The sequence below is a fragment of the Mustela nivalis genome (assembly GCF_964662115.1).
Source record: "Mustela nivalis genome assembly, chromosome: 2".
Classification (NCBI taxonomy): domain Eukaryota; kingdom Metazoa; phylum Chordata; class Mammalia; order Carnivora; family Mustelidae; genus Mustela; species Mustela nivalis.
This window is the reverse complement of record NC_139021.1, coordinates 21,991,663-22,063,751: the sequence shown is the minus strand read 5'-3', so window position 1 is coordinate 22,063,751 and position 72,089 is coordinate 21,991,663. Positions and strand designations below refer to the sequence as shown.

At 39.8% G+C, this 72,089-nt stretch overlaps 1 protein-coding gene across 1 annotated transcript; it reads left to right on the top strand.

Annotated features, from left to right (window-relative positions):
• Positions 1-44,263: 44,263 nt before the first annotated feature.
• AARD (alanine and arginine rich domain containing protein) lies at positions 44,264-48,096 on the top strand (the record flags this gene model as incomplete). Its single annotated transcript, XM_082721622.1, has 2 exons — positions 44,264-44,623; positions 46,940-48,096. The coding sequence occupies 2 exons, from the start codon at positions 44,264-44,266 to the stop codon at positions 47,081-47,083; spliced, it is 504 nt and encodes a 167-aa protein (XP_082577748.1). The 3' UTR covers positions 47,084-48,096.
• Positions 48,097-72,089: the final 23,993 nt, after the last annotated feature.

Below are 72,089 nucleotides of genomic sequence, written 5' to 3'. Positions count from 1 at the left end.
TCAACAAACTGAAGATCATTTTCTTATAGTTTTGTGGTTTACATTTAGGTCTTTAATCCATGTTAAGTTAATTGTTGTGAAGAGTTTAAGTTCCACCTCCTCTTCCCCCTCCTCCTCCTTCCCTCTCTCTTTCCTTTCTCTCTCTCTCCCTTTTATTTATTTATTTATTTATTTATTTATTTATTTATTTATTTATTTATATGTGGCTATCTACTCATTTCAGACACTTTTGTTGAAAACCCAAGCACATTTTAGGTGTTAATTTATTTAATACTTTTTAAAAAAATTTTTTTATAAACATATATTTTTATCCCCAGGGGTACAGGTCTGTGAATCACCAGGTTTACACAATTCACAGCACTCACCAAAGCACATACCCTCCCCAATGTCCATAATCCCACCCCCTTCTCCCAAAACCCTCCCCCCAGCAACCCTCAGTTTGTTTTGTGAGATTAAGAGTCACTTATGGTTTGTCTCCCTCCCAATCCCATCTTGTTTCATTGATTCTTCTCGTACCCACTTAAGCCCCCATGTTGCATCACCACTTCCTCATATCAGGAAGATCATATGATAGTTGTCTTTCTCTGCTTGACTTATTTCGCTAAGCATGATACGCTCTAGTTCCATCCATGTTGTCGCAAATGGCAAGATTTCATTTCTTTTGATACCACATCTTCTTGATCCATTCATCTGTTGATGGACATCTAGGTTCTTTCCATAGTTTGCCTATTGTGGACATTGCTGCTATAAACATTCGGGTGCACGTGCCCCTTTGGATCACTATGTTTGTATCTTTAGGGTAAATACCCAATAGTGCAATTGCTGGGTCATAGGGCAGTTCTATTTTCAACATTTTGAGGAACCTCCGTGCTGTTTTCCAGAGTGGCTGCACCAGCTTGCATTCCCACCAACAGTGTAGGAGGGTTCCCCTTTCTCCGCATCCTCGCCAGCATCTGTCATTTCCTGACTTGTTGATTTTAGCCATTCTGACTGGTGTGAGGTCATATCTCATTGTGGTTTTGATTTGTATTTCCCTGATGCCGAGTGATATGGAGCACTTTTTCACGTGTCTGTTGGCCATCTGGATGTCTTCTTTGCAGAAATGTCTGTTCATGTCCTCTGCCCATTTCTTGATTGGATTATTTGTTCTTTGGGTGTTGAGTTTGCTAAGTTCTTTATAGATTCTGGACACTAGTCCTTTATCTGATATGTCGTTTGCAAATATCTTCTCCCATTCTGTCAGTTGTCTTTTGATTTTGTTAACTGTTTCCTTTGCTGTGCAAAAGCTTTTGATCTTGATGAAATCCCAATAGTTCATTTTTTCCTTTGCTTCCCTTGCCTTTTGCGTTGTTCCTAGGAAGATGTTGCTGCGGCAGAGGTCGAAGAGGTTGCTGCCTGTGTTCTCCTCAAGGATTTTGATGGATTCCTTTCGCACATTGAGGTCCTTCATCCATTTTGAGTCTATTTTTGTATGTGGTGTAAGGAAATGGTCCAATTTCATTTTTCTGCATGTGGCTGTCCAATTTTCCCAACACCATTTATTGAAGAGGCTGTCTTTTTTCCATTGGACATTCTTTCCTGCTTTGTCGAAGATGAGTTGACCATAGATTTGAGGGTCTATTTCTGGGCTCTCTATTCTGTTCCATTGATCTATGTGTCTGTTTTTGTGCCAGTACCATGCTGTCTTGATGATGACAGCTTTGTAATAGAGCTTGAAGTCCGGAATTGTGATGCCACCAACGTTGGCTTTCTTTTTCAATATCCCTTTGGCTATTCGAGGTCTTTTCTGGTTCCATATAAATTTTAACATTATTTGTTCCATTTCTTTGAAAAAGATGGATGGTACTTTGATAGGAATTGCATTAAATGTGTAGATTGCTTTAGGTAGCATAGACATTTTCACAATATTTATTCTTCCAATCCAGGAGCATGGAACATTTTTCCATTTCTTTGTGTCTTCCTCAATTTCTTTCATGAGTACTTTATAGTTTTCTGAGTATAGATTCTGTGTCTCTTTGGTTAGGTTTATTCCTAGGTATCTTATGGTTTTGGATGCAATTGTAAATGGGATTGACTCCTTAATTTCTCTTTCTTCTATCTTGCTGTTGGTGTAGAGAAATGCAACTGATTTTTGTGCATTGATTTTATATCCTGACACTTTACTGAATTCCTGTATAAGTTCTAGCAGTTTTGGAGTGGAGTCTTTTGGGTTTTCCACATATAGTATCATATCATCTGCGAAGAGTGATAATTTGACTTCTTCTTTGCCGATTTGGATGCCTTTAATTTCCTTTTGTTGTCTGATTGCTGAGGCTAAGACCTCTAGTACTATGTTGAATAGCAGTGGTGATAATGGACATCCCTGCCGTGTTCCTGACCTTAGCGGAAAAGCTTTCTGTTTTTCCCCATTGAGAATGATATTTGCGGTGGGTTTTTCATAGATGGCTTTGATGATATTGAGGTATGTGCCCTCTATCCCTACACTTTGAAGAGTTTTGATCAGGAAGGGATGCTGTACTTTGTCAAATGCTTTTTCAGCATCTATTGAGAGTATCATATGGTTCTTGTTCTTTCTTTTATTGATGTGTTGTATCACATTGACTGATTTGCGGATGTTGAACCAACCTTGCAGCCCTGGAATAAATCCCACTTGGTTGTGGTGAATAATCCTTTTAATGTACTGTTGAATCCTATTGGCTAGTATTTTGTTGAGTATTTTCGCATCTGTGTTCATCAGGGATATTGCTCTATAGCTCTCTTTTTTGGTGGGATCCTTGTCTGGTTTTGGGATCAAGGTGATGCTGACCTCATAAAATGAGTTTGGAAGTTTTCCTTCCATTTCTATTTTTTGGAACAGTTTCAGGAGAATAGGAATTAGTTCTTTAAATGTTTGGTAGAATTCCCCTGGGAAGCCGTCTGGCCCTGGGCTTTTGATTGTTTGGAGATTTTTAATGACTGTTTCAATCTCCTTACTGGTTATGGGTCTGTTCAGGCTTTCTATTTCTTCCTGGTTCAGTTGTGGTAGTTTATTATATGTTTCTAGGAATGCATCCAATTCTTCCAGATTGTCAAATTCATTGGCCCAGAGTTGCTCATAGTATGTTCTTATAATAGTTTGTATTTCCTTGGTGTTAGTTGTGATCTCTCCTCTTTCATTCATGATTTTATTTATTTGGGTCCTTTCTCTTTTCTTTTTGATAAGTCTGGCCAGGGGTTTATTAATTTTATTAATTGTTTCAAAGAACCAGCTCCTAGTTTCGTTGATTTGTTCTATTGTTTTTTTGGTTTCTATTTCATCGATTTCTGCTCTGATCTTTATAATTTCTCTTTACCTGCTGGGCTTAGGGTTTCTTTCTTGTTCTTTCTCCAGCTCCTTTAGGTGTAGGGTTAGGTTGTGTACCTGAGTCCTTTCTTGTTTCTTGACAAAGGCTTGTACCGCTATATATTTTCCTCTCAGGTTTGCCTTTGTTGTGTCCCACCGATTTTGAACCGTTGTATTTTCATTATCATTTGTTTCATGATTTTTTTCAATTCTTCTTTAATTTCCCGGTTGACCCATTCATTCTTTAGAAGGATGCTGTTTAGTCTCCATGTATTTGGGTTCTTTCCAAACTTCCTTTTGTGGTTGAGTTCTAGCTTTAGAGCATTGTGGTCTGAAAATATGCATGGAATAATCCCAATCTTTTGATACCAGTTGAGTCCTGATTTAGGACCGAGGATGTGATCTATTCTGGAGAATGTTCCATGTGCACTAGAGAAGAATGTGTATTCTGTTGCTTTGGGATGAAATGTTCTGAATATATCTGTGATGTCTATCTCGTCCAGTGTGTCGTTTAAGGCCTTTATTTCCTTGCTGATCTTTTGCTTGGATGATCTGTCCATTTCAGTGAGGGGAGTGTTAAAGTCCCCTACTATTATTGTATTATTGTTGATGTGTTTCTTTGATTTTGTTATTAATTGGTTTATATAGTTGGCTGCTCCCACGTTGGGGGCATAGATATTTAAAATTGTTAAATCTTCTTGTTGGACAGACCCTTTGAGTATGATATAGTGTCCTTCCTCATCTCTTATTATAGTCTTTGGCTTAAAATCTAATTGATCTGATATAAGGATTGCCACTCCTGCTTTCTTCTGATGTCCATTAGCATGGTAAATTCTTTTGCACCCCCTCACTTTAAATCTGGAGGTGTCTTCGGGCTTAAAATGAGTTTCTTGGAGGCAACATATAGATGGGTTTTGTTTTTTTATCCATTCTGATACCCTGTGTCTTTTGACAGGGGCATTTAGCCCATTAGCATTCAGGGTAAGTATTGAGAGATATGAATTTAGTGCCATTGTATTGCCGGTAAGGTGACTGTTACTGTATATGGTCTCTGTTCCTTTCTGATCTACCACTTGTAGGCTCTCTCTTTGCTTAGAGGAGCCCTTTCAATATTTCCTGTAGAGCTGGTTTGGTATTTGCAAATTCTTTCAGTTTTTGTTTGCCCAGGAAGCTTTTAATCTCTCCTTCTATTTTCAATGATAGCCTAGCTGGATATAGTATTCTTGGCTGCATGTTTTTCTCGTTTAGTGCTCTGAAAATATAATGCCAGCTCTTTCTGGCCTGCCAGGTCTCTGTGGATAGGTCAGCTGCCAATCTAATATTTTTACCATTGTATTTTACAGACTTCTTTTCCCGGGCTGCTTTCAGGATTTTCTCTTTGTCAGTGAGACTTGTAAGTTTTACTATTAGGTGATGGGGTGTGGGCCTATTCTTATTGATTTTGAGGGGCGTTCTCTGAACCTCCTGAATTTTGATGCTCGTTCCCTTTGCCATACTGGGGAAATTCTCCCCAATAATTCTCTCTAGTATACCTTCTGCTCCCCTCTCTCTTTCTTCTTCTTCTGGAATCCCAATTATTCTAATGTTGTTTCGTCTTATGGTGTCACTTATCTCTCGAATTCTCCCTTCGTGGTCCAGTAGCTGTTTGTCCCTCTTTTGCTCAGCTTCTTTATTCTCTGTCATTTGGTCTTCTATATCACTAATTCTTTCTTCTGCCTCATTTATCCTAGCAGTGAGAGCCTCCATTTTTTTTGCAACTCATTAATAGCTTTTTTGATTTCAACTTGGTTAGATTTTAGTTCTTTTATTTCTCCAGAAAGGGCTTTTATATCTCCGGAGAGGGTGTCTCTAATATCTTCCATGCCTTTTTCGAGCCCGGCTAGAACCTTGAGAATTGTCATTCTGAACTCTAGATCTGACATATTACCAATGTCCGTATTGGTTAGGTCCCTAGCCTTCGGTACTGCCTCTTGTTCTTTTTTTTGTGTTGAATTTTTCCGTCTTGTCATTTTGTCCACATAAGAGTATATGAACGGTCAAGTAAAATACTAAAAGGGTGGCAACAACCCCAGGAAAATATGCTTTAACCAAATTAGAAGAGATCCAAAATCGTGAGGGGGGAGAAAGGGGATAAAAAGAGGTTCAAAAAGGAAGAAAGAAAAAATAAAAGAAAGAAGAAAAAAAAAGAAAAGAATTTAAAAAAAGAAGAAAACACCTAAGAAAAATGTAAAAAAGAAAAAATATATATATTAGATAAACTAGTAAAAAATCATTACAAAAGAAAAAGGTAACAGTTAAAAAAAAAATTTTTACCCGATGGCGAGAAAAAAAAAAATGAAAAAGAAAAAAATTAAATTAACTGCAAGACTAAAAAAAAATCACAGGGAAAAAGCCATGAGTTCTGTGCTTTGCTTTCTCCTCCTCTGGAATTCTGCTGCTCTCCTTGGTATTGAAACCGCACTCCTTGGTAGGTGAACTTGGTCTCTGCTGGATTTCTTGTTGATCTTCTGGGAGAGGGGCCTGTTGTAGTGATTCTCAAGTGTCTTTGCCCCAGGCGGAATTACACTGCCCTTACCTGGGGCCCGGGGTGAGTAATCCGCTCGGGTTTGCTTTCAGGACCCTTTGTTCCCTGAGCGCTTTCCGTAGAGTTCCGGAGGACGGGAATACAAATGGCGGCCTCCTGGTCTCCGGCCTGGAGGAGCGGAGAGCCCAGGGCCCCACTCCTCAGTGCGCCCTCAGAGAACAGCGCCCAGTTACTCCCGTCTGCCTGACCTCCGGCCGCGCTCCGAGCTCACCGAGCCTGCGACCGGTTCAAGGTAACACCGAGCTGTGAGCTTACTGTCGGCTCTGTCTCTGCAGCCGGCTTTCCCGTTCCAATACCCGCAAGCTCTGCGACACTCAGACACCCCCATCCTTCTGTGACCCTGCGGGACCTGAGGCCACGCTGACCCCGCTTGGGCTTCACCCCGGTTTAGCCTCTGGATCGATGTCCCTCAGCGGAACAGACTTTTAAAAGTCCTGATTTTGTGCGCCGTTGCTCCGCCGCTTGCCGGGAGCCGGCCCCTCCCCCCGGGGTCTATCTTCCCGTCGCTTTGGATTCACTTCTCCGCCGGTCCTACCTTTCAGAAAGTGGTTGTTTTTCTGTTTCCAGAATTGCTGTTCTTCTCTTCGATCTGCCGATGGAATTTCAGGTGTTTGCAATCTTTAGATAAGCTATCTAGCTGATCTCCGGCTAGCTGAAGCAGTCTCAGCCTGCTACTTCTCCGCCATCTTGACTCCTCCCCCTATTTAATACTTTTGAAAGCCTTATGAATTAAGTCCCCTCATCATCCCTCTTTTACTGATAGCAGAGAGGTTTAGTAACTTATCCAAGGTTACTAGAATAGGGTGGAGGTTATATTTAATTCTTCAAAATCTAGGTTCGAAGACTGCAATTTTAACTTCTGGGCTAATGTTGTTAATTCTTGTCAGTAGTTGTAATCATGAGATAATCACTGCTATTCTTGAGTATTTTCTATTTTATTAGAGGAGCTTTGATCGGTGGTGAGTGAAAGACATGACACCATTTAGTTTCTCGAAAGAAATAAACTATTTTATGCATGTATTATGTCATCTCCACACATTTTATCTATATTTATATATTTATATTTATCTATATACATATATTTATTTTGCTATAGTTAATATTTTTATCCCATATAACAGATAAGAGAAACTGAGACTTAAGGAGGTTTAAGTATTTGCTATAAGTAGCAGGCACACTCTTTGAACTGAGGTCTGTCTGACTCCATAACCATGTGCTCAACTGTCAGGTAATACTTACTTGGCTTTTGGAAATTTAATTTTACCAGTAGTCTCTGCTCCATCCTGCAGGTCTTTCCTAATAAAAGGAAATAAAAATTTGAAGTCTAAGATAGGATCAAGAATCCAGTGTCTCCTTTAAATTGTGCAGTTCCAGCACATCTAATATGGTTTTACAACTCATCCCCGATGACATTTATTATTCTTGTTCCAAATACAGACCATAGAGACCAAGTAGTCCACTTTAGGAAATACAGGACAGCGGGAGTCTTTGGGTTTTCTAATGGGAAAGTAGAGGAGCCAGTGATAACTTCCCATGTTCCCATACATATTACTGGTGCTTGCATTCATGTGGTTGAATCCATAAATTTATAGAAAATTATACTCATTTTTTTCATCTCAGAAGTTGAAAGTTTCCAAGTAGGAGAGCGAATTGACTTTCATGTAATTTTCTTAGTTCATTTATGTTGAGAAGCCTTTTACTGTCTGAAGTTTTCTGAGTGTAGCTCAGAGGCAAATGAATCTTTCACTTTAAGTAGCATGAAACATCTTGGAGTTAGTTCTTATCTGTTAAATTAATAGTTCATGGAACTCTAGTTCTGTAGAGTTTGTCCTAAATTCAGGGTTGAAGGAAAGTCCTTTTCCCTGATGGAAAAAACCTTTGCTGCCATGCTGAGATTGGTTTTGCCGAAGACCACAGTTTGTTCATTGATTTAATTAGGTGATTCTCATTCTATTTTACTTTAAGATGTCTGTATGGGATTAAGTGAATTTTTTTTTTAACCCATGTGATACAGACAAAAATCAGTTCCCAGCCAATATCAGAAATTGTTGATTCAGTCATTAGACTGCCAGGCTGAAGTGACCTGAGATTGAGGTATTTTCAGGAGTGCTGTTCAGATGATAAAAATTAAACAACGTTCCATGCAAGTTCATCCTTTTATATTAATCATTTTGCCTTTTAGAATTCAAAACAAATGGTAAACATGAAATTCTGTATTAAATACTTTCTATAATAAATACTCTGGTAGACATTTTCTATGCAGACTTTCTTTTTTAAGATTTTATTTATTTATTTGACAGAGATCACTAATAGGCAGAGAGACAGGCAAAGTGGGCGGGGAAGCAGGCTCCCCGCTGAGCAGAGAATCCTATGTGGGGCTTGATCCCAGAACCCTGGGATCATGACCTGAGCCGAAGGCAGAGGCTTTAACCCACTGAGTCACCTAGGTGCCTCTGTCTGTAGTTAACTTCTTATTGGTGAATTTTTGGTTCATCTTAGTTCATGTAGGTCTTTAAAAAAAAAAATTCATTAAAACTATCATCTGGAAATTTTTCAGCTATCACTTTATCCAAGTCATTAACAATAAACAGTGAAGCAAATAAGAAATGTTAACTAGACAGCACCAAGGACAGAGTCAATATTTAGTTCAAGCAGTTGGATTGATTCTGTTACCATGTGTATATATACATGGATTCGACTTTAGCATTAACACAGCCTTTTCTGACTTACAAAAGTCTAATCCATTAAAGAAGATATGGTATATATACAATGGAACACTATGTAGCCATCCAAAGAAATGAAATCTTGCTATTTGTGATGACATGGATGGAACTAGAGGGTATTATGCTTAGCAAATTAAGTCAATCAGAGAAAGACAATTATCATATGATCTCCCTGATATGAGGAAGTGGAGATGCAACGTGGGGGGGGGGGTTGGGAGGTAGGAAAAGAATAAATGAAACAAGATGGGATCGGGAGGGAGACAAACCATAAGTGACTCTTAGTCTCACAAAAGAAACTGAGGGTGACTGGGGGGAGGGGGGTAGGAAGAGGGTGGTGGGGTTATGGACATTGGGGAGGGTATGTGCTATGGTGAGTGCTGTGAAGTGTGTAAACCTGGCAATTCACAGACCTGTACCCCTGGGGCTAATAATACATTATATGTTTATAAAAAAATAAAAAAAATTAATTAAAAAAAAGTCTAATCCATCATATACCAGAATGTCAATGGGTTGTTATAACAAAAGATTTATATGCTGTGACTAATGTTATCATCGTGTCCACCAGCTGAAATTACCCTTCGTATTATCAAATAACTGGGACTTTAACTCAGTTAGTCAGAAAGTTGCTTTTTTGAGAATGACCTTGCAGAGCAAAATCCAGTTGAATTCATCTAAGTATTACTTCCATCATTTTATATTGTCCTATACAAATAGCAAGAAATTTTGATTTACTAACTGGCTGTGTTTCAAACGTCGACTTGGGATTTTCTTGGTTAGAATTTGGAACATTTTCCCCTAAGTAATGATATTACCATGGTGGTTAAATTGCAAGTTATTCCCAAAGGGCTTTTTTGAGCTGTAACCTAGGTAAAACAATGTACTTTTAGCAAAAATTGGTAGAAGTGGTAGCTGTATTACAACTAATACTTAAACAAAACAAACGCATTGAATGAAAAGTGGTCCACAAAATATTCACAAAAATTCTCCAACCTTCAATTTTTATGTTAACCTGGCCCCAGTCTATTTTCAACAATTTTCCTCTATTTTCATGGCACACTGGAGAGATTTATAAAGAGGCATTTAGGGTACTTGGGTGGCTCAGTTGGTGAAGCATCTGCCTTTGGCTTAGGTCATGATCTCAGGTCCTAGGATAGAACCCTGCGTTGGGCTCTCCACTCAGCAGGGGTCCTGTTTCTGCCTCTTCCTCTGCCTGCTTCTCCTTCCGCTTGTGTTCTCTCTCTCAGTCAAATAAATAAATAAATAAATAAATCTTTTAAAAAAGGTAAGTTAAAAAAAATAAAGTGGTGTTTATTACACTGCACTGTAATTATAAGCTTACTTTGCTGTCTTCTTTATTATAAGAATCTCTTGTAAACCATGATGCTAATGTTAAAAAAGTTTTTGGAGGAACTAATTATGAGCATGACACAAGGAAAATGGCATCACAAGTTTAGTTCAAAGATTCACTCTGGGTAAAAACACCTATAGGTAAAGGAAATGATTATCTAATATTTGTTTAAATGTAAGAAATAATATTTGGGGGCACCTGGTGCCTCAGTTGTTAAGGGTCTGCCTTCGGCTCAGGTCATGATCCTCAGGTCCTGAGATCAAGCCCCACATCAGGCTCCCTGCTCGCAGGAAGCCTGCGTCACCCTCTCCCACTCCCCCTGCCTGTGTTCCTGCTCTTTCTGTGTGTCTCTCTCTCTGTCAAATAAATAAATAAATAAAATCTTAAAAAAAGAGAAAATAATATTTTGTAATTGTCATTGAGTGAGTCAGCTGGAAGGGTGGATGACTGCTTTCTCAGAACAAGTCTTAAACCTATTAAACCTCATGAGGAAATGCTTATCCATTTTTTTCTCAGGAGGGCTAATTTCTTCCCAGAAGGAAGTCTGGAATAACATTATAAAATAGGGTTCTGTCTCATACTAGGTTTTGGACAGTTTTTTTTTTTTTAACAAAGATAATGAGGTCTTGTATATATAAACAACACTGATGAAAAAAATATATGTCGTTTAGTTCAGTCTTATTAATGAACCCAAATTTAGCTCCTCACTCTTGGAGATCACAGGTGTATAATTAATGAGGATATTACAGAGAGAAAATACATGTGTGTAAGCTCCATCCTCCCTACAGATCAGGAAAACCTTGCCCTCAAGCCCTGTGATCATTTAGGATAAGGCAGGTGTTACAGAGCATGTTGAAACAAAACAGCAAGAATGCAAGTGTTAACGAAATTACATTTCAAGCCAGTAAGGGCTAGTTCAAACATAGGAGGACCCAAAAGACTTGCAAGATATTGAAATTGTGGGGAAATCAATTTTGCCTCAGCAAAATGATGCCACAGCAATGTATCCTGAATGACAGAAGGTGATTCATGAAAAATGTTATTTAATATGACTGGGTTTTAATACGATGGATCTGACTTGTTTTGGAAGCTGCTTTTCGAAATATTTGTCTATTCTTCTAAAAATATATTTAATGCCATGTCAGTCATTTTTAATTCCCTATTTTATATGAGACCTTCATTTGTGCCAACCTGGAGTTTGACAAAAGTAAGATTCCCCAGGAAGAGAGAGCCCAGAGGTTGATAAAAGATTACTATATAGATTGGCCTAGGGCAGGGATTATCTTGAATTTGTTTCTTCTCAGTGGGTGGTTGGAAATTTTTTGAGTGAACTTACTGGATAAGAGAGAGAATGTTTTTTGCAGTTCTGCTTAATCTATTAGGGGTTAACCATTATATGATACTGTGCCAAGTCACACTAATTTAATGAATGAATGAATGAATGAATGAATGAATGGAAGTATCTCTTGATAATCACCTGGGAACTGAGGGTTCTGAGGTCACAAAGGTGGTTTCATTATTGCCACCATATTTGTCTTGTCTTTAGTAACCACTCATTCGCTTTACTCTTTTTAACACATCGTTTTAACTAAAATATTTCCCTTAAAAAAATATTTTATTTATTTATTTGACCAGAGATCACAAGTAAGCAGAGAGGCAGGAGAGGGGGAAGCAGGCTCCCCGCCAAACAGAGAGCCCAATGCGGGGCTCAATCCCAGGACCCTGAGATCATGATCTGAGCCGAAGACAGAGGCTTAACCCACTGAACCACCCAGGCGCCCCTAAAATATTTTACTTTTTCAAGAGGCTTTTTTTACACCTCCTTTCTATTTTTTCAAAAGATTTTATTTATTTATTTGAGAGAGGGAGAACGAGTTGGGGAGGAGCAGAGGGATAGGAACAAGCAAACTCTCGATGAGCGTTCTCGATTTCACGGCTCAGCCACTCAGGTGCCCCTCCATTTCCTATTAACAACAGCTATTAGAAAGCTTAGATGGAATACATAGGTGTTAAAGTAAGGTGAAGTCATTAGAGTTGTGTTTTATCATTTTTATATTTTTCTACAACTAATATACATAGCTTTTATATAAAAATGTGTAAAAATACCTCAAACCTAAAGTTTACTTGATTTCTTCTCAATTCCTGAGTTTCCTCACACCCAGAGCTAAATACTCACATAACAACCAGACCCTTTGCTCATACCCCCGTACCCCTCAGTAGATGTACTAGAAGAACTGTAGAGTTGTACAAAGAATTCAAACAGCAAGGGTAAGATTGTATTAAATTTTATGTTTCCACAACACTCGTTAAACAGCCTACATTTTTTAAAAACACGTAGTCCGTGTGTTAGGATGCAGGAAGACCAAGATAAATAAGATGCCACTCCTATCTCCATGAAGCTTGTACGCAGGCAAGTACATGTATTGTCTACAATTCGTGTAGTGAGTGATAGATGAGTAGGAGTCCAGGGGGCTCTGGAGTCAAGAGGATGGCATGACTCACTGCGCATCCTAGAAGGATCAGAGCACACTTTCGAAAGTAGGCAACTGACTCCTTTTAACCTGAGTGTTGAAGGGTTGAGACTTGTGAGGTAGACTAGGGAGTTTAGTCCATGTACAAACATGTAGCCAGTGTCAGAGATGGCCAGGGTAGAGATGTGGTTAACTTAGAGTTGGTGGCCCTCACAATTTCTGGCTTCACTTGAGTTGTTGCCACCAAATGGAAGTGACCCAGAGAGATCCACAGTTGTCAAAATGACTGAAACTTGTAGTGTAATAGAAGAGCTTATACCTTTGTTCTCAAGGTATTAGAATTCCCTTGACATCAAAAAAAGATGGTGAAGTGAGGCAGACAGAGTTTTTATGGGTAGGTTCTCCAGATTGCCTGGCTGCACATTTCTAGCCCCACCATCATGTTTTTCTTCCAGCATCAGTAGAAGATGACTTCTGTTTCACTATCCTTCTCTGTAAAATGGGTACCTATTTCACAAGTTGCTTGTGAACACTGAAAAATGCAGTGCAAGAAAGATCACTGTGAGGGACACCTGGGTGGCTCATTCGGTTAAGCCTCTGCCTTTGGCTCAGGTCATAATCCCAGGGCCCTAGGATCAAGTCCCGCATTGGGCTCCCTGCTCAGTGGGGAGCTGCTTCTCCCTCAGCTGCTGCTCCCCCTGCTTGTGCACTCTCTCTCTCTCTCTCTGACAAATAAATAAATAAAATCTTTTAAAAGATGATCACTGAGGGTTTACTTCTGGGCTCTATTCTCTTCCATTGATCTATGTCTATTTCTGTGCCTGTACTCTACTACCATACTATTTGAATTACTACAGCTTTGTCACATATCTTGAAATCTGGGGTTGTGAAACCTCTAGCTTTGTTCTTCCTTTTCAAACTTACTTTGGCTATTTGGGGTCTTTTGTGGTTCCATACATATTTTAGGATTATTTGTTCTTATTTTATAAAAAATGCTGTTGGTATTTTGATAGGGACTGCATTGAATCTGTTGTCTGCTTAGGGTGGTATGGACATTGTATTAATATTGGTTCCTCCAGTCCATGAGCATGGAAATATCTTTCCATTTGTTTGTGTTGTTGTCAACTTATTTTATTAATGTTTTATTGTTCTCAGAGTACAGGTCTTTTACCTCCTTGATTAAGTCTATTCCTAGGTATTTCATTCTTTTTGGTGCAATTTTAAGTGGGTGGTTTCCCTAACTTCTTTTTCTGCTACTTCATTATTAGTGGATAGAAATGCAACAGATTTCCACACATTAATTTCGTATACTGTGATTTTACCAAATTCAGTTTTCACTTCTAAAAGTTTTTCTTTGTGAAGTCTTTAGGGTATCACATCACCTGAAAATGGTGAAAGTTTTACTTTCTCTTCACCAACTTGGATGCCTTTTATTTCTTTTTTCTTGTATGACTGATGTGGCTAGGACTTCCAGTATTATGTTGAATAAAAATGGTGAGAGTGGACATCCTTGTCTTTTTCCCAATTTTAGGGGGAAAGCTCCCAGTTTTTTGCCATTGAGTATGATATAAGCTGTGGGTTTTTCCATATATGACCTTTGTTGAGATATGATAAAAGAGGCAAAAATATACAATGGGGAAAAGACCATCTTTTCAACAAATGGTGTTGGGAAAACCAGACGGCTACATGTAAAAGAATACAACTGGATCACTTTCTTACACTATCCACAAAAATTAACTCAAAAGGACTAGAGATATTAAACCATAAAACTTCTAGAAGAAAACATAGGCAGTAACACTTTTAACACAAGGCATAGAAACATTCTTCTAGAAATGTCTTCTCAGGCAAGGAAAACAAAAGCAAAAATAAACAAATGAGACAATGTCAGAATAAGAAGGTTCTGCAGTGAAGGAAACTGTCAACAAAACATGAAGGCAACCTATTGAATGGGAGGAGATACTGCAAATGATATAATCAACAAGAGATTAATATCCAAAATATCTAAAGAACTTATACAACTCAACACTAAAAACATGAAATAAAAAATGGGCAGAGGACTGGAATAGGCATTTTGCCATAGGAAACATACAAATAAATGGATGACCAACAGACACATGAAAAGATGTTCCACATCACTAATCATCAGGCAAATGCAAATCAAAACCATAATGGGATATCGCCTCACACCTGTCAGAGTGGCTAAAATCAAAAACAAAGAAATAGCAAGTGTTGATGAGGATGTGGAAAAAAAAGGAACCCTTGTGCATTTTTGGTAGGGATGCACACTGGTGCAACAACTATGGAAAACAGTATGGAGGTGCCTCAAAAAATTAAATAAGAATTACCGTATAATCCAGGAATTCCACTACTGGGTATTTACCCAAAGAAAATAAAAACACTAATTTGAAAAGATATATGCACACCTACATTTATTGCAGCATTATTTATAATAGCCAATATATGGAAGAAACCCAAGTGTCCATCGATAGAGGAATGGATAGAGAAGATGCGGTGTACACACATACTGGAATACTACTCGGCCATACAAAAGAATGAGATCTCACCATTTGCAACACCATGGATGGAACTAGAGAACATGATGCTAAATGAAGTAAGCCAGTCAGAGGAAGGTAAATCCCATATGATTTCACTCACACATGGAATTTAAGAAACAAAGCAAAAGAACAAACAGAAAAAACAGACTCTTAGATATAAAGAACAAATTGGTGGTTGCCAGAGGGGTGAAACAGATAAAGGGGGTCATGAGTCCACCTACCATAACGAGCGCTTAGTAATGTATAGTGTTGCTGACTCCTTATATTGTAGGCTGCATATTAAATATATTTGAATAAAAAGGAAAGAAAGAAAGATCACAATGGCTGCATTTCCAGGCTCATCCTCCAAAAAGTCTTTGGTTGTAATCCTGTCTATTAGAGGGTATGATGTTTAACAAGTGGAAGCAAGTAGTGTTATATGTTAGACGCTTAAGACCTCACTCAAAGGATTGCCAAGTTGGAAGGAGAAAAAAATCTAATAATTTAGACATTTTTCTTCTTGGAAGATGACACCGAAAATAAGAACATTCTGATTGGTTTGATAATTCTGTTTCTTATGGTAATATAAGAGGTGGCTCTTTTGGTTTAGCAAATCAGAAAGCAAAAAATGGCTCATATTTCATGTAAACAGTTTGAGGATCAAACAAACTTCCTTCAGCACTATTTCTTCCTCTAAATATAATACAGAAAGCTTACTAATTAAGTGTGAGCTTTTCTTCCAATGCCAGCATTATAAATTGGTAGGTCTTATACCTTAAACATTTTCATCAGAATGGGAACATTTCTACTTAAATAGAAAAACTATAAGCCAAAGATATCACTTCAGGAGTTGTTTAAAATTTTAAACACTTCTCAATAGATATTTATGATTCTTAGACTGTGGCATCAAATTTCGTCTTGCTTAAGGTTATGAAATTCAGTAGAAATATTTTATTATATTAATTAAGAGACATTGTAGGAACATGTTTAATGGTAATAGGAATTAGTATTATTAATGACGGGGTGAATATATAAAAAATGCTATTCCTGAGTAAAACTTATCTTGATTCACTTTCTAAAAATAATTCAACATACTTCATTTCTCTGATATGTTTATTACGATTCTCTATGAATATCGTTTAGCCTAGGTAGGATATTTCTTAATTAAGTATAAATTTTATTTCATCAAGGCAGGAACTAACAAAGTTATGTGTAAGTATTAACATACTGAGAGTAAATGATGAAAATTAGTCTTACCAAGATGCCAATCATAAAAATAAATTACACAGGTTGAAGAAAAAACGTGAACATCAAATAAAAAAGAGGAAAAGCTTTCTCAACCTAAGGCAAGGTGGATGGGTAGAGCTGACTTCCAGAAAAAGATTTTAGTTCATGACTATAACCAGACCTGACTTCAAACTAACACATTTCAATTTAGTTTCTTTCTTACCCTGAACTGCGGCGGTAGGTCTCCATTTCTTGATGAAGACTGTCGAGAATGACAATGGAGGAAGGAGTCAAACCATCATGAAGATCTCCTAGAATAAAATGCCGACCCTGTGAGGGTCAATCAGACAAATTAAAAAGTCAAATTAATACATATCACCAGCATCCTCATAACACTGACTCATAATCAGGCCAAAGCATTTACTATAAGTTTTTCAATTTTCAGTGTGTTTCCTGGATAAGTCAGTAAATATGGGATTTTTCCAACGCAAACAAATGTCTCTCCAAGAAGTTATGGCTATAATGGTAAGTTGTCATAAGAAATATTCAACATAGGTTAAAAAAAAAAAAAAAGAAAACACATACACACTAGGTTGTCTCTATTTAGTTTTTTTCTATTCATTTTTTAAACTGAAGGACCATTAACATAAGTGTTACATTAGTTTCAGGTGTATAACATAATGATTCAACAGTTCTATACATTACTCAGTGCTCATGATAAGTCCCACGACAAAGCTGTAGCAATTAAAATAGTATGATAGTAGGATACTGGCACGAAATAGATACATAGATCAATGGAAGAGGATAGGGAGCCCAGAAATAAATGTATGCTTATATGGTCAATTTTCCATTCAATTTTAAATTATAATGTCTAATTTTTTGCAGAATTTCCCCTTAATTGACACATATTCATTATAAAAAATTTTGATTTTTTTTGAATAAGTTAAATGTATTTTATTTATCTTACTTTATTTTCTATGATGTTATTAGTCACCATATGTTAGTCATCATTAGTTTTTGATATAGTATTCATGATTCATTATTTGCATATAACAAAAATTTTAAAGTTAAGAGAAATCAAAAGCAGGAAAAGATCCTGTGAAATGTTTATTACTTAAAGAAAAACACTCAATATTATTGTACACTTTACTAAACCGTCTTAACAATCATATTCATATATACATTCAAAATGTATGTTGCATTCTGTATTCAATATGTACATACATATTATATTCTGTATTTTATTCATTTATCATTCATATTTATTCATTTGTTCATTTATCAAGGTATCGTAAGCATGTTTCCACGTTTTGTTTTTATTTCACACACGGAGAGAGAGAGATCACAAGTAGGCAGAGAGGCAGGCAGAGAGAGGGGGAAGCAGGGTTCCTGCTGAGCAGAGAGCCTGATGTGGGGCTCCATCTCAGGATCCTGAAATCATGACTCGAGCCGAAGGCAGAGGCTTAATCCAAGGAGCCACCCAGGCGCCCCAACATGTTTCATGTTATAACATACTCCTCATAAAGATAACCATAACAATTTTACAATATTCTGACAACTATACTGTCCCAGAAGATGAGTATATTACTAACTTTATACATATAGACCAACAGCTTTCCAAGCATTGTACCAATTTACACAAATAACATCATATTGTGTGGGAGTCCTTATTTCACTATTCTTTTTTTTTTTTTTTTTAACATTAATCTGTTTCTGGATGGTTTCTTCCATTCCTTAGATTTCTTTATCAATTCCTATGTCAGTATCACAGTTTAAATAGCAAAGCTTTAGAGTCTGTTTTGATTTGGGACAGGCGAATGTCCCTGAAGGTTCCTCCTTTTTCACCAGTTCTTTAAATAAAAAGTATATTAGGCTTTCCCCCATGATAACATTGCAATTGTTTCTAAACCCTGTAAAAACAATCTTGTACTTTTACTGTGTTTTATTGCTTTAAACTCTTCAATTCCTCAATGACTTACCTTTTGTTTAGAGCAATGGTGCTTCACTAAGGGTAATTTTATCCCCCAGGAAAACGGGACGATATTTGGAGGCATTTTGGCTGTTGCCTTTGGGAGGACAGTGCTGCTACTGGCATCTAGTGGCTAAAGGCCAGGGATGCCGCCGCACACTCGCCAATGCACTACAGGGGACAACCTCCCCTGCAACAAGTTTCCCCCAGTTTTTCCAAAGTGTCCATAGTGTGGAAGTTGAGCAACCCTGGCTATGAAATAAGTTGAAAACCTCTTTGCTTGGCACATCAGTCCCTCATTCAAACGACTTCGTAGTCTTCAAAAGGAGTACGTTTATCTTTGGTGGTCAGTTTCCAGAGCCTCAAACTGATCGGCTGGATAACACGCCCAAGTTCAAAATAATAGTTCTACATTAGAAGGAGAAGAAGGCAGAGGAGGAAGCGAAGGAGAGAGAGAAGCAGGGGGAAAGGAGGAAGAGGAGGAGGAAGAGGGGGAGGAGGAGGAGCTCGAAGAGGAGGAGAGAGGCATATTTTTCATCTGGAAATCATACTATGCCTGAATCCCTGTGGCTGTCCGGCTGGCTTCAGTCTTTAAAAAAAAAAGAAAAAAAGAAATACAGCATACAGTTAATGATTTGATAAGCCTAGTCTTATCTTTATGTTCATTTTAATTTTTTCTAGATATTTTCACAGATTTATGATTACATTTGAACTTGAAAACTGGTTCAGTTAAACTCAATCTACTTGCGTCTTTTAATTGGATTATGTTGACTTTATGGATCAATTTCCAAAAGTGGCATTATTTGTCTTCGTCTACATGCTTTTATATACTTTAGTAAAGTTTCAGAGCTTGTCCTATTCCTACATCTCTGGCATCCAAGAACAGTGTGTCTTGTAACTTATTCCTTCTCAGTCCATAGGAAACATCATTCATTACATCAGAGAAAATTATGTTTAATACCTCCTATGCTAATTAACATACCCTCTTGTGTAGATATCAATAAGCATATTTCAAGAGCACATTAACAATTTTTAATCGCCTGTTTCAAATATCACCCATTACACAAACAAAAAATTATTTTTAATATTGCTTATGTGAATTAACACTCCCTCTGGTATAGCTATCAATAAGAGTACTTCAAGTACCAAATAATCTATTAAAATGTTGATCCCTTTTAAGTATAGTTGAAGTGGTAATTAACTGCCTCCATAATGTGGATTATGGATAATTTGCATTATACTCCCAAGTGCAAGGTTGCAACCACCACCCTCCCCTGACCAACAAATGCTATCCTGATACAATTTAAAGTAAATTTTCATGCATACCACAAAACAGCCTCAGCAAGTAATAATTACTAGGATATCCATCCTAATGTATATATAATAATACATATATTTAAGTGTCTAATAAGAATGGCTTGGTCTAAAAAAAAAAAAATCATGCTATGTTCTCAGGTTTCTCCATTGCAGCACATGTAAAATTTCTGGCTGGAGATTGGTGGGAAACCGTACTGTGCATTGTAGAATGTCCAGCAGCACCGAGAGGCCGGTACTACCTCACTTTCCCCAGCTGTGCCAATCAAAAATGGCTCTAGACATTGCAAAATGTCCACTGAGGGCAAAATCACACCACGTTAACCGCAGGTCTGCAGAATAAAATACTATACTATACTATGAAGCTGTTAGAAATATATTGTAAAAAATTTTCATGACCTAGGAAAAGGTTTGAAAAAAATTTTGTTTTAAGATTTTATTTGTGTATTTGACAGAGAGAGCATGAACATAATCCGGGAGTAGCAGAGGGAGAGAGAGAAGCAGGCTCCCCACTGAGCAGGGAGCCCTATCTGGGGTTCTACACGGGGCTCCATCCCAGGACCCTGGAATCATGAACTGAGCCGAAGACAGTTGCTTAACGGACTGAGCCACCCAGGAGCCCCTTAAAATGTTTTTAATTAAAAAATCATATGAGACAAAAGGTAAGTACGATCCTGATTTGTAAAATTAAAAAAAGTGGAGATAGACATTGAAATATAATGAAGGTTATCTTTTATGTGTGTGCTCAGTCTGACCAAATGTTAAGATTTCACATGTTTTATCTACTTCATTCTGAGAATAACCTTATGAGGTTGGTACTATTGTTAACCTCACTTAACAAATAAGGAAACTAAAGCTCATGGATATTAAGAAACTTGGGAATACCATAATATTAATGGCAGTCATGTCCAAGTAGTGAAATTGAGTGGTATTTATCTCTTTATACTTTTCAAGCTTTCCTCAATAAACATTACCTTTTATCTGAAAACTTTAAAAAGACCTATAAAATCATAACTCTTTCTCTTAAAGACCACAATTTACTGAGTGCTTTTTGATTGTTTCCATCTAATATTATATTCTTAGCCTTTTATTATGCCTTAACTTTTAAAAAAAATTTTTCTTTATGGAGATATAATTGACATATAACATTATGTTCGTTTTATATATACATGATTCAATATTTGTAAATATTACATGATCACCATAAGTCTAGTTAACATTTATTACCATACATAGTTACAATTTTTTTCTTGTGATGAGAACTTTTAAGATCTACTCTCTTGACAACTTTCAAATATGCAGAACAGTTTCATTAACTATAGGCACGATGCTGTGCCTTGACTTTTTTCTGAGTAACATTTCTTCCTAATTATTTGATTACTAAAAGCTGTAATGAAGGAAGATCCTTCATTACAGCTTTTCTTCTCCATTTTTCCTACTCAGATGCATATTCAGTGTTTCAACTTAACACCTTGAATCACTAAAATAAAACCTTGATGAACTTTCTTGAGAGACAATGTACCCAGAAACCTTGAAACATTTTTTTAAAACTTAGAATTAACTAGAAAACTCTCAAAAATCCCTGCTGAAGATCTTTTTTTTTTTTTTTTAAAGATGTACTTGTTTTTATTTGAGAGAGAGAGTGAGAAAGTCTGTGAGCAAGGGGAAAGGTAGGGGGAAAGGGAGAGGAAGAGAAGCAGGCTCCTCCCTGAGCAAAGCCCACCACAGGCCTTGATTTCAGGACCCTGAGAGCATGACCTGAGCCATAACCAAGAGTTGGATGCTTAGCTGACTGAGCCACACAGGTGCCCCTGTTGAAGATCTTTTGAAAACACATCGCTCATTTCTCCCCTCCTTGGTGAAGTATGCTAACAGGCTGGGCGTCACAGATCTATTATACTGTCATCAGTGGAAATGCGTCCAACTTCATCAGCTGCCTCTTTCTGGAAGCAGATGGGATATCAGGAATGAATAGGTGTCAGTGTTGAGCATAAACATCACCGGAAGCTCACGTTATTTTTATGCATTTGTTTGATAAAAAATTACCAAATGATATTTGACTTTAAGCTTCCAAGTCAAGTTTCAATTATGGAATGTTCAATTCTACTTTCTAGTCCCCATTCCTACAACATATGCACCAAGAAGATATTTCTCAAAATAATCACCAATAAACATACAGAGTTTTCACATGCATATTGGATCTTTGCCCAATATTCTCTTCATTCAATACATCTTTCTTTCTTTCTTTAAGATTTTATTTATTTATTTGACAGATAGAGATAACAGGTAGGCAGAGAAGCAGGCAGAGAGAGAGAGAGAGAGAGGAGGAAGCAGGCTCCCTGCTGAGCAGAGAGCCCGATGCAGGGCTCCATCCCAGGACCCTGGGATCATGATCCAAGGCGAAGACAGAGGCTTTAACCCACGAGCCACCTAGGCACCCCTCTTTCTTTCTTTCATACTGATTGATTTCTTTCTTTCCTTCCTTCCTTCTTAAGGTTTTATTTAATTGACAGAGAGAGAGGGTGTGTGAGCACAAGCAGGGGGAGTGGCAGGCAAAAGGAGAGGGAGAAGCACGCTCCCGGCAGAGCAAGAAACCCAATGTGGAGCTCTATCCTAGGAGCCGGAGATCATGACCTCAGCCCAAGGCAGATGTTCAACTGACTGAGCCACCCAGGTGCCCCTCAATACCTATAAGAAAGTCTATAAGAAAACAAAAGTTAGGTACTAATTTTAACCAAAGGTACTTTAAAAATAAACATCCAGAGAAGGAAGAGCTAGATTCGTTATTAGCCGTTTCGTTATAATACGTTTGAGTAACCTTAGAACCAATGAGGTCTTCTCAGGTTGGTGTTTGCTTCTAAAGCAAACCTTCATCGGCAGCCAGGGAAGGGCTCTGCAGTCTGGAAGGCTCAGACCATTTTTGTCCACTGCCTGTTCTCTGCTTTGCTATGCCTCATGTCCGCGTCTGGCTAGATGTGAGAAATTTGAAGCCATCTTAGTGTATATGATGATGGGAAGGAGAACACAGCTGGGGGAGGAGGGAGAACAGGCTCTTCAGGGTCAAGCACATTGAAATGTAGCTGCTATAGAAACAATTACACAAAATAACAAAAATCAAATCAAAATGCTCAAGTGTGTGTGCTATTTACTTGTCTGAAATTATCTGCTAAATGATGTTAGGTTAAAAATGAGCAAAGTGAACAACTATTCAATTTATACTCAACCAGCATACTTTACTGATCCATTGTACCAGTAAAATGTTTTAATAATTCAGAACCATAAATTATTATTAATGTTATTTGTATTTGCTCTTACAGCATTCATTTATCTAATGATTGTCTTGGACGCTCATATCTTACCCTTCACAAAACACCCAGAGAATGCTATTGCTGTAAATTAGGTAGTCAATTAATTACAGGTATTACTATTTCAAAGTTTTTTTTGGGGAAAAAGAGTGTTAAAAGTATAAAGAGATAGAATCCTTAAAATTCATTTTTACTATTTGTACAATGACTTGGGGGAAAACATTTCAAACATTCAGTTCTATTGTCACATTAGGCTAGAAAGTAAGTCTTGTTCAACATCATGCAATTAACAGGCAGCTAACTAAGCAGGGGCTCAACTCCATGTGTCTCCAAAATCAACTCTCCTAGTTATTATTGCCAGGGGTACCCTGGTCTTGGTGGAAGAAGAATAAAGGGGTTAGAGTGGTGTTGTCACATCAGAAGGAGGCAAGAATTCTGTCAAGCAGACTCATACCAGTGAAGGGAAAAAGATATCAGGGAGCTCTCTTAGACTTGAAACACAGCCTTAGGACTTTAAAGGTATTACGTCTAGCATTCTAGAAAGAATGGATACCCCTCTAACGTTAGGAAACTAGTTAACCAAATTAATAACACTAACGGTGAAATATCAGATGTCAGCACAATGAGGCGGGAAGTGAAGAACACAGCCAAGACTGTAATCATGGTCCAGAGAGGGTGTAACAAGGAATTGTAGTAGCAGAAAGCTTTGACAGGAGGGCTCAGGCTGGACGCAGAAGCAGTGGGTTGGAAGGAGCTCTGCAGCCAGGATTCCTGGTTCCAATCCCAGCTTTGAGCCCTGCCATATGTATATAACCTAGCCATCCTCAGCCTCGATTTTCCTCTCACTAAAACATAATAGGCTGGTTATAAGGCTGCTGAGAGATTAAGTGATGTGCAATGCACGTCAAGAGCTTAGTACAACGCCTGGCACATAGTGAAAGTTCAATATATGACCGAATGCGGGAGAAAGGAGGGTTTGATGCAGGATGATGTGGACGGCGGTGGTACCATTAAGAAAACCTGAAGACTCATAAAGAGGACTTGGGTGATTCTGATGGAAGATGTTAATTAGCTGATAATGATGCTTGGCATATAAAATGGTGAAAGTATTAGTTTTTTTTTTTTTTCTTTTTTAGATAGAGAATATGAAAGAGCACGAGAGTGGGATGAGGGGCAGAGGGAGATGCAGACTCTCCGCTGAGCAGGCAGCCCAATGAGGGTCTTGATTCCAGAACTCCATGATCATGACCTAAGCGAAGGCAGTTGCTTAACTCACTGAACCACCCAGGCGCCCTGAAAGTAAGTTTTTAGGATTGTACATTAAGTGTCTTAACATTGCCCTAGTAACCTGGGGGAGGTTGCAGTATCTTTTATTTTTCCGGACAGCAGGGGGCTCCCAGGTCCTGGGAAGCAGTAAGCAAGTCTATTTTCTGTACTTGGCTCAGTTAACTTTCTTACTGCTGGCAAAAGTAAGCTGGCCTCATCTGATGGCATGGTTAAAAAGAAGTTGTATAACTCTAGAATCATAAATGCACAAATTTCTCTATTAGGTATCTGACACCCACTGAACCTTATAGAGTTGGAGTGTATCTCAGCCAGGAGTTTAACGTCTGTCCGTTCTTCCTTCCTTCCTTCCTTCTTTCCTTCCTTCTATCCATCCATCCATCCATCCACCAATCCACCCATCTTCCCTACAGCATTTATGGAATAGCGGGCTAAACCCCATGAATAAGGCAAGATGCCGTATCAGAAACTCACAGGTTAAAAGGGAAAACAAAGGAACAGAGTCTAGCATAGAACGGAATTAAGAGCTGGAGTTACACATACAGCAGTGGGAACACACAAGGGGGAGGTTGTATTCCTGCCTATAGGGAATTTGAGGACAGCTCATCATAAGAGCTGGGCAAGGCCAGTGAGAAGGGCATTCCACACAGAGGAACAGCACATGTACAAAGGTATGGAGGAATGAAAATGTGTGAGAGGGGCAATGTGTGAAGCCTCTGCCTTCAGCTCAGGTCGTGATCTCAGGGTCCTGGGATGGAGGCCCTCATTGGGCTCTCTGCTCAGCAGGGAACCTGCTCCCCCCCCCCCCACCCTCTGCTTGCCTCTCTGCTTACTTGTGATCTCTGTCTGTCAAATAAATAAATAAAATCTTTAAAAAAAAATGGGTGAGAAATGTTCCAGGAGCAGCAAATGTAGTTTGTAGAAAAGGAACAAACAGGATAGAGAGAAGTCAAGCTTCAAGTGAATAAAGAGCTCATGTCTGAATATTTCAAGTTCCCTATGATCTTCACATCACTATTTAGTAGAAAACTAGGGTTACAGAGCTTTGGTTCACGAAATCACTGATTCTGTAATTCTAGACATGGTATTTCTCAGCGTGTTTTTCAGTTACTAATTCTTTTCTTCCTCATTCAAAGAGTCATGTCTGAGAAGTCACTTTTTTCTCACCGTCTAACTTTGATGTCACATTTTTTTATTTAAGATTTTTTTCTGTAATTAAACAAAGGTTTTTTGTTTTGTTTTGTTTTGTTTTAAAGATTTTATTTATTTGAGAGAGAGCAAGAGAGAATGGCAGAAATAGTGACAGAAAGCAAGATGGGGAGGAGAGGGAGAAGCAGGCTCCCCGCTAAGCACAGAACCTGACATGGGGCTCGATCCCAGGACCCTGGGATCATGACCTGAGCTGAAGGCAGATGCTTAACTGACTCAGCCACCCAGGTGCCCCCCAAAAAGGAAATTTTTAAAAAGTGAGTATCTATATATTCTTACTCTAACCTAAAATAGCAAACAGGTAGTATCCGCTCCAGGCACACAAGTTTTATGTTCTTTGTTCACATCTAGCACTTACCTGTCTTAAGCAATGTGAGTGTACCTGTAGCCAAAGAAATTAATAAGTCATCTAAGAAGCCAGGTCTTTGTGAAAGCTTTAGTCTAATCATAAGATGAGTTTAAAGCAAAAGAGATGCTGTTGTTTTTATGAGTGGAGTCGTTTTAGGCATGTATGTTAATTTTGAGGATTGATGGTTTTCAAGACTGGGAAATTCATTTGTTCTACACTGAGTGTGGATTTGAAAAGATGGAAAGAAATAAAACATTAGTAAGGACAACCTAATTAATAATGGTAATAATAACAAAGCAACAGTGACAAGAAAAAAATGTCCCCACTAGCATCTAGAGCACTGTGCAGATAATAAGTGCTCCAAAAATACTTGAATAAATGAATGTTAAATGAATATTCATTCTCAGCCCCTTACCTGCACAAACATTAAAGTCAGTGTGACTGGGGCCACATGACTTCAGATGCGAGGCTGTTTCAGTGTTGCATAAAAACCAGGCCTCTGCTTTGGTAGCCCTGGTGGTTTTTGATTTTTCTTTTTTTTTCAAAACAACAAATTGCAAGTTGAAGTACTATTTGTTTCTTCTTACCTTCATGACCATTTAAAATATCAGGCTCTTTTTCTCTGTTACATGCATCACCATTTCTTAGGCCTTTTTTTATTCTGTGTTTGCCAGAAGTAGTCAGTGTGGTTAAGACTCTGTTTAAGTCTTCCTTCAACAGAAGGATTCCATAAGAAGTAATATGGATGTGTAAATCAAGTGTAAGAAGAAATGCCCTTCATTTCCCCATTCAAGAGGGGGGAAAGAGTGACTATTAGAGTTCTTTTAGAAATTCTGATTCTCTTTCTGATCAACTCAATATGGTCAGATGGAAGTGGTCTTCTGGGGGAAAAAAATGGTCTTTTTCTGCCTGATGGAGAAATGGAGAACGCTTATGTGTTCCCAATAAAACCCACTTAGTTCTGTTGATATATGAGGATTGCTAGGTAAGTTGTAGCTAAATGTTACCTTGTTTTTTCCTACTAGAAATTTAATGTTAACATGAAGTTTAACATTTAATATTAATGCTATTTAATTTTAATTTCATGTATAAGGATTTTTTTTTGGTTAAACTCTTATGTGTTTAGGGTTGTAGAATTTGCTTATTACTTATCAGGATAGATTCTATAAAGAATATAATAAAGAAAATGAAGAAATTATGTTTCCCTCTCTAGTCAGAGGTTTATGAAGAGGATCTCAGGTCTTGGGGTTCACCAACTCCTTCTGATAAATGGAGAAGGAGCATTATGAAAATGTTCTTGTGCAGACAGACTTAAACAGTATATGTGGTATTCTTTAAAAAAATAAACTCATATAAATACCATGATAGCACAGAGATCTATCTTTTAAAAATTTAAGTCTATGGAATTCTGAGCATACTGTATCTGAATACTATAATTCATTAAATATTTCTCTCCATTGTGTTATTTAGGAACTACTCCTGCTGTTAGTATCAGAGACACACACACACACACACACACACAAAAACCTGTTACAGAAACACTAGAAATTTTATCTCTCTCATAGCAAGAGCTAAGCAGTCCTGGGCAGAGGTGATGACCCATGTCTTTAGGAATAGAATGCTTTCAGTGTTCTGATACTGAGTGTGGCTCCCATCCCCAAAGGAACATCATGGTCCCAAAATATCTGTTGGAGCTCTAGCAATCAGACCTTTATTATAGGCAGGAAGAAGAAGTGGATGGCAAGTAACAGAAGTTATATGTCAGGAAGTCAGTCCATTTAAAAAAAAAAACAAAACTCTTATACAAGTTTCTATAACAATTTCTGCTGGTATATCATTGTTCAAATATTATCACACAGCCATCCCTTTCTACAAGGACTTAAGAGAAATGTAGTATTTAGGGGGTCACGTGGACACCTCCACCAATCAGGGTTCTTTCACTAAGGAAGAAGGGGAGAATGAAGGTTGAGGGTATTTAATTAAGCAATTTCTACCACATTCATTATGAGTTTATAATTTTTGCTATGGCAAATGGAGCTGCAAAGAATATCCATAAGCATATTTCTTTTTATGGTATTTGCTGCATTTTTCTCTTGCAACTCCTGTTTTTGACTTTGAGTCTATTACTTATCTTCCATTATGTTATAGCCTTTCATTAGTTAGAATGTCACCCATTTTTCTGTTTTTTTTTTTTTGTTGTTGTTGTTCAAAAACACAAGTATTCTAATCTCTTTTAAGTTTTACCCCCTTTCTTCCCCCTATTTAAGTTTTCCCCTTTTTGGTAAAAGCAGAATAATGGGTTAAGGTATTGATGTTTGTACATGAAAGAATGACAAACTGAAAGTGTCCCACCTGCCCTTTATTAGTTAATTGACAAGACAGTCCAATGGCTGAAAGCACAGACTGGGTATAAGTTTCTACTCTCTGATTTTCCTTGTGCCTTATTCTATATCTGTAAAACATTGTTAACCTTGGTACTTAAGTCACAGGGCTGGTGTGAAGATTGAAAGTAAAGTGCTTGGAATAGTAGCTAGCATGAAGTAAGTGCTATGTGTCTTGAAGGTTGTCAACTACTGTCTCAGTGAAGTTAAAAAAAAAAAAGTTTATATGTAGAATGATGGAATGCAGGCACAAAGAGAAGGTGACTGGTGTTCAGAGCCCGGAAGAGTTTTTGTAAGGGATTTGAGATGGCCAAAATTGAGTGAGTTGAGCAATATTGAAAAGACAGCTGAGGTCGGGAATCATGTACTTGTGATGAACATGGGCATATATGGTAGTACTTGACTGCTTGGGAACAGAAGTGAAGACAGTGGACAAATAGATAAAATTAGGGTTGAGGTTGACTAGATAGGTTGGCAGAAGGCCAGAAGTATAGAACAATAGAATAGATGGTGCTGATATGAATTAGAGGAAGTTCTGGCTGGGAAAGGAGAAATATGAAGGTGGGACTTCCTATGATTTCAAACATTGATTTCTCTTGAATTGAGAGGTAGGGTATATGATGGATAGAAAGAAGGATATGGACTGAGTAAATTCCGTAAATTCAATAAATTCAGAATTCAGGCTTTTAAAGTTATAATTCTGAGTGATAATAAATTCCTAGCAGGTTATGTGAGTAGATTGTTGAAGTAAAACAAATGCCAGGGATGTGCATCAGGGAAATAGGGAAAATCAACGATTCCACTCAGTTTAATTAAATTGGCAACTGATGGCCACCTTGTATATGCCAATGAAAGTGTTCTGTGTTCTTGTAAATAAAATAAACACACTTCTTAACCTCAATTTACTTACCATTTTGCAGAGTGGAGGACTGACTGGTGAATGAAATATGAAGTGGGATTTACAATTACTCAAGGGCACTACAAACAGACAAGAAAATATCAGTGGGCCAAGAGCCAAAGTCTGCAATGAATGTGGAGAAATAGCCTAAAAGCCAGTGCGTGACAGTGACAAAGAAGATGGTATAATGATATCTTCAGAAAGAGGTTGATGAGCTCAGACTGTAGAACACTGGATGAAAACTGTGAGTTGTTAACATGTCTACCTTCATCACTAGACTCTGAAATCCTTTAGAGCAGGGACTAGAGCCATACTTGTTTATATACCCTTTGAACTCTTGGCACACTGTAGCACCTAAATCAGCATTTTAATTGTCACCAAAAAAGAGAAAAAAAAATTATTGATACTTAAATATACTATAGTTGACCCTTGAACAACATGAGTGTTAGGGGTACAAATGCCCTGCACAGTTGAAAATCTGCATATAACTTTGACCCCCTCCCCCAAAACTTAACTACTCTTAGTCTATTATTGACCAGATAACATAGTCAACTAACTGTTAACTAGTCAACTAACACATACATTGTATGTTTTATGTATAATAGAGTGTATCCTTACAATAAAGTAAGCTAGAGAAAAAATGTTATTGAGAAAATCATGGGACACCTGAATGGTATATATTATAGACATAAAATTCATAAACACATAGAAATTAGCACACTCTTGAATAGCCAACGTGTCATCTTTCTATTTGCAATGACATGGATGGAGCTAGAGTTTATTATGTTGGGTGAAACAAGTCAGAGAAAGACAAATACCATATGATTTTACTCATATGTGGAATTTAAGAAATAAATGAACAAAGGAAGAAAAAAGAGGGAGGCAAATCAAGACTCTTAACTGCAGAGAACAAACTGATGAATTTAAGAAACAACAACAACCAAAAAGAGAGAGAGAGAGAGAAAGACAAACCAAGAAACAGACTCTTGACTATAGAGAACAAACTGATGGTCACCAGAATGGAAGGGGATGGGGGGATAGGTTAAACAGGTGATGGGGACTAAGGAGTGCACTTGCTATGATGAGCACAGGGTGTTGTACGGAAATGTTGAATTACTATATTGTACACCTGAAACTATTATTACACTATGTTAGCTAATTGAAATTTAAGTAAAAAGTTAAAAAAACACACAACCCCCCCAAAATCCCAATAGCATTTTTTAGAAGAAAAAAATTCCTAACATTCATATGAAATCACAGAAAACCCAAAATAGTCAAAGCAATTTTGAGCAAGAACAACAAAACTGGAGGCATCATATTTCCTGATATTGAAACATATTATAAAGTTACAGTAATCAAAGCAGTATAGCACTGGCTATATATATATATATATATATATATATATATATATATATATATGGAATAGATAGAAAGTCTTGATAGAAATAAACATGTATATAATTATCAACTTGTCTTCAACAAGGGTGTGAAGAATACATAATGGAGAAAGGATAATTTCTTCAATAAATGGTTTTGGGAAAACTGGGTGATCACATGTGAAAGAACATAATTGGACCCTGATACCATACACAAGGATTAATTCAAAATAGATTAAAGACTTCAGTGTTAGACGTGAAACCACAAAACTTATAGAAGAAAACATAGGGAAAAGCTTCTTGACATTGGTCTTGGTAATGATTTCTTGGATATTACACCAGAAACACTAGCAAGAAAACCAAAAACAGACAAGTGAGATTACATCAAAGTGAAAAGCTTCTACACAGCAAAGAAAACAATCAACAGTGTGTAAAGATGGTATGTAAAAACCTATGGAATCAGAGAAAATATTTGCAAACTATACATCTCATAAAGGATTAATATTGAAAAAATATAAGGAACTTACAAATCAGTAGCAAAAACCCAAATAGCCTAATTAAGAATAAACAAAGAAACTGAAGAGACATTTCTTTTAAGACAACATTCAAATGACCAAATAAATGAAAAGGTGCTCAACATCACCAATCATCAGGAAAATACAAACTAAAACCACAATGAGATATCACCTCACACCTGTTAGAATGGCTATTATCTAAACAAAACTAAACAAAAATAACAAGTGTTGGCAAGAACATTGAGAAAGGGGAACCATTGAACTATTGGTGGCCATGTAAATTGTTAAAGCCATTATGGAAAAATTGGAGGTTCTTCAGAAATAGAACTACCATGGGATCCAGCAATCCCACTTCTGGGTATATATGCAAAGGCATTTAAAATAGGATCTCAAAGTGGTATATGCACTCCATGTTCACAGCAGCATTTTCCATAATAGCTAAAACATGGGAGCAAACTTTATGTTCATTAATAAAGAAAATGTAGTACACACACACACGCACACGGTCACTGTAATATTATTCAACCATGAGAGGAAAATTCTGCCATTTGTGACAAGACAGATGAACCTAGAGGACATCATGCTAAGTGAAGTAAACCAGAAACAGAAGGACATATTCTACCTAAATCTAAAATAGTCAAATTCATAAAAATTGAGATTAGAATGGTGGTTTTCTGGGGCTGGAGGAGGAGGTAATGAGGAGGTATTAAAGTATATAAAGTTTCAGTTATATAAGATGAGTAAGTCTTTAAGATCTATAGCATAGAGTTTATAGTTAACAATCTTGCATGATTCACTTAAAATTTTGGTAAGAGAGTAGATCTTATGTTAAGTGTTCTTATCATAAATGATAATGATGATGATAATGATAATAATAAAAGAGGAAAGGAGTAAATTTTGAGAGGTCATGTATATGTTTATGGCATAGATTGTGGTGAATGTCTCATGGGTGTATCCTGAAGTCCAAACTCATCGAGGTGTATACATTAAATATGTTCAGCTTTTTGCATGTCAATCACATCTCAATAAAGTTTTTTTTAATAAAAAAAAGTTTAAATATCTTAAGGAATCTCCACACTGTTTTCCAAAGTGGCTGCACCAACTTGCATTCCCACCAACAGTGTAAGAGGGTTCCCCTTTCTCCACATCCTCTTCAACATTTGTTTTCTGTCTTGTTAATTTTGGCCATTCTAATTGGTGTAAGGTGGTATCTCAATGTGGTTTTGATTTGAATTTCCCTGATGGATAATGATGATGAACATTTTAAAAATAGAGCTACTCTACAGCCCTGTAATTGCACTAGATATAGTGAAAAGAAGGGCCATTTGCACCCCAGTTTTCATAGCAGCAATGTGCACAATAGCCAAACTGTGGAAAGGAGCTGAGATGTCCTTCAACAGACGAATGGATAAAGAAGATATGGTCCATATAGACAATGGAATATTATGCCTCTATCAGAAAGGATGAATACCCACCTTTTATATCAACATGGATGGGACTGGAGGAAATTATGCTGAGTGAAATAAGTCAAGCAGAGAAAGTCCATTTTCATATGGCTTCACTTACTTGTGGAGCATAAGGAATAACATGGAGAAGATTAGGAGAAGGAAAGGAAAAGTGAGAAATTGGAGGGGGAGATGAACGATGAGAGAATATGGACTCTGATAAACTAAGAGTTTTGGAGGGGAGGCGGGTGGGGGTTGGGTGAGCCTGATAGTGGGTATTAAGGAGGGCACGGATTGCATGGAGCACTCTGTGTGGTGCATAAACAATGAATCTTGGATCACTGAAAAAATAAAATTAAATTAAAAAAATATATAAATAAAAGAGTTCATATGCTGTTTAAAAAAGTTAAAATAAAACTTATGAACTTAAAATAAATATTTATTATCTGAAAATGTCTGTGTTCAGTGATCTAGTAGTCTCTCTTAAGGATGCAATCAAGGTGTTGGGTGGGCTGCAATGTCATTTGAAGGCTTGACTGAGGGACAATTCACATTCAAGTTCTTTTACATGGTTGTGCCAAAATTTGGTTCCATATGGCTGTTCACTTGAGGGCTTTCGTTCCTCAGCGGCTGCTAGCAGGGGCCTTCCACTATTCTTTGCCACATGGGCCTCCTCACTGGTCAGTTCACAGCACAACAGCTGGCTTTCTCCAGAAGAAGCAAGAAAGGAGTCAGCAAGATGAAATTCAGTCTTTCTGTAACATTATCTTAGAAATGACATCCCATTCCAAGGGACCACTTTATTTTTTTTTTAAGGTTTTATTTATTTATTTGACAGAGAGAGAGAGAGATCACAAGTAGACAGAGAGGCAGGAAGGGAGAAAAGGGGAAGCAGGCTTCCCGCTGAGCAGAGAGCCTGATGCAGGGCTTGATCCCAGGACCCTGAGGCAGAGGCTTAACCCACTGAGCCACCCAGGTGCCCCACAAGGGACCAATTTAAAGGCTGCCTATTTCAGGTGCTAAAACTGTTTCTGGCAATTACCACCATTTCAATTTAAATTGTGTCATCAGTAACAAAAGGAATGCATTTGTTAACTTACTTCCTTGCTTGGGTGATCTCCAGCAGTGCATTCCACTAAGTACAGTTCAACAAATGTATGCTGATTGGATATTTTGATTTTTACTGAAAAGAAAGTTTAAGAAGGTAGTAATGTCTTCCAGCAGATACTGCTTCTTAAGTACTTATAACGGTTCTTAGAATTGACATTGCCAAAGAAAACAGTGAACTTGTGTATCTTATGCTAAAATATAAATATATTTATTAAAGTTGTTTGGACAAATTTGACATTTATTCTATGTCTCAAAAGTCTTGAATGTCACAGTGCATAAAAGGTCCTACAGAAAATTCCTGTAAGTTTTCTAGTTTCTACGCTTTTCTGGTGTCATGTTTAGTTGAATCTTAAGACTGTAATTGAAATGTCTTCAAGATTCAGAGCACAAAGACAAGATAAACAGTCAAAGCTATATTAAAAGAAACATACCCTTTTTACTCATGGTAGAAATGAAGTTGTGATATTCTTCTCAGACTACAAACTGACAGTCTATACAGTATCCTGTATATGAGCTTTTATATATTCTGTCAATAAAACCCAGTTACTCTTATGTATATTTCATAGATGACTTTCATAAGTCATTTAAAGACATCTAACAAAGGAGCAAAAGTATTTAGAGAGATACTAGATATTATTTGTACCTTTTAGCAAGTAGATTTTTCTCATTTGGGGCAAATAGGCTTCTGTACACCTCTTCAGCAATTATCTAGTAAAACTTCTATTTACCAGAACTCAGTCCCCTGGATGCTTACTTTTGTACACTTCGGAAAAGGAAATAAATCAAAAGGAGAATCTGATTATCAGGGCTTTCCAGAAAACAAACACACTAGCCTCGTTGAATCACTACATATATTTACTACTCAAACTATATACTCAGGACAGGCCAGCTTCCTCTCTCCATGATGGTATCTTTGTTTCAGGACCCACGGTGAAGGAACTGCCTGCCTTGGGACAGTGATGGAAAAGAAAAGGCAGACTGTGTGATGGCATCTGAAGAGGTCAGTGGGAAACCACATATGTCCTTTCTCTTCACAGTTTACTGGCTTAAGCAGGTTCTGGCCAAGCTGGAGAGGTGAGTAGAGTGGAGAAATACAAATCTTCTTACCACAAAAGAAAGAGAATCTTTTAACAATAACACAACTCACCAAATACGCTTAGAAGATGTGATGGGACTGAGATGATTAAATGGGTCCCAGATGACCACTGACAATTTAAAATCATCAGCCAACCCACTGGATGGGCCTTGTGAAGCTTGATTTTACTGCCGTAGCGCAGAGCTGATTCCGTTGCCCTTGCAATCTTAGCACCTGTTCTCCTGGATTTTTAGATTATGTAGTATTGTGATATTCACTGATGCAATGTACAGAAATATATCCCTATGTCAAGAACCTCAATCACCTTCCTTATGTGAGATGTTAGAATCAGATTTATGAAGGTCCTACTTGGTTCAGTGCACTCGGGTGCTTTAGCTAATCTACTCAGCAACCAAGTGAGGAAGACTACTCCCATTTTACTTGTGAACAAATCAACCCGGATAGCTGACACAAAGTCACATGGCCCCCAACATATGAAACTGGGATTTGAAACTAGAATTTTGACTACAGAGTTCTGGGAAATTGAGCTAGAGAGACAATGACTAGAGAGTTTGGACATTCCGCAACCAATAAGGAATTTTTCCCCATCATTTGTTAGCCAGAAGACAAAATGACCACATTCCTCCACAGGCTTTTTAATGACTCAAGACAGTACACTGTTCACTGAAAAATTACAAGTATTTGTTTTAAGGTTTATAAGGAGAATCTCCTCTCTCTGAACCCCATAGAAGTATTTCTTTCGTTTTGCACAGAGCACTCAGGGACCTTCTGTTGCAGTGGGAACAGTCAGTGTCCATTGCTCAAAAGAGTAATTGTCAGTGGATGGTTGAAGAGAAAGCAAAGAAGTGGAAGCAGATCTAAAGTTCCCAGGGCACAGCTAAAAAACACATAAAAGAACTAGGAGTCAGGTTTCCTAAGGAAAGATGAACAGGCAGGAAAAAAGGTAGAATGAGTTGCGATGAAGGTAAATATTAACTGATGAATGTATATAAGGGGATTTAGAGAGACTATGCCTTTGCATAAGGAATTTAAGGCTTTTATTTGACTGATGTTCTACATGAAACAGGTGTAGCATCTGTGTATTCAATCTCCTTCTGGTGTTGAAAAGACTATGAGAACATAGCCCTGTGAAAGAAAAGGGTGGAAACAGAATGGCACTTGGGCTAGGAAAGATCTGGTCTAGGTAACTGGAATAAACAAAATTTTAAGTTTTAACCCCCTTTAGCTGAGTTTTAAGAATTCTGCAACTGTATATTGCTTGATGTGCTATAAGGGAAAGACTGTAACCCTTGGAGCCACATAGATCTGGTGTCAAATCCTATCTCAGCTGTTTCCCTGCCTACTATATGACCTTAGCAAATCTCTTACCTTCTTTGAAACTCAGGTTCCCATCTGAAAACAAAACAAATCGAATGCAGAGTTTTTGTGATGATTAAATAAGTTGTACACCGATGTCTATCTATGCCATATCTGTGCCTATGCTATATCTATGTCCAAATATACATCTGACTCTGTACTTGTATCTATGTCAACATCTATCTAATGTTGAAGAGATGCTCTACAAATGTTAACTGCCTTCTTCCCCCACTGTATCAATTAACTAGTTTTATCAGTATTTGTTAAGTATTTGTTTTAGGCCAGCATTGTGCTAGTTTCTAGAGACGATGGAAAGGTGATGAAGATCCAGACATTGTCCGTAAGAAAAGAAAGGAAGAAAGGGACATAGAGACCACATGATTCCAGATCTGACATGGTTTCAGAAAGTTGGCGAGACTGCTGGTCTCAGGGACTGATAGATAGCTTGTTGTATTTGGGGCTGATGTCATGTCCTGTCAATGAACAATGTGATCTGCTTTGTATAAATGCATTGATAAAATATGCTACAAAGGACAGTTCTTTTTCTTTTTCTTTTTTCTTCTTCTTCTTCTTCTTCTTCTTTTTTTTTTTTTTCATTAGAGGATTCCGTACTCTTTTCAAGCAAGCCTGACTTACCACTTTGGAGTCACTGTGGAGAACTGCCTCAACCTATATGACATTCCATGTTTGTTTTAGGTGCTTGCCTGGTCAGCTCTTTCCTCCTTCTCTGTTATCCCTTCTTCCTTTCCCATTGCTCCTCTGCCTTCTTTCTCTTTCCTGCTCTTCTTTTCATTAACTTAACAAAATTCTATGTGGTACCTACTAAGTGCCAGACATCACTTTAGGCATTGGGGATATAGTAATTAACAAGAAAGTGTCTGTTCTCATGGAGATTATGTTCTATTAGGAGAAAATAAACAATAGGATAGGAAACAAATAAATATGCGACAATTGGTATGTTAAGAAATAAAAAGCAGGATAAAGATAAAGAGAATGACAGAAACGGAGCTGGGTGTACACTAGATGAGGGAGGCCTCTCTGATGAGGCAACATTTGAGCAGAGACCTGAACACAGGGAACTAGCCATCCACACATCTGGATAAAGAGAATTCTAGGCAAAAGGAACAAATCCGAAAGCCCTGAGATGAGAACAGCATAGAGACAAGGTGGCTGGGGTGAAGGAAGGGGAGGAAAGGAAAGAAGGAGTTGAGATCAGAGAAATGGAAGAAATGCCATATGCAGTGAATTAGGAAGAAACTTGTAGGCTATGGCAGAACATTGGACTTTATTCTAAGATGGGAACACATTGGAGATTTTGAATGAAGAAGTGACATGATCTGCTTCAAGGAGAGCAAGGTAGGGAAGGAAAATAGGGGGATTATGCAGGAGGGATATCTGGTAGGACCCTATGCCAATAGTCGAGATAAAAGGGAGTGCGAAGATTAGTCTAGAATGGTAGGAATTGGATGTTCTTTGAATCTGGATATATCAAGTTAGAGGCATACTGATGAATTGCATTTAGAGTGAAAGACGGAGAAGCAAAGAGTGGGTGATTCCAAATTCTGTAGTCTGGGTAGCGCCAGAATGGAATTTCCATTCCGTTGGGGTGGGTGGGACTGAAACAAGAATATAATAAGGGATGTGGGGAATCAAGATTTAAGAATGAGATATAGTAAGCTGAAAATCCGAGTTAGAAGAGAGATTGGACCAGAAGAAATTTTGAAATGTCAGTATACCATATAGATAGTAATAAAAGCCATAGAACAAGACAGGTATTCTAAGTATTAAAAATTCGAGGATGAGAGGAATCAGTAAGCAAGGCTGAGAAGGATGTTGGGAAAAACATTCCTTCAGAAACCACTGCCCTTCATGGCTTTCTATCCAGTGTCTTAAAGTCTGTTCTATCATATACTTTGTTTCTTGGTTGTTTCAGAATAGAAGATAAATCTAGTTCACATTGCTCTGTATTTACAAGACACGGAAGCTGTGTCTTTGTATCTAATGTGGATCTTTTTTAGGAAGAATATATTTGGTTCCTGGTTTTGTTTAATCTATTTGAAGATCTCTATTTTTTAGTTGGAAAACTTAGTACATTAATGTTTATTATTTTTTTTAAAGATTTTATTTATTTGACACAGAGAGAGAGAGAGATCACATGTAGGCAGAGCAGCAGGAAGAGGGAAATGGGGAAGCAGGCTCCCTGCTGAGCAGAGAGCCCAATGTGGGACTCAATCCCAAGACCCCGAGATCATGACCTGAGCCAAAGGCTTAACCCACTGAGCCACCCAAGCGACCCTATTTAATGTTATTTTGATATGATCTAATTTAGATCTATCATTCTACTAGTTATTTTATGTTTGTCCCCTTGGTGTTTTGATCCTCTGTACCCCCTTTCTTGTCTCATTTTGGATTAATGTTTTTAGAAGAACATTTTAGTTTCCTACTGGCTTTTTAAAAATATACTTCATTTTTAGAGCAGTTTTAGGCTCACTGAAAAATTAAGCTGTAAGTACAGGGAGTTTCCAGGACCCCTGTCTCTCCCCACCTACATAAACACCCCACGTTTAACATCTTACACCAGAGTGACACATTTGTTACAACTGATGAACCTATATTGATATCATTACCATCCAAAGTCCATGGTTTACATTAGGGTTCACCCTCAGTGTTATATATTCTTTGAGTTTTGACAAACGTATAATGACATGCATCTACCACTGAAGTATCACACAGAATAGTTTCACTGCCCTAAACATCCTGTGCTCTGCCTATTCATCCCTCCCCGCTAACTCCTTGCAACTGCTGATCTTTTCACTGTCTCCACAATTTTTCCTTTTCCAGGAAGCCATATAATTGGAATTATAACAGTATGCACCCATTTTAGACTGGCTTCTTTCAGGTAGCAGTATGCATTTAAGGTTCCTTTATGTCTTTTCATGGCTTCATAACTCATATCTTTTCAGCTGAATAATATTCCATTGCTTGGATGTGCCACAGTGTATCCACCCACCTACTGAAGGATGTCATGGTTGTTTCCAAATTTTGGCAATTACGAAGAATGCTGCTATAGACATTTGTATTCAGTTTTCTCTGTGGATGTGGTTTTATCTACTTTATATAAATACCAAGGAGCATGATTGCTGGATCATTGGCTAAGAGTGCACTTAGTTTTGTAAGAAACTACCAAACTATCTTTCAAGATGGCTGCACCATTTTGCATTCTTAGCATCAATATAGGAGAGTCCCATTGTTCCACATCCTTGCCAGCATTTGGTTTTGTCAGTGTTTTAGATTTTGGCCATTTTCATTGGTGTGTGGTGACATTTCATTATTGTTCTAGTTTGCAATTCCAAAATGACTTATGATGAATATCTTTTCATATGCTTGTTTTCTGTGTCTCTTTGGTGAGGTGTCCAGATCTTTCACCCACTTCTTAACAGGTTGTTTGTTTTATTGTTGTGTTTTAAGAGTAATTTGTATATTTTGGATAAGTGTTTTATCAGGTATATTTTTTTTCTAAGTATTTATTCCCAGCTTGTGGTTTGTCTTTCCACTTTCTTCACAGTATGTTTTATAAAGTGGAAGTTTTTTAACTTTAACATAAAGTTTGGGTTATTATTTCTTTTATGGATTGCATCTTTGGTTTTTTTTTTAAAAAAGTCATCACCATATCCAAAATCATCTAAAATTTCTTTTGTCTTATCTTCTAAAACTGTTATAACTTTGCACTTTACATTTAGGCTTACGATCTATTTGGGTTGATTTTTGTGAAAAAAGGGTGTAAATCTGTCTAGATTCATTCTTTTGGCCTATGGATGTTCAGTTCCCGCACTATTTATTGAAAACGCTGTTTTTTTCTCCATTATGTTGCCTTTGCTCTTCTGTCAAAGACCAGTTGCCTATATTTACGTGGGTATATTTTTGGGCTATTTCGTCATGCTGACCTATATAACCATTCTTTTGCCAATACCACACCCTCTTGATTACTGTAGCTTTATATTTAAGTTTTATAGACGGAGTGTCAGTCTTCAAATTATGCTCTTCTCCTTAATATTATGTTGGCTTTTCTGGGTATTTTGAATTTCTGTATAAACTTTAGAATCAGTTTGTTTATATCCACAAAATAACTTGCTCTTTGGGATTGCACTGACTCTACAGACATTGGGAAGAACGGTTATCTTGATAATACTGAGTATTCCTATCTACGAACATGGAATATCTCTCCATTTATTTAGCTAAGTTTTGATTTTTTTCAGCAGTTTTCTAGTTTTCCCCATATAGATCTTGCACCTATAGCTTTATACCTAAATATACTCTCTCTCTCTCTCTCTTTTTTTTTTTTTTTTGGTACTAAGGTAACTGGAAATGTATGCTTTACATTTCAAATTACAGTTCATGACTGGTATATAGGAAAGTGATTAACTTTTGTATATATTCACCTTGCATTCTGCAGCCTTGATGTAACTGCTTCTTAGTTCTAGGAGGTTTTTTTGATTTTTTTTTTTCAGATTTTTCTACATAAGCACTAATTCTATAGTTTTTTTAAGCTTTATTTCTTTGCACTATTTTTCAGTAACTGTGCTAGGCCTTAAAATATATGCCTTTAATGTTTTACAGTGCACTTAGGGTGAAGACCATATCGCTTTACATAAAACATATAACTCCATTTATCCCCAAGACTCCTCATAACCATGAGTTTGTTCTCTACAGTTAAGTCTGTTTCTTGGTTTGCCCCTCTCTCATTTTCCCTTTGCTCATTTGTTTTGTTTTCTTAACTTCCACATATGAGTGAAATCATATGGTATTTGACTTTCTGTGACTGATTTATTTCATTTAGTATAATACTCTCTAGCTCCATGTAATTGCAAATGGCAAGATTTCATTTTTTTTAAAGATTTTATTTATTAGACAGAGAGCGAGACAGAGGGCGAGCACAATCAGGGTGAGTGGGAGAGGGAGAAGCAGGCTCCCCACCAAGCAGGGAGCCCACTGAGAGACCCAAGCCTAGGACTATGAGATCATGACCAGAGCCAAAGGCAGGTGCTTAACTGACCAAGCCACCCAGGTGTCCAAGATTTCATTCCTTTTTATGGCTGTGTAATACTCCATTGTGTATATAGACCACATCTTCTTTATCCATTCATCAATCGACACTTTGACTGTTTCCTTAACTGCCCGGCTCAATTGGTGGAACATGTGACTCTTGATCTCAGGGTTAGGAGTTTGAGCCCCACATTGGTATAGAGATTACTTAAAAGTCATTTTTTTTAAAAAAGAGGAATGAGAATCATATATATATATATATGCATATCTATACATATCTGACATTTACAATTTCTTATAACCCTCATTCCTTTCTAAACATCTAAGTTTTCCTCTCTTGTTGTTTTACCTCAGCCTATGGTGTTTCCCTCAATATTTCTAGTTATGCTGGTAGGCTGATAACAAACTTTCTTAATTTCTGCTATATCAATGCATGTTTATTTTGCCTTTGAAAGATATTTTTACCGGATATACAAATATCTGTTAAATTTTTCCTTTCTGAATCTAAAAAATATTGTCCTAGTATCTCCTGGCTTTCAGTTTTTCTAATAGGAAATTAGCAGTTGTTTGAATCATTGTTTGCACATAAGTAACATATCATAGTATTCCCATGGAAGTAAAATATATCTGCAAAGTTTTTGAGATTCTATACTTCAAAAGGTGGACCCTAATTCCCCTCCATTTGAATGTAGTCCAGACTAAGACTTGATCTAATAAACAGAATATGGTAGAAGTGAAGCTGTGTGACTTCTAAGAGTAGGTCATAAAAATGTGGTTCAGAATACATATAAAGAGCCTTCATCTGGATTTCTCTTGATCTGCCGCTCTGTCTGTTCTAAGAGAGGGTGGGCATTATACCATGTGGACACTCAAGCCGTTCTGGTAAAGAGTTCCCAAGGAGAGGAACTGAGGCCTCCTGCCCACCTCCAACACCAGTGCCCACAATGTGAGTGATACACCTTCTAGGTAGATCCTCCAGCTCCAATCACATCCAGCTTCGGAGGACCGTAGTTTTGGTGACATTTGACTACCATGTTATGAAAGTTCTAGGTCATAACCTTAGCTGTTCTCAAACTCTTGCTCACAGAAAATGTGAGAGATAATAAACATTTATTGTTGTTTTAAGCCAAGAAATTTTGGGATACTTTGTTATAAACCAATGGATAAGTACATTTCCTAACTCAAATGTCTCTACATGTTATAGTCACTCTAAGTTACCAATGCTTCAATTTATTTCTATAAAAAAAATGTAAAATTCAAGATGCACCATAGCTGAAAAAAATCAATCTATGGAAGAAAATTACTAATTTTTGGTAACACCAGCCTATTTTAAAACACCATTTTGTCTTTCTGGTTTACCTTTGTAGCCTGAGCACACTTGGTATATAAGAAGACATTAAATAAATATTGCTGAATGAATGAATGAATAAATTTACTTCTTCAGGCTCTAAGCTTCCGGAGGGCAAAAACTGTGTCTTATTCACCCTTTTTATTGTCCTCACATGGTATAATGCTTGACACTGAATAGGTCCCATTCACTGTTGAATTAAATCAAACTTAACTGAATTTCTTGTTGAAATAAATAATCTAGAAGTGAAAAATCATGGCAGAAGACTCATTTTAAACATTTAAACTGCACATTGACTCGTGCTTATTTTGAAATCCCTATCACCAAAAAAACCCAAACAAACAAAAAAAAGCTCCCAGATTTATATACTCTATTGGTTCCTTGTAGATTTTGTGGATTTTTATAATTTTCACCAGTAGAACCAATCTTCAAGTGTTTCTAGAGAATCTTTATGAAACAATGTATATAATGATACACATTTGATTGTGCTCAGGTTGTAAACTATTATATAAAGTGTTGAATTAGGCAAGTTAGCTACAGAGGCCTGGTAATCTGAATTCCTTCTTATCTAGTCAAGTCTTATGTCATTTTAGTAGAGCTGAATTTTATGAGCATAGGGAGTTTGAACACTCACACAACATGTAAATTGAGCAACTACTTTCGATTCTTGAAGAGGTAGTGTATACCTAGGTGTGTTCCTGTGGTTTATTGCACAAACCAGACTTCCTAGGTGCAACTCTTTACTAGATCACTTAACCAGTGTTGTGATCTTTGCCATATGGCTTAACCTCTGCCTAAGTTGGCCTCATCTGTAAAATGCAGAAATGAATAGTACTTACCTCACAGAATGTTGTGAATATCAAATGAATATCACAAGAAAAGTGCCAGGATGCCTGGGTGGCTCAATGAGTTAAGTGACTGACTTCTTGACTTCAGCTCAGGTCATCTCAGGGTTGTAGAATGAGCCTCACAACAGGCTCTGTGCTCAGTGGGGAGTCTACTACTCCCCCCTCTTGCTCTCTCTTCTAATAAATCAATCTTTAAAAAAAGTAAAGAAAGAGAAATACCTGGCACATAGTAGGCACTGATAAAAATTAGTCCTTATTGCCTTCAATGCCTATCATGGACCTAGAATGTTGCAGGGGACTCATAGTTCTTTACTAAACAAAGGAGTAACTAAGATAGGAGTATTGTGGATACATCTATGCCACCTTTTGGAGGGGTAGGGGACTGTATTCATGAAAACACAAAAGTTTTGTTTATTCCTTTTAGAAATTCTCCGTTAGATCAAGAAGCTGCAGCTGATTATACTTACAGAAAGAGGATATATAAGAAATAGTGGCAGATGATTACACCGAATTGGGAATCATAAGACAATACACTTTTACAAGACAAAAAAGAGAATTTTTAACCCCTTCGTAAACGCGAAAGTGGCAGAAAGGAGGTCAAATATAAAAAGCAGCACAGAGTTTCTGACTATCAGAATGCTTTCTGCACTGCTGGGCACGGGGAAAGACGATTCTCTCTAGCTTAGAGAGACAAGCTTCTCCTACTTGACTGTGAGCAACACCTGTAGAGAGGTAAGGAGCCTAATTAGACTTTAAATCCCCAACGCCTGGCACAGTGCCTAACCCAGAAGAAAGCCAGAAAAAAAGATCTTAAAGGAAGGGAGTATTAAATAATCAAGACAACCGGGGCAGCCTTTGCGACAAAATATTCTACCTTTGGTCTCCAACTTTCCAAGTGTACCTCAACTTCCACCTACCTGGATAGACACAAGTCTTCCTTTTAGGGAGACACTCCAAGGAGCAAAAAAAGTGATCCGGGGCAAATCTCTCCTTGGAGTCAAGGGGGCCCCTCCTTCGGTTGTTGCTAAGGACGGGAAGAAGGCCCCACAGGAGGCTGGGCGGAGTGGAGCGCCTTGCGAGAGGCTGGCCCCCGCGGCATCCCACTTGGCAGGGGTCCCACCGGTCCTGTCGGCTCCCCCCGTCCCCGCCCTCCCTCCCCCGCTCTAACTCTCGCTCTTGGAAGGCAACGGTCAGCGTACGTGCCTGGAATGGGAGCCGGCGTCTCCGAGATGGGCCCCGAGGACTCCCACCGCCGCGGACGGGCAACGGCCCCCGGACCCCCGGGTGTCCCAGGCAGTGACGGGCCGTGGCCCCCCGCCCCCCGTCCCGCGCGCGGCTCCCCCGGGGGCAGCAAGAGCGTGAACCGCCAGGAGGAGGCCCACGCCGCCCGCCCGCGGCTGGAAGACCTCAGGCGGCGGCAGGCGCGCGCCTGGCCGCGGACCGTGCCGCGCGGGAGCTCCGGGCGCCCTCGAGCGGAGGCGGGGCCGGAGGCGGAGGCCGAGGCGCCGCGGGACCCTCCGGGCACCGCGCACGTCGGGACCGCCCTGGCCGGGCTGCGCGCCGAGCTGGTGAGCGCGCGCGCCGGCGGCGGACCCCGGGCACAGCGTCGCCTCCTCCCGCCCTGGGGCTCCAGTGCCGCGTGGGCCATTCGAGGGCTTTCGAAGCCTCGGGGAGCTTTTCCCGGGAAGGAAGAGATGCGAGTGAGCAGAGCCCCGGCCGTCGGTCTCCGGGGCCGCTCGCCGGCTCGTGTCCCCATACGGTGCTGACGCGCCTACATCCCCAGCGCCATCTGGGAGGGGCGGGGTGGGGAGGGGAGGGGGCTCGCGGGACCCGGGGTGCTGACACCTGCCCGGGGCGGAGTCTGCTCGTGACACGCCCAAGACCCCCGTAACCAACCCCTCCGCAACGTGTTCTGTATTTTTCTACCATATAGAAAGTTGCCTGTGGGGGTGGGGAGCAGGTGGAGAATAAAATTCCCAACAGATAAAGGTTCAAATTCCCTTGTTAAGACGCACACGCTCTTCTAATTCCTACTGGCCCTATGACTTTAGGAATGGTAATGAGTAACTCCGGGATTCAGTTTACTCATCTGTAGAATACAGATAATAACCTCATAGGATTGCTGTAAGGATTGCATGAGATAATACTATATAAAGGACCTACAGCATAGATACTATTCAATGGCTTTTATTATGAGGATAATTAAAACTACCTAAAGACTGTACAAAAAAAAAAAAAAAATCAAATTTTTTTTTTCCAGAAAGGAGTCAGGGAATTTCACACATACACTGATGCTCTGTTCCTGGGCTATAGGCCCTGGTCAACATCTTGGTCAACATTTTCACCATGGTGTATGACTGGTCATGAGGAAGAGGCAGAAGAGTGTGGAGGCTTTCTTTACCTTAACACCATGACTGCTAGAAGAAGCAGTGTCTGATAAAAGGCTGTAACCAGACTTCGGTAGGAATCCGCCCACAACCATACATGTATGTCCGTGTATTGTGCGTTAGGGTCGTCCTCGTGTAAGGGACAATGATGAACAGGTTCAGTTAATTTAGAGACGTTGCTATTTATGTCATTTATGCTGTTATTTGTTGTGAGGATTGGTCTTAATAGGTTGCAATCATTTCTAGGGTCGGTGAGTGAATTTCAGGAGTTCCGTATACTTAAAATTGTATGTAAAATGTGAATAAAAAATTGTATGTAAGACGTGCATAAAGAACAATTGGGCAGCTGGCGGTAAGGGTGGTGTGGAGCCAGTACCAGGAAAGGAAGCTGGAAGAGCAGGGCAGGACATAGAGAACCTTTGCCACACTGGAGGACTGAAGCTCCCTGGAGGCCTGGGCCAGGGGCTCTCTGTGCTGGTGGTTGTGTTGCTACTCTTCATTTGCTCTATGTGCATTTGCTTTATTCTTTGCAAATTCTTACTCTCAGAAAGGTGGTTCCAGGTGCTGAAGAATGAAGACAAATGTGGCAGAGGAAAACGGAAAGAAAATTCTATCCAATGACTTTACTTTGTCAAGTGGGGGAAGGGAGGACCAGTATTTGCTTTTTCACTCACAGAACACCCTGGTTCATCCTGGCGTGGTTTCTGTTGATGAGGTGACGAAGGGTTTTAGGCAGAGAACAGGGTCCTCATGTATTAAATAAGACCTAATTACAGAAATTTGCAAATACTTAATTATTCTCAACTGCATAACAAAGATTATGTTGCATTAAGCTTTGTTGGGAAGCCTTTTAGGTAAACTGCCCTAGAGATTTATTTTTTAATACATGAAGACCTTCATAAAGCCCCACTGAAGGAGGGTATAAATCAGCCTTGCTGTATAACAGATTTCACTCTAGAGTGAAATTGTTAGATTATATAAGTACATATAACTGTACATGTGCCTCTAAGGTGTCATTAAGTGTTTTTGCTCGACAGGTAGACCATTTAAAATCCTAAAAACTTGAAATGACAAGTAATCAAGTAAATGGGCCCAGATCTTGAAAGCTCAGGTGGCCCTGGGCAGTTAGTTCTCCTGTAGCTCAGAAAGCTCATAAAGATAAATGATTTCATTGCAGATCACATGCCATTGCTTGAAAACAGCCTTCCATGCACAGAAATTTCTCATGTGGACAGCTTTGTGCGTCAGCTATTTTTGTTTTCATTTCAAGGCCATTTCAAAAACGATTTGTATATCTGGATTTACCTTGTCTCATAGAAAGTCAGTTTTATGGCCAGGCCAAACAGTCAGAAATGGAGAATCAGATGACAAATACATCTTTTTTGATATCTTATTTTCCTTTCCCACAAAGTCCTTATTTTTCCTGTGCAGAGAGCTGTTTCATCTGATCTGTTATCTCAGGCTAATAAAAATCCTTATTCTTTTTCTAACTTTTAGCTGGAAATGCGTTTCCAAAACCACCAGCTGGCCAAAATGTTACTGGATTTAAACAAGAAAATGCAACAACTGAAAAAGGAGTATGAACTGGAAATTGCATCCAAATCTCAAAGCTCTGAACATAACGTTGGGAATCTGGAATAAGGAAGTGCACACTTGAAGATCTGAACCCTAAAAACAACACAGACAACTCCAAAAACAATTCTGATAGTAACATTATGGATGCTCTAAGATTTTAGGGGCAGTTTGTAGGCCAACAACTTAGATGCTGCTGGGAAGTGACAGAAAGCATTTAAGAGAAGGGAGAGAGAAAATGGTGTATTATCAAGTTTTAAAGTTATATAGTCATAGTTTTGGCTGGGAAATTCAAGTGGAAAAAATGCAACGAAGAAGGCCTAAGTCTGGTTTTTAGCCCTCTATCTTGTGCTACTTCAATTTGCTGGCATTACCTGAACTTTTAGAATCTGTGCATGTTTTTATTGATTATTCTTGGTTTGTCTGTCCAGTTAGCTTTCAGTGTCTCCACCTCTCCACCCCCTTCCCCCCGCCGGCCCAGTTTTTATTTGGGAATTACTTCTACCTAGACTCTAACCATACCCTTAGGGAAGAGTCTTCCAATAGGTATGCCCTGCCTCCCTTAGATAGAGTCTCGCAGATCAAGACAGACTGATCAGCTTGTTCTACAAATTTTTGAAGTAGAACGAAGGGAGTGGATGAGTATTCCCTGTTGGTAGAAGGCTTGAGATTGGTAGAAGCCTTGCAATGAGGGGCTTGGAAGCTGCTGGTGGCCAACATGTGAGAAAGTGCCAGCTGCAGTGGAGGAGGTGGAAACTGCCCCAGAGTGCACAGAAGTCATGGAAAGAGATCATCTGCCTTGTCTTGAGGTTGAGCTGCATAAAATCCCAGTGCTTGCTGTCATCTGGATACGTGAAAATATTCTAATATCCTCCTGAAGAAATCTCTTTCTGCCTAAGGCAGTTCAGTTGAATTTTTATGACTTGTACCCCAAAGATTCCTAACACAATTCCTTTGTTCAGTTTTTAGGAGTTGAGGTGATTCATGTTGAATTGGAATATCTATCTTTACCCTAAAAGTACTGCCTCTGTAATGCACAAAATAAAATTAATAAGAAAATAATTGCATACCTAAGTGATATTCATAAAGGTCGTTATCTGTAAAAATAAAAAATTAATGTATCCTTACTTTTTTTCCACTAGAAGTGAATTATACAAGGCTTTTGGTACTTTCTTTCCTCTGTAAAACTGAGGTATTACTATGTTCAGCCTACAGGACACTGTCAATTAAGCCGTGGTTGGCATTCTATCTGGCCTCTGGATTTCTTGAGAAATTCTGCATATGAGCTCTTGGCTTATAAATATCAGACTGATTTCTTGAATTATATTTGTAAAATAGATTTTCTATATGTCTCTCCCTCACAGTTATAGAAATTCTGAAGAGTTGGTGGAATTCTTTGTGACCTGTTCTTTGAAAATTTGAAAAATATTCTCGCTTAAAAAAAAAAAAAAAAAAATGTTGGGGCAGTCATTCTCAAGTACATTTTTAAAGTTAATATTGATAAATTGTGGTTCTGTGTTTATAAAATACTCAAGATAAATCATTTTATAAGCTCTGTTCCTTGACTACAGAGAAGCCAACACTGATTAGTTTTCATATGAATAATTCGATTGGAGTGATGATGTGCTCTATCAGAACTCAAGAAACTTAAAGGAGAACTGTAAATGGATCCCTGATTTTCCCCTTTTTCAGATATAAAAGTGCTGATCGGTTTATTGTAAAGTTTTCGGTCGATACTTTCCTTCCCTATCTTCTAGCGATAAGCTGTGGATCCCTGTATCTTTGGGGAGTGACAGATGCAGAAACTGAACAAGAAACTCTTTGTTTCAAAAGCCTCTACTCTGGGGAAGCCCTAACCAGTGGGACTGGCCTTGATCTTCGCTGTTAATACTGAGATTCGATGAGAGCCTGATACACGGGACACGACTGTTATTCAATGTTTTTGCCCTGTTTCCCCACATAAAGTGAATTCTGTTCTCATAAGACATGCCTTCCTTTTTTTTTTTTTTTCTTTTTTTAAAAGTAGCAGAAGCCAGATTGTTTTACTATTTGCTTGTTACAGTGGCACTCGGTTATATGTTGTTCGCCTACTAAATTCTGGTCCTGCTGTAGCACATGGAAGAACAGCAGGGACACTTTTCTGGGGGATGTGGGGATGTGTCTAAAATGGCTACATTTCCTGGCTTTCCAGAGTGTTTAAATAAGCTAGAACAACAGTGTGGCATCCTAAGGAAATACAACGTAGAAGGGACCAAACTGTTGCCAGTGGAGGGGAAAATGAGAAACTAATAACCTCAATTATGCAACAGGGAAGCAGTAACAGGATAAGCCAAAGAAAGTAAGACGTTCCTATCAACAGTGGGTAGAGCGGGCCCCAAAGAAGAGCAACTTAAACAGCTTAGCGAGGAAAATACCTTATTAAGGTTTTGTTTTGCTTTCCAATGATACAATTTCTCACAGCCTTCATTATGGAGGGAAAAGCCATGTTAGCAGGAACTGGGCTTTCTCTAGATAGAGGATGATACTTGGTTAGGGCCTAACGGCAAAGAGGTGCCAAATTAATTATGACAATTACAAGCCTCGCACAGGTTGTTAGGCATTAAATGCCTTTACAGGTGGCCTGGACGAGTCCACGCTTTGTTTGGCTTGCCAGAGGATGTCTGCCGGAACAGGTGTTTCTGGAGCGCTCAGTCTGGGGACATATCGGAGAGAACCCATGATGGCTGAGTCTACACTACTGTCATCACAAGAACCCCATCTCCCCTGGTCCCTTTCCAGGCAGGGTCCGGGGCCCCGGGGCAGCCATCAGCTATCTTTATTTACCGCTATATAATCACTGCCGGAGTCCCTCCTGGCCTCCGGTGGGCACAAGGCCCTCAGTGCCAGCTGCTTTCTCTCTTGATGCGTTCAACGATGCCGCTACTGCCGCCGCCGCCACCACCACCACCACCACCACCGCCGCCGCCACTGCACCTGCCTCTCGGCAACGTGATTACCGAGGAGGATTATGGGGGAGTAGAGGTCAGTGCCCAGCCTTTGCCTCCCTGCCCGTGTAAGGACCTATTTAGCCAGAGCGACTCCATCTTGGTTAAAAGCCATTTTGTTGTTTGTGCAGTAAAACTTAAACGGACCCTGCTCCCTTCCCACCAGAGAAACTTACTTAGAAGCAAGCCTGGGAAACCAGTAAAATACGGTCAGCTAGTTCCTAATAACAGAGCCCAGAATACAAGGCCAGGTCGGCGGATCTTGATAACAGAGCCCAGAATACAAGGACGAGGCCAGGTGGAGACATCCAATCAGTAAGAAACACACATACTTTTCCCCTAACCGCCAAAGAATGTAAACCCTGCCGTCTGGGCGCCAAACTTGAGCACCAGTTCTGACCAGACTAATAGGTTAGGTCAAACAGCTACTATAGGGTAAATTGTAATTCAATTGGCCACCTGCGTGTGACCTAACATGACTACAATCTCATTGGCCACCTATGTGTGGCCAGACTTTTGCTTTATAAAAGGTAGTCTGTAAGACGGGGAGGGGTCGCTCTCTTCGGAGGTGGCCCTGACCGGTCAGTCTGACTTCTAATGCTTGGCATAGAATAGAGCTTTGCATAACTTTAACTTTGTTTCAGTCTCGTTCAATCTGATCAATCTGATTTCTAATACTTATCATAAAATAAAGCTTTAAATAACTTTCACTTTGTCTCAGTCTCATTTGGTTTAGTAACGGACCTAATAGCCCGCCCCTGCGTCCGGCCTCCTGTTCTTGTCTCCCGGGTACCCGGCCCGGCCACTTTAACTCAGAGGGCTGCACACCCTCGCAGCAGCCTGGATCCCGACGGCCTCCCAGAGGGCCGTGTCCTTCTTGCTGCTTCCCGATGGCCGGCTCTGGTGAAGGCTGAGGGTCAGGACACGGCTCGGCTTCCTTAGGAGGATCAGGGCCACCCTTCTCCCCGCGCGGCCGGGGCAGGCGGAGCCCTGCGGTGTAAGGATGCTAATGAAACCAGCAGTGTTAGGAGCCCCCACTCCTGTGCCCGGGGTAGGGCCAGGAGCTGCGTGTTATCCTCGGTGTGATTTGTAGGCAGGCAGAACACATCTTCGGAGTCATTTGGCTTGGGGAGTGAGTCTTGGCTTCGGCACCAGCTCTGTGAGCTAAACCGAATTCTTGAGCTCTATCTGGAAAAAGACGGTGCAAAGAGAACCTGTCTGCTTTAAACCGCGAGGAGCCCAAACGGAAGAGTGCTGGGACTGGTTGGGGAGACTGAGTGAGCGAAGGCTCTTCTGTTTCCTGTGAGTTTCTTTCATCGACCCTGTTGTACGGGACCTTCCCACCCTCGGGGACTCAGACCTTGCCTGTGCCTGCCCCTCTCTTCACCTGCACCTTTGTGTCTCTCGTATGCTGCGCTGCCTGCCCTCTGTGAGGACACCGACTCTTCGTCTCCCCTCCTGATTGATACACTGATTTGCCAAACTTGGGCGTGAGCACCACGGAGATACAAAATTAATAATAACCACGCCTTTCCAAACCCCAGATCTGCCCGGCATACAGTGCTACGTGCAGCTTAAAACTTAATTGTCTCGGGACGCCTGGGTGGCTCAGTTGGTTAAGCAGCTGCCTTCGGCTCAGGTCATGATCCCAGCGTCTTGGGATCGAGTCCCACATCGGGCTCCTAGCTCAGCCGGGAGCCTGCTTCTCCCTCTGCCTCTGCCTGCCATTCTGTCTGCCTGTGCTCACTCTCTCCCCCTCTCTCTCTCTGATAAATAAATAAAATTAAAAAAAAAAAAAAAACAAAAAAAAAACTTAATTGTCTCAACAGCGCTGTGAGTCGGAATTACTGTTTCTGCCATTTTGGAGAGGAAGGAGAATGAGTATTGAGAAGTTATACGACTTTAGGTCACTCAGCTGGCAGGCGGCTCAGGCAAGATTAGGGCCCAGGGTTGGCTGTGGGCTCACTACCCAGACCCTTCCAGAGTGATGCGGGAGACCCAGGCACACATGGATAAATGCAGCAGGGTAACAGAAATGATAACAGAAGCACATATAAAGTGGGAGGGATGCTTTTTGCAAGCGACAGCCAGAGAATGTGTCCTTGAGGACTTCGCCACCGGCATAAACTAGCTGGGGGACCTTGGACAAATTACACTGCCCTCTCTGGGACTCACTCACTCTTCTCATTGAAAAGCGAGAGTGGAAGTGGCCTGTGTAACATCCCTGTAACTTAGAAACCATTCTATTCTAACCCTGCCTGTTGGAACTGGACTCTTCAATCACTCACCCTGACTCACCCAGACTCTCTGCTACCTGTGGAAGCCCAGTGGGTCACGGACTCCATCAGTGGCCCCGGCCATGAAGTGGACTCTCCTGGCCCCAGCCCTTGCCCTGATCACAGCCCCAGCTGTTGCAGCCTTGATGATGACAGGAAGCAATTCTTGTCGCTCTGGGAAGCTTCTCTGCTCTTCTCACCCATATGTGACAGCAGCCAGGGGAAATGTCACATTTGCACTTCAGAGGGAGACAAGCACTGTTCAGTCCTTTCATGTGTTAGATTCTAGAAGCAGCCTGGCAGATTACCTGCTGTGGCAGACACTACAGGCCCAGAGCAGTGTAACGTGGAGTTAGGAGTGCAGCCTCTGGAGTCAGGCAATGGAGTTCGAATCTGGGCTTCTGCACTGCTTTGCTCTGTTCCTGTCTCCAAGTGAATTTTGCTTCTCTGTAAAATGGTAATGATCACACCTACCCATGTGAAGATCTTATGGACTAATAGACATGAAGGGCTTAGAATGCTCTCAAGTAGTATCTGTTCCAATAGCCTACCCAACAAACATTTTGCTCGTCCTTTCCTATTGGAAAAGCCCAATTCCAAAACAGAGACTGAGAATGACAGTTTCACTTTTCATAGGCCCTCTGGCTACAGAATCCAGTTTTGTCCAAAAAGACATAAGGGGAGGCTTGCTGGGGGGTTTCTGAGAAACATGTGCTTTCCTTACAAAAGGAGAATTGGGAGGGAAGCTATCTTCCTCCTTACTTCTTCCTTTCTTGCTTAGGAACCTTGTCAACTTGAGGTGGTGAAGCGGCACCTGCTGCAGCCACCTTGTGAACAACAAGGGAGAGGATACGGACACTTTGAAGATTGGAAGATAGGAAGATGAAAAGCAGCAGTGTCTCTGATGGCATCGTTGAATAGCTGAGCCAACCCTCAGACTGCCTCCCTAGGGCTTTTTACCTGTGACGCAGTGACAATAACAAGATACAATTGTTTAGGGGCCCCTGGGTGGCTCTGTCGGTAAGGCATCTGCTTTCGGCTCAGGTCATGATCTCAGGGTCCTGGGATAGAGCCCAGTGTTGGGCTCCCTGCTCAGTAGGGAGTCTGCTTCTCCCTCTCCCTCTGCCCCTCCCCCCACTCATGCACACCCATGCTCTCTCTCTCAGATAAATCTTTTTGAAAAAGATCCATTTTTTAAGCCACTTTTAAAAGTTTTTTTCTTTTAATTTTATTTATTTATTTGATAGAGAAAACACGAGTAGGCAGAGAAGCAGGCAGAGAGAGAGGAGGAGGGCTCCATCCCAGGACCCCAAGATCATGACCTGAGCTGAAGGCAGACGCTTAACCCACTGAGCCACCCAGGTGCCCCTTAAGCCTCTTTTATTTGGGCATTCAGTTTCTTGCTTCTGGAGCATCCTAACGGACACACTTAACAATCTCTTGGGATAAAGGTTCAGCATGATGCACTGTTTGATTGCAAGTCTGATATCACCGGAAACTATGAGCAAAGGACTCCAAAGACACCAACTAGCTGCTTAAGTGTCTCACGCATGCCTTTAGTGAAGGCCCATCTGGGGCAATAGGAGACCAATTAAGGCATATTGGGGAACACTTATCTGAGAGGAACCCCCTTGTGGAACCCCATGGAAGAGATTCTGGAATTCCACAATAAAGGTTCTGACTGTTGAAAAAAATCTTCTCATTCTCACACTTGTTAAAAACAAGACGACAAGCCCCAAACTATGCTAAGCACCACATCACGGAGACTTACGGAGATTTACAGTTTCGGTGTTCCCAGAAATGCAATCTTAAACCAGTCAGTCAGAAATCGCCTGATCAGCACTATCAGGTAATCAGCCTGATAGACCCTTACCAACCCTGAAAGGAAAGTAAATTTGCAATAACCAACCCACTTTTTCTGCCCAGTGTAATTTCCTTGTTCACACTCTGCCTATAAAAGTCTTTCATTTCCTATAGCTCCTCGGAGCTCCTTTCTGTCTGCTAGATTGGATTCTGCCCGATTCAAATCGATTTTTGCTCATATAAACTTAAAATTTTTTTTAAAACTCTATTAAGGATATCCCAATGCCTAAGGAACCTACTACCTATCTAATTCTGTCAGAGAAGTCATTTTAGTTTTCAGCAATTGAAAGAAGTAGGGACGAAATAATTTCTTAAAGTGTCTCGGGAGTGAACTGGCAGCAAAACATAGCCAACTGTTCATCAGCACTTAAAATTTTATATCTGGGAAGTTTAGCAAACAAGCAAAAAACAGCCTGGAACCGAGTTGCTTCTCAGTTAGTACTGAGGATGCTAGTGTCTCTAAACTTCTACAGGATTCCTAGGAATTGTCATGCAATGGAACTTCTCTGGGTTTTGAGATGGGATTGTCAAGTTGTTGGGACCATGACCAATGTCCTTTGGAATCTACCAGCTTTTGCACCGACTTTATGGTTTCCGATTTACCCCAAGCCCTTCCAGCTAACCAAGTGCTTTTCAGTTTATAATCTGGGTGTTGCCATGGCCAAGAGCTCATTAAACCCACAACAACCTTCTGAGGTTGGTGTTGTTTGAAGCTGTTGAAATTCAAGAGGGCAGCAAGAAAGCTTGCCTGGCTGATTTTGGAAGTATCACCCTCCCACTGCTTCCCATGATGTCACCCTCCCTAAGTGGGTGGTGTTACCTCCTGGAAAAAGTGCAATTTGAAAAACCAGGAGATTCTACTGTGGGTCATCTCAGAGCTGAACTTGCTCCTGACTTACTGATGTCTCTGGGCTTCAGTTTACTCATTTGTAAAGTGAGGAGTTGAGATCAAAATGATCTTTAAGATTCTTTGGTTTAATTATCGTCTAAAGCTAATGTTTTTTTTTTTTTTTTTGGTATGAAAGTCCATGTACACATCTTCTATTTTATTTTATTTTTATTTTATTTTTTTTAATTTTTAATTTTTTATAAACATATATTTTTATCCCCAGGGGTACAGGTCTGTGAATCACCAGGTTTACACACTTCACAGCACTCACCAAAGCACATACCCTCCCCAATGTCCATAATCCCACCCCCTTCTCCCAAACCCCCTCCCCCCAGCAACCCTCAGTTTGTTTTGTGAGATTAAGAGTCACTTATGGTATGTCTCCCTCCCAATCCCATCTTGTTTCATTTATTCTTCTCCTACCCACTTAAGCCCCCATGTTGCATCACCACTTCCTCATATCAGGGAGATCATATGATAGTTGTTAAAGCTAATGTTTTTAAAATCACTTTTCAATATACAATGTTGTCCGTGATTCCTAAATGTGACTTAGCTTAGGTGGTGATATGAAAATACTGAGTTTTAGAGTGTCTATTGTGAACAGTTGATGAAGGGAAGGGAATAGAAAAAAAAAAGATACTAAACTTAAATTCTCTGTGCCTTAATTGCACTACTGGATATTTACCCCAAAGATACAGTTGTAGTGAAATGAAGGGCCATCTGTACCCCAATGTTTATAGCAGCAATGGCCACGGTCGCCAAACTCTGGAAAGAACCAAGATGCCCTTCAACCGACAAATGGATAAGGAAGATGTGGTCCATATACACTATGGAGTATTATGCCTCCATCAGAAAGGACAAATACCCTACTTTTGTAGCAACATGGACAGGACTGGAGGAGATTATGCTGAGTGAAATAAGTCAAGCAGAGAGAGTCAATTATCATATGGTTTCACTTATTTGTGGAGCATAACAAATAGCACAGAAGACATAGGGAGATGGAGAGGAGAAGGGAGTTGGGGGAAATTGGAAGGGGAGGTGAACCATGAGAGACTATGGACTCTGAAAAACAATCTGAGGGTTTTGAAAAAGCGGGGGGTGGGAGGTTGGGGGAGCCAGGTGGTGGGTATTAAGGAGGGGATGGATTGCCTGGAGCACTGGGTGTGGTGCAAAAACAATGAATTCTGTTATGCTGAAAAGCAATTAAAAAAAAAAAATCTCTGTGCCTTATAATTTTGCCTTAAGTTCAATGAACAGCACGAATCTAATGGTCCAAACATCCTTGTTTCTCTCTCTCTCTTTCTCTCCCTCTCCCTCCCTCTCTTCCTTTCTTCCTGTCTTTAACTTTATTGGGCCTACCGGCTGTTAAGCACTATTTTAGGTATGTCTTGTGTATCCACTTTGAAATGAACATCTCATTCGGTGCTGAACATAGGAAAATGAACACGAAAGACGGGCTTCTCCTTCTCAGGGTACTTACACTCTAGATGAAGGGGCAGATAAGTCAGTAGAATATTATAATACAAGATGATACATGCTGTGGTAGGGGAAAATTCAGAATGCTAAGGGAGTAAACAGCTAGGAGGCACATTTAATCCAGATTAAATGATGAGAGGGGGAAAGTTTCCAGTAGCATAGCCAAAAGAAGGCTGGTAAAGGGCGAGAAGGAGCAGTTTTAGGTAGAAACAACTGCCCATGGAAAGTCTCAGCAGTGAGCAAAGTCATCATCTACTAAGATGAGGTGAAAAAAGCTCAGTGTAATTGGAACTTGGAAAGAAGGAGGAAGCTGTTAATCCGCATGGCAGAAGCAGTAAGAAGAGGGCACTATGTGATGACAGGCCTTTCACACTCTTCTTTGGGTTTCAGACTTTATCTTTAGGAACAAGGGTAGCCATTAAAGATACCCTAAAATTTAACTTTTATGATAGTAGTGGCTGCTGGAAATGATGACACAAGTAATACAAAAAAAAATATAATAAAGTCTTACACAAAAGAGCACTGTCAGTGCCCTAATGGTACCCCTATCTGGACCCCATACTGCCTCCAAGGAAACCACTTCAGTTCTTTCACATTCTAAATAATGTAAGTGCGCTTCTTTCTTTCTTTTATTGATTTTAGATAGAGTGAATGACCTCAAAAGATAATCTCTTATACCATTCCTTCGAACCCCTTCACTCTCCCCAATTTTAGTATGGGGGAAAATGACTTCTTTTTGTAGAAGTAAACAGACATAGCAGCAAAGGGCAGTGAGTGGTTGCATTTAGTCACACATCAGTTGTTGTTGTTGTTTTAAATAACTCTATAAGTTCACGAAGATAATTGGCCAAATACTTTGAGATGCCATGCGTGCTCATAATTTCTGCCCACTTGTTTAGGGAACTCAGTGGGTAGAATCTGGAAGAGTTCTACAGAAACTGAAGCAATCGTATTTGAGGAACGGAAGGAAATGCAGGTTTCCACATCTTTAATGAATTTTTATTTTTTATTTTTTAAAGATTTTATTTATTTATTTATTTGACAGACGGAGACCACAAATACGCAGAGAGCAGGCAGAGAAAGAGGAGGAAGCAGGTTCCCTGCTGAGCAGAGAGCCCGATGCGGGGCTTGATCCCAGGACCCTGAGATCATGTCCTGAGCTGAAGGCAGAGGCTTTAACCCAATGAGTTCCCCAGGCGCCCCTCTTTAATGAAATTTTAAAGTTAAGAAAATCTGCTTTTTGATTTTTGTCTTAAAGAATGTGGAAGATAAGGATGTTTGCATTTTGTTGTTTTATGTTTTTGCTCTTTATGGCTTTCCTATTTTAAATAATGAATATCCCTAAGATTTCATCAATGTCCTTAGTAAAGAGTAAAGGAAAGGAGAAAGGAAGGAAGGAAGGAAGGAAGGAATGAATGGAAAAAGGAATGGACGAAGGAATGGACGAAGGAAGGAAGAAAGGAAGGAACGAAGGGAGGAAGAGATTGAGGGAGGGAGGGGTAGAGGAAGGAAGGAAAGAAGGAAAAGATGACAAAGTATAGTTGTTTATTCAATCCCTTATTCATTTAAGACATAGTTGAGTCTCATCTATTTATGCATAAGAAATAACTTGTTTTAAAAAGACTTAATGTCAACCTACAGAAATAGACCCAATCTAAGGTGGAGAATGAGATTCAAATGAAAAAGTGAGATGAAGAAAAATAAAACAGGGCCAACAGTTGGCACCAGGATAAGGTCAGTACTTGAAATATTAAGTCTTCATTATTTATAAGTAATGGGCTGAATATTGAGCTGCAAGCTTTCTACCAACTAACAACAATAAAAACAAAAAGATAATCTAGTCTATTCCTGATGTACCACTGAAAACAAATTGTTTGCAATATAGCTGTCTAGGTACTGAATAAGTTAACTCATTTTATTGGCTTGTTAACCATAAGGCAATTAGGTCCAATGAAAGCTGCTGGAAATGATGACTTTTGGCTTCAGAATAGTTGAACAGTAGGCCTTACAGAGCAGTAACTAAAAATAAGGACCAATGTTTTGCTGAGGCCCATTTTTGGTGACACCAGTAAAAGCCATGCCTTCTCCGTATTTAAAAAAATTGTTATCTTAACTCTTTTAAGTAATCTCCCTTTTCCCCCTGTAAACCTCTTATTCTACATTGATGTCAAGACATGAACATAGGTCTTACCCATCACAGCTCGTATTTTCTCCAAACCATCACAAAACTGTTCCTAGGGATGCCTGCTCTAGCCAGGGCATGAAATTCATGGCATTTTATGAGGATCAATAGCCTGGGAGCGGTTTGAGTTTATGAAGTTTAGTCAGTCATTGGTTCATTTTCAAAGAATTAAAAGTTAAGGAATCATCAACAAAAGTCACAAAAATCTCATGTTGCTCCTGATACATTTAATTACCAGGTAGTAAATAGTATAACCACAGCTATGTCTTAAGACACCACTTTTCTTATATAACGCTGTCCTGCAAAGATGTGGTTTCAGTTCATGGAAGGGAAACAGACATGCTTGTTTTGTGAAGGATGATTAGGTGCGTTACCAAGTTAATAATTTGGCAGCACTGTGTGGTTGTCATTTTAATGCACGAGGTAGAGTAATTTCTGATATCCCTCCCATGTATCAAGACCGAGTGCAAGGACCACAGAAAAAGATGCAAGGCTCAATCATGGAACTTAGAATCTGGTGGGGAAGGGAGATGAGTCAGCAAAGGGTTATGATGATAATATGATGATACATCATCAGTAGGATACCTCTATTTAGGTATTACATCAGCCCCTAAATTGGACCAGGAGTGGGAGATGTCAGGATAGTTTATTTAAAACCTTAGGAGATCTTTTTTTTTTTTTTTAAGATTTGTTTATTTGACAGAGAGAGATCACAAGTAGGCAGAGAGAGAGAGAGAGAGAGAGAGAGAGAGAGAAGCAGGCTCCCTGCTGAGCAGAGAGCCTGATGGGGAACTCAATCCCAGGACCCTGAGATTATGACTTGAGCCAAAGGCAGAGGCTTAACCCACTGAGCCACCCAGGAGCCCAAAACCTTAGGAGATCTTTAGGCCTAGAAGGAGAAAGCTCACTTCATGGAACAGGACTTACTTAAATTGAGCTTCATTTATTTCTCTGGAACACCACATTGGAAGGGAACCATGAGACTGTCTAATATTCCCCCTTAGATTTCAGGCAGGTTTGTCGTGATACCCTTCCAGAACATGAGAACCAAACTTACTTAAAAAAATATCTTTTTAAAAAAATTGTGGTAGAATACACATAAAATTGACCATTAATGATGTTTCGTACATTCACAATGTTGTGCAGTTATCCTATCCAGTTACAGGATATTTTCATCTCCTCAAAATGAAACCTGTACCTACTAAAAGACCATACCTCATTTCTCCCACCCCACAGGCCCTGACAACCATTAGTCTGTTTTCTGTATCTGTGGATTTGCCAGTTCTGGGTATTTCACATCAGTGGAATGACACAATAGGTGGCTTCTTTCACTTAGCATAATGACTTCAAAGTTTCATAATGGCTTCCTGCATATTATAGCATATATGAACATGTGCTATATTTGTTCCTTTTATGGCTGAGTAATATTCCATTGTATGGATATATGGATATACCACATTTTGTGTATCCATTCATCGGTTGATGGACACTTGGGTCTCCTTTTTGGCTATTAGAATGGTTCTGCTATGAACATCTGTGGTGAGTTCTTGTGTCAACACCCGTGTTCAGGTCCTTGGGGTATGCATATGGGAATGGATTTGCTGAGTCTCATGGTAATTTTATATTTAGCTTATTATGGAACTGCAGACTGCTGGCCATAGCAGTGGCACCATTTTCCCAACTCACTTTTAATGAGAAAAATATTTCTTTCAAGGCTACCCTCTGTCTTGGTAATTTATTATCTCTCCCAACTTCAAAAGATTGTGTTGAGGACTAATAATCTTGGTGAAACTGTTCAAGGCCTTCTGAAAGCAGCCTTTGTATAAATTAAACATATTATGTACTCAGGCATTCATTACAGTGTAGTTTGTGAGGAATTTGATAGTTCAATAAATTTACATGAAATTCGATTGGAAGGTGTAAGCTTTTACAATCTTAGAAGACCTGCAGCTGAAAGGCGACAAATTGAGTTGAATTAGTTTGTCTCCATTTGACCTGTTTTTCCTAATGAGATATGGGAGGCATAAAGAAAGTGCAATCCTTTTGAAGTATGGGCACGCTGATTCCGGTTGTTAAATCCATTAATTAATTTATCTCTATTCAGAACATTCTAATGAACTGAAACCCAAGATTGCTGTTAATTCAAAGCAGAAGCAAAAGCATGGCTGAGAAGATGATGTTTGCTGCTGTTCTCGCAGACTTTCATAACGGCTTCCGAGACACAACCAAGTGAAAAACAAAGTGGAACGATTTCTGTGGCTCTAGACAGTGTTTTAAAAACTCCCGTGAACGGGGACACAGACCTCCTATTACATATTTGGCTCACACAGTGCTTTCAGGAAGCTCATCCACTCAGCAAAATATATAGCACCTCTCCCCAGAGCATCTGGGTGCCTGGATGCCAGACTCCGAGGAAAATCTTCTTTCCTAGACTCGAATCGACCCAGGATGTGTGTAATGGGCCACGTGTCAGCGGAAGCTCACAGCAGGTGCAGAAGCCGAAATAAGATAACACTAGCTCTATGTTCTACTTCATCAATTTCAAAATTGCCTGATGCTACACAACATCTTTCCCTAACCTACACAGGCCCCTTGTTGGGTAAGGTGCTTCACCTACTTTAAACACTTTTTAAAAAAGATCTTATTTATTTGAAAGGGAGAGAGAGACAGCAAGAGAGGGAACACAAGCAGGGGGAGTGGGAGAGGGAGAAGCAGGCACGACCCAAGCCGAAGCGCCCCGACTTAACGTATTTTAACCCAGCAAACACGGAACGAGTTTCCCAAATGTGACGTTTTTTAGTACCTACGATGTGTTATGCATTTTGTATTTCTTATTGTAGATCCTTACCACAGCCGTGTGAAGTAGATAGTTCTTTCATGTTCATATTAGAAATGAAGAAACAGGGTCTCTGAAGGATATGTAATTGGTAAAACTAAAATGCAAACCAAAGAATAGCTTATTCCAAACTCTGAGATCTCACCAACATGCCAGTAATCTTCTAATCAAATAAGAAAAAAAAAATAATAAACCTAATAATGAATATTAAAAAATTTTAAATACGCTCCTCCAAGCCAAGATATACATCAGATTATTTAAAAGATGTATTACACCTGGCTGCCCGCTACCTAGAGGTCAACTGACGTCATTCTGTTCTTTGGGATTTGAATGAGTTTGTATTCCCCGTCACTGTGAGTTCCAGAGCTTCCTGGATTTTGAGGGGCTTACCTTTCGTTAACTCTTTTTTTTTTTTTTTAAGATTTTACTTATTTATTTGACAGACAGAGATCACAAGTAGGCAGAGAAGCAAGCAGAGGGAGCAGGAGGGAAGCAGACTCCCCGCTGAGCAGAGAACCCGATGCAGGGCTCGGTCCCAGGACCCTGAGATCATGACTTGAGCCTAAGGCAGAGGCTTAACCCACTGAGCCACCCATGCGCCCCATTCACCAACTCTTTTTAACTCTAAGCAGCAGCGTCTTCTGAAATAGCTGTTTATGGAGCTTTTCCTTCCCTTCCTTCACAGGCTCTTTCTCTACCCCGCCCCCGCCCCACCCCGAGCAGTGTCTGCTACCTCAATAAAGAAAAAACACCCACTGGCTTAAGTCAATTTTGGCTTAAATAACATTTTATTCTTTTAATGTGAACTTTGAGCAGAAAAATCCCTGAATAGTTCTTGTCACTAAGCAGCTCTTTTTACTATTATGAAGTCTCCTTATGAGAGGTTCTTCCTGAAGAATGTTTTTAATTCTTATTAAGGTGAAGTGAACTAAGGGTGCCGTTGAGGGCTTGATTCGAATCCCCGAGAGCCCATGGGGAGAGTGCATGCCAGAGAAGAAAGGTCTGAGGTCTGGACTTAAACACCTTTATTTTGCAGATAAGACCACTGTGGATTGGTCTGGCCTCTGGCTTGCTCCAGTTCAAGAGCTACTTAAATATATATGAATTTTTTCCTGGACTCCACCTTGCTATCGGTTGACATCTCTCCACTCCCCCTTGATTATGTTTGCCTCCTTAGGCCTCCTTGAGGTGGCAGTTGGAGCTTCCAGCCCTCCCGCCCCCAAGTTCATCCAGCGCCGGGGGCACAGCAGTGGGTAAGGTCATCACCCTGGAATAGGCTTCACCTTAAAGGCAATGCCATGAGTCTGTCCTATCTGTGAGTCCTTTTAATGATGCTCTCTTCCTCCATCTCCAGCTTTTGCAGTCACAGGCAGCCTCTCAATCTGTCACATTTTAGGTTCTCCAGGATCAATGAATTATCAGGAGATACAGATTCTGACAAATTTGCCCTTGGGTAGCCTATTTGATAAAATATCAATACTCCCAGGTGACATCAGATTCTTGTAACGTACTTGCCCGGTTATGGAAGAAAATTGCTGCTCGGGTATGAAACACTGGCAGCAAAGTCCGGTCAGTGCTATGCAGGCAATGAAGCTGAGTTCCAGAAGACACTGTTGCTGGCTCCCCATCTCTAACAAATGCGCCGAAACACAAGGACCAAAGACTTGAATGAAATGAGTGTCTGACCCATTCACCAAAGGGAGATGAAGGATAATCTGCAGCAATCTATTTTCATTCCTTGAATGTTTCTAACAGTTTAGTTCCTACTTTTAAACCTTCACAAGTAATAACTAGTTTTACCTTGCCGTTGTCATAAGAGAAAAGTAAAGATGTGCCTTATATACACAACCAAGACATTATTGTGACTCAAATAAAAATCCCCCAGAGCCAAGGAATGGACTTCTAAAAATGCAGAGTGAATACATTTTCAAGATTCCTCAGTCTTAAATGGTAGTCTGATTTAAAAACACAACCCAAACCCACTAAAACCTTGGTGGCTCCATTTAGCTTATATTGAAAAAGGAGACGGGAGAGAAGAGAGAGGTAATGAAAAGTTAGCATAAAAAAATGGAAGAAAAACCAAGTATCTTTTCCATTTTATTTTTAAATTGCCTGGGAAATTAATTTAATTTGCACTACTCTGTACTCCATGAAGCAAGTTGGCCAATCATACATTTTTTTTTCTCCATGTTGCCATGGAGACTGTCCACTTGGGACATTGATAGTTAACAAGAGTGTGATACTTTCCGATTTCTATGTTGGTCAAGCAACCTTTCACTTGTATAACTTTGAACCATCGAGTTCAATTGGGTTTTATAATCTTCAAAGGGTAATACTTTGTCTTTCAGTATTCAGAGGGAGAAGGAGCATAGACCCAAATAAATGAGAGCCCGTAAAAGAAAATGATTAATACTGATAAAACAGACAGTGGTTTTCTCATGGTGACATATAGGTTTATAAAGCATAACCAGGTAAAGTTGGAAGCGATAGTTCTTTCTAAACAGCGTAACTTATATTTGTAGTTGTCTAGGTTGGTAAGGAGAACATAGTCTGTGACGCATTCACAATTTAGGGGTCCTTCCAGCTCAGGCTGGGGATTCTGAGTTTTCAAACTCCAGTGTCACAAACTCTCCCTAGGTAATATAGGCTTTCTGTGGTCTTCTGTCTCCTGGAAGAGGATGTGATGTGCTATCAAGAAAGACTTGTGCTTTGAAATCACACAGATAGATGGGGGTTGGAGATGGCTTTGTAATACCAATGCTTTGATTTTTGGTCAAGCCACTTAAGCTGAGATCTGTTTTTCCCTTTACAGAATGAGAGTCATGATATTTTCCTTAAAAAAATGTGAAGATTTTTGGTTTACCCAGTTACACACTAGCGACCTTTGTGAATTCTGTAGAACGATGTGTTATACTTTAAGATCAGAGAATTTGTTTCAGCTCCTATCAGCACTAAGGAGATGCTTACTGTAGTAACCAGCTGTGGCTCAGTCACAAGTAAACCCCAGATCTCAGTGAATTAAGATAACAAACATTTATTCTAGTCCCTGTTACATGTCAACAGCTGAACTTTAGATGGAGTGACATCTATGTAGGACCTGTTTTATTTATAGCAGAGAGAGAGAAAGAGGGAGAGAGTGAAGAAAGCTTGAGAGAGAGAGAGAGAGGTTGAGGACTGAGGTTTGTAGGAAATACCTGATGGTTCTTTAAGCTTCTGTGGGAACTTGACAGACTGATATTCCATTGACCAAAGTCATGTGACCAACACTGCCATTAATGGGGAATGGGAAAGCAGGTATACTTCTCCCCCAAAGGCATGAAATCTCATGGCAATGAATGAGTACATTTAGTTCTCTTGTAGAGTGAAGGAATGAATAGTTGGGAACAATAATATAATCTACCATAATAACTATTGCTATAGTCAGAGAGGCTGCACTGGATGGTCGGTAAAAGCATAGACTCTAAGCCCGGGTTCCTATCTTACCTCCAGTGTTATTTGCTATAAGAACTTACACAAGTTAGTTAACCTTTCTGTGATTGTTTGCTCAGTTGGAAAATTGGGATAATGTTATCTACCATTTCTCACAGGATTAGTAAGAAATGAAATGAGGTCATGTGTGTGTATATATATTTACTTAGAACAAAAGTTGACACACATAATAAGTGCTCTGTTAGCTGTTATTACTGTCCCTGGTTACAATGAGGGGATGGTAAATTTGTAGAGGTGTTCCCTGTAGAAAACACAAATTAAATTAAAGGAGCTGTGGTGGGGGAATGGAATCTACACGTCCCACTCTCTCCGTCAACTGACCTTCTCTCCATGGTTCCATATCACCTCCTTCTCTTGTCCTACAATCATCAGTCTTTGGAGAGGGGCTGGCAGGTAAGGCAGGAGGAGCATAGGGTGGCTCACATTATAGCACAAGCCACTGACTTCATTTCCTTGTTTTGAGACCTTGGATGATATTTCCATTTTCAGCAGCTTTCAGGCAAAGCAATTTGTCTTTTTGGAATTTTTTTTTATGTTTTCAAAGCATGAAATTCAGAAAGATATTGGTTTCTGGTAATGAACATTAGTCTTTCTTTCCCCCATGGGCTTGATTCCTTAGACAATGAGCGTTGCATCCTTGCACTATTTTTGTACTCCATTCTGAGGAATCATTAAATAGGCAATTTCCCAAATAGTATGATGCATTTGTATATGCAATAGTAATATGCACATGGCCTCACTACCATAACGATGGCAGTTCTATAGTGCAAACTGTGTGTGGTTTACTTCGTCTATCTGTGTCCCAGATTCTGCTGGAAATTTTAGCCTTGATTTCCTTTGAATAAATAGCACCTCTGAAATTTACTAGGTAAGGAAATGTATCTGTAAGCTGAGATATTCATGTAAACAAATGTTTAAACTAAAACAATCTTTCCTACCTTAAGGCTTGCAGCCTAGTGAAAAACTAGCTCAACTCCCCTAACTGCTCATTTCAGATACAGCAAAAGCTCTGTTGAATGAGAAAAGAACCACCTACACAATTCCTTTTCTGAATTTTTTTTACTTTCTCCTCCTTCCCATGAAACATGCCTAATGATGCATTTATACCTCATCTTCTACTCATCAGAAATATTATGCAACATTCTTCCTACTCCTGGTGGCATGTGATTCAGGTGTCTGGGGGAACAATTTATGAATTTGCTGCAAAGGCTCTCCAGGCACCAGGCTTGAATTAGAGGTCCAGGACCTGATTTCTGCAGGCTTGCCACCGAATAAGTGAAGGGAGTCTGTGAACTCTTGTTGACCTGAGCCAGGGAAGTGAATCAACAGGTATGACCCCAGCCATGGAAGGTTAAGGGCTCCTGTTTTGGAGTTGGTTAAGATGGTCAGGACTACCAGGAAAACGAAGTCAACCATGCACTCTTCTCTTAATGTAGACTTCCCACTTTCAGCAGTCCTGAGCTCCCTGGAGAAGACACTTCAACTTTTAATGGATAGTTGAGTTTTCATTATTATGCTTCATTAGACATAGGAATTAGTGAACTGAGACTATTTGGAGGACCCAAGTGACCAGCAGACTTTTCAATATTTGCTAGTGACCACAAAAATCATAGGACGGCCCCTGGATGTCACCCATGTGGTCCGAGAAGAGCTGCTCCCCACAGCTGGTATTCGGATGCTGGCATAGGGTAAACAATACCTTGTTTTCTATTTTGGCCTGTACAGGGACCACTCATTGTTCACAGGTTTTTCCATCCCAACTGTTTTTATTACTAGTAATAAGCCCCCTGATTTTGAGCTGGTCACACAGATGCTCACTAGTGGCATTCTCCTGCTGTAATTATAATTCAGCATGGCTATATAACTAAGTTTGGACAAATGAGTGTGGGTGTGAGGGCTTTCTGGAGCCTCTCAGTCACTGTCTTAAAAACAATCTGTTTCATTTAAACCTACTTAATGGATAGGAAATGGCAAGGAATGAAACAATTTGGATAGAGGAAGTAGGTTACCAACATTTGACTAGAAAAACGAACCATATTTATTTAAGACATTGTATATTTTGGTATCTTTGCTGTAAGGCTTTAGCTGTACCCTGTTTACTAGGGAAATGAGTATCTGAAACTATGCTGCTGCCCTAACAAAAACCCGACCCATCTTGGTGGTCGGGTAGAAAGTGACCGAGAAACAAACTAAGGCTGGAAGATTCTTGACCCTTTTCTAATGCCTTGGGAATATGTTTGGTAAAACTGCCCCCTGCAATTTAGGGACGTGATTTGAAAACGGTTGACTCTGTGTAAGGACTGCTTCTTGCTACTTTTAGCAAGATTCTGAAAGAAAGAAAATAACCCAGGTAAGAACTGGCCAATTTGTTAGTGCGGAAGAGAAGAAAAGGAGCTGGGCTACTGCAAACTTTCTCTGCCTTCCATCGGTCATCCGGACGGAAGGCCTCAAAATATGGGGCCTGCAAGGCTAGAAAAGTCAACTTTATCTGTGCCCAAAAGAGCAGGAGATAAGATTCACTTACAGCCTTTCTCCAGAGTGTCCTCTTGAGAACGTTCAGCTAGTGGGAGATAGTTATGGTCTCCGGAATCCAGCCTTCAGGGAGTTGTTGAAATAAAGGGGAGGAAGATGGGCTGAGCTAGTTATAGAGAACAGGCAAGGGCGGGCTTAGGAAGGTTCTTCAGAAGAAATTTGGGTGTGATGACTTCTACATGGAACCCACCGGTAAATATTTAATAACCGGTTCTATGTTTAGAAAAGCCTTGGTTTTTAGTGTCTGCTGATTTTCATGGGGTGAATACTCCTGCCATGATCTTTTTTTTTTTTTTTTAAAAGATTTTATTTATTTATTTGACAGAGTGAGAGAGATCACAAGTAGGCAGAGAGGCAGGCAGAGAGAGAGGGGAGGGGAAGCAGGCTTCCCGCTGAGCAGAGAGCCCGATGCGGGGCTTGATCCCAGGACTCTGAGATCATGACCTGAGCTGAAGGTAGAAACTTAACCCACTGAGCCACCCAAGGGCCCCTCCATGGTCTATTTTAAGTTATCCCTACAATGTCACTGATCATGTGGCCTTAAGAAGAGATATGCACAGTATGTCCTTGCAAGCTGGTGTGAGCCAGACCCAGCACAGCCCTGCATGGAACTTACTGGGCGGGGGGGAGGAGAGGCAGGTAGCTTTCTGAGTTTTGGGAGCAGTTGTGTTACCCAAAAAAATCACAAGAGTGGCTTACGAAGGCCTGTGCATTTTCTGATCTCTAAATTGTCATTTGGGCTCTCAAACTGCAAAAGCAGGAGATGAATCACCGTGTTGAGCCTCCTCTCCAGCATCTTCAGATGGGACCACAGAAGGTAATGGATAAGGAAGACCCTTTCCGAGAGTAAAGCTAGGGTCACTGACAGCAGTGGACTGGGGACCCATTTCCAGAGAGCACAGTCCAGCTGACCCCTTCCCCTGCCAGAGCAGGAGGTCCTCACAGTTCCTGCTTAGCCGTGTGGTACCGGTGCTAGGGACTGAACAACAGTGACAACAGCAACAACTCCTCAGTGCTGCCCATTCTTTCCTTTTCTAAATGGGAGTTTCCACTGGGAACATACCGTTCCTGCTCTGACACTGTCCACTGGTTCTGGCAAGTGGAGAGGTGCGAACTCCCCTGTCTACTAGCGTTCAAGTCACTGGACCATCAGAAGTCAACCTCAGACCCGAGGCAGATGACTATACATCACCTAGAGATTCTGGGGATTGGGCTGACTACAGTAACTGGAGAGAATCTAGATTTGTTTCCTTAGGAGAAAGAAAGGGTATTCTGTGACTTGGAAGAAGGATGATCATAGCTACTTTGGTGGCCAGCAAAGCAGAATGTGGAAGGCATCGGTAACTGTTTCTCAGCAGCCATCTCCCTGCCTTCCCCTTAGTGATAAACCCCCCTGGGGTTCAGTCGGACCTGTGGACTGATGTGCATGCCAATGGGCCCGCAGTGCCATTTGGGACTTCTGAGAATTCTCCCTATGTTTTTGCGACGTAAATGAGAAATGACCCCTCCTGAAGGACACTAATGATCCTTTTCTTCTCTCTCTTTTTTTTTTTTTTTTAAAGATTTTATTCATTTATCTGACAAAGACCACAAGTAGGCAGAGAGGCAGGCAGAGAGAGGGGGAAGCAAGCTCCCTGCTGAGCAGAGAGCCCAATGTGGGGCTCCATCCCAGGACCCTGGAATTACAGCCTGAGCTGAAGGCAGAGGCTTTAACCCACTGAGCCACCCAGGCGCCACTAATGATCTTTTTCTTAAACAATCAAATAATTCCTTTCAAATCTTGCCTCATAGAGGCAAAGGTCCTCCTTTTATATTTGATCTACCCTTGCTGTTGAGTCCTGGGCTCTCTTTGGCCTGGCAAGAAATAAACTCAGCTTAGTTTTTTTCAGCTCTGCTGGTTGTATTATTTTTAATCTGCCAATCCTGAAAGATAAGCTGCTTGCTATGAATCTTCTCTGTCTTCCTTTCTGCTTGATAGGAAATGGCTTCTCTTCGAAGAACCTTGGAGTCTGTAAGTTGAGAATGGCAGAGCTACCCAGCTTTGGGCTGTCTCCTTCTCCACTGTCCTGAATGAGAAACATAACCTTCTCATTTAAGTCACTGTATTTTGGTCATTTTTTAATGCCAGTGGAACCTATACTCTAGCTCTCAACATGGAAGTCCAAGTCTTTTGGTACACCGGTGACATATGTAAAGGTGGCACAGTGGCTTCATTCTCTATGTTGTCAGTGTTCGCTGCTATTAACAATAAACGTGCCTGTTGTCTGACGAATGGGGAATAGGTACTTAAAATCTGTATTATCATTAAGGATTTATTTGGGAGGGTGGGAGAGAGTTCTGAACATTTGCATAATTTAACAAAAAAGTAAAAGAAATGAATAGAAGGGCGTCAGCCACGAAGTACTAACACTTGTTTTGAGCACGCACTGTGCCTGATGCTTTATAAAGCATCTTCTTAGCGGGCTCCTGATCTAAATGAGATGATCAGTAGTGCTGCAAACCAAAGATAAAAATGTGGGGAAGCCTGGCAGGTGGCAAGTGTTGTTTGTTTGTTTGTTTGTTTTTAGATCTTTTCATACAAATTTACACCTAATCTTGATTGGGTCTTTCACAAAGGATGTTTTTAGTCTTGATATAATTTATCATTTTTTATCATTTATCAGTCTCTTCAATTTATCTTTTTTTTTGTTTGCTTTATGAAATATATTCTTGGTATTAACTCTATAAAAACCCTTAACCCAGCTCTAAACAGTACCTTTTAATGTTTTTTTTTTTCTCTTGGTTTTAAAATTTTATAATAGATTTACATGGTCAAATCTGTTTTCTTTTCATTTATGGTTTCTGGGCTTATGGGTTGCTTAGAAAAGCCTTCTCCACCCCAAAATTATACAATTAACCCAAGTTTTAGAAGTTTTTCTTAACTCATTTGTTCTTAATTTATAAAAGTAATGCACGCCCATTAAAAAATTTCAAGTGTAGGGGCGCCTAGGTGGCTCAGTCTAAGCGTCTGCCTTTGGGTCCAGTCATGATCCCAGAGTGCTGAGACCCAGCCATCCAGCCACCAGCCACGCAGGGCTCCTTGCTCAGCAGGGCCTCTCTTCTCCCTCTCTCTCTGCTCCTCCCCGCACCTGTGCTTTTCTCTCTCTCTCAAATAAATAAATAAAATCTTTTAAAAAATTTCAGATATAAAAAGGTAAAATTTGAAGACAAAAAAGGCCCATCTTACTTCCCAAGATCGCCATTGTCATTTTTTTCTTGTACATCTTTCTAGAATTTCCCTAAACACATAAAAGCACACACACACAAATAAAAGACACACACTATCTTTTTTTTTTAAACTCAAAGGGGATTATAGTGTATGTACTATTTCATAACACTATTTTCCACTTGATGTATCTCTCTGCACCAGTACATAAAGATCATTCTCATTATTTTTAGCAGCTGCAGGGATAAACCATAATTTATATAATCTTTCTCCTAATAACAGACAATTACGTTGTTTATGGGAGTTTTATTTGCCATGCTAAATAATGCTGCAATAAATTTTCTCGTACATATAATTGTATAAGTATTTATGGAGAATAAACTCGTGTATGTAAAATGCTTAAATTACAGGGTATGTGCCTTGAAAATTTTGATAGTATTGGCAAATTGTCCTTTAAATCTGGGTGGGCACCTGGGTGGCTCAGTCGGTTAAGTGTTCGGCTCTTGGTTTTGCCTCAGGTCATGATCTAGAGTTTGGGCTCTAGGCTCTTCCAGGAGTCTGCCTGAAGGTTCTCTCCCTCTGTTCCTCCCCCCACCTACACTCTCCCCCTCTCTCTCTCAAATAAACAATTTAATCTTTCCAAAATAGAAATAAAAATGGATCATCAAAATGTAGGGATGCCTGGGTGGTTCAGTCAGTTGAGCGGCTGCCTTGGGCTTGGGTCATGATCCCAGCGTCCTGGGATCGAGTCCCACATTGAGCTCCTTGCTCGGCGGGGAGCCTGCTTCTCCCTCTTCCTCTGCCTGCCTCTCTGCCTACCAGTGCTCTCTCTGTCTCTCTGACAAATAAGTAAATAGAATCTTTTTAAAAAAAATATTCCTGGGACGCCTGGGTGGCTCAGTTGGTTAAGCAGCTGCCTTCGGCTCAGGTCATGATCCCAGCGTCCTGGGATCGAGTCCCACATCAGGCTCCTTGCTCTGCTTCTCCCTCTGACTCTGCCTGCCACTCTGTCTGCCTGTGCTCGCTCTCACTCGCTCTCTCTTACAAATAAATAAAATCTTTAAAAAAAATATATATTCCTGCCAACAATGTATGGAAGTGCTAATTTCCCAATAGCCCCACCTACTCTGGAAATTACCCAATTTTTTTTCTCTGCCTATCTGAAATGTAAGAAATGCTCTCTGGTTTTTCTTTTTCTTTTCTTTTCTTTTTTTTTTAAAGATTTTATTTATTTGACAGAGAGAGAGATCACAAGTAGGCAGAGAGGTAGGCAGAGAGAGAGAGGAGGAAGCAGGCTCCCTGCTGAGCAGAGAGCCCGATGTGGGGCTGGATCCCAGGACCCT